The following is a 71821-nucleotide window of genomic DNA, read 5'->3' as shown; positions in this document are numbered from 1 at the left end:
CCTTGAAAGCGGCAGCTCTACCCTTTTAGCTAAGGTTGGATTTTGCCTGTAATCCATGACTTCTGGTTGGGTTATGTACGTATAGTCACTGTGGGGATGACGTCATCGATGCACTTATTGATGAAGCCAGTGACTGATGTGGTGTAATCCTCAATGCCATCGGAAGAATCCCGGAAAATATTCCAGTCTGTGCTAGCAAAACAGTCCTGTAGTTTAGCATCTGCCTCATCTGACCACTTTTTTATTGATCTAGTCACTGGTGCTTCCTGCTTTAATTGTTGCTTGTAGGCAGGAATCCGGAGGATAGAAATATGGTCAGATTAGCCAAATGGAGAGCGAGGGAGAGCTTTGTATGCATCTTTGAATATGGAGTAAAGGTGGTCCAGAGTTTCTTTTCCTCTGGTTGCACATTTAACATGTTGATAGAGAGAGAGACAATACATTCCTGATCAGGTCACTTGGTTAGGAAAAACCCCTGACCCAACACACTGTGTCCCGACACACTGGGCCCCAACCCACTGGCTCCAACCTCCTGGATCCAACCCTCTGGATCCAATCTCCATCTCTTCATTACTTGGTTATGAAAACCCCCTGGTCCCAACCCCCTGGTCCCAACCCCCTGGTCCCAACACACTGGTCCCAACACACTGGTCCCAACCCCCTGGTCCCAACCCCCTGGTCCCAACCCCCTGGTCCCAACACACTGGTCCCAACCCCCTGGTCCCAACACACTGGTCCCAACCCCCTGGTCCCAACCCCCTGGTCCCAACCCCCTGGTCCCAACACACTGGTCCCAACACACTGGTCCCAACCCCCTGGCCCAACCTCCATCTCTTCATTACTTGGTTATGAAAACCCCCTGGTCCCAACCCCCTGGCCCCAATCCCCTGGTCCCAACCCACTGGTCCCAACCCACTGATCCAACCTCCATCTCTTCATTACTTGAAGGAAATCATTCTCGAACACACTAGAGCTCTGTCTTTTCGTGGAGTTGTAATTGAACAGTGACTACACAGTTGAATGTGGGGAGGTGTATGTATGCATTGACTCACATCCACCCCAAGGTCCAGGAGGTACTTGACCATGCTGATCATGCCGCTGGAGGCTGCAGAGTGGAGAGGGGTGTAGGCCCTCTTGTCTTTACAGGACACCTCTGATCCATGAGAGGCCAGCAGTTTCACCACCTCAATGTGCCCTATGGGGGGGAAAAGAGAGACAAAGAGAGAAACAGAGATGGAGAGAGAGACAGACAGATGGAGAGAGACAGAGAGATAGGCAGAGATATAGCGGGAGAGAGAGGTTAGTTTATAGTGGTACACAGCACCATTAGCAATACCTACATCGTGTTAGTACAATTGAAAACCTACATCTTATCAACATACTCAGTCCATCATTCTGACATAATAACACACTAGAGGTGGACCATACAGCTGAGCTGTGAGTCTAACACACAGCCACTTCATTCACTCACTGGGATAAGGACATTAGTCAGAATGTATATGTGTGGTCAACTCATTACCCATGTAAGCAGCCCAGTGGATTGCTCGGCGGTCCTTCTTGTCAAAAGCATTAATGTTGGCTCCTCTGGAGAGAAGCAGCATCACCATCTAACAGGAAAAGGAGAGAGAAACAAAACACAGGCTGAGGAAAACTAAAGCAAGATCTGCTCAAATCTGGCGTCAAAGCCTCTCTTGAACAAACTCAAGCATACAACTAGGGCTGTGACGGTCATGGGACTTCCGGTGTCGGTGATTGACGTGTGGTGTGTACACAGTCATCGACATAACTGACAGCCGACGGACGGACGGGGGAAACATTAGCAAAGGAAAACATTAGAGTGTTTAGGCCTAACTGTCTTGCTCATAGGCGTGCGAGTCTCAAGTTAAGGGGAAGCTAATTTTCACCATAAAAAAATATATAAAGCATTCAATGCATCTTCACATTTACAGACTTTTGTAAGATAGCTGACTATTGCTAATGTGATTAGTAAATTGGATAGTCATCATTTAGGCTAATAATATAACTCAATCACTGTTCGCAAAAAAACGGCTGGTCAATGCAGCGCGTGGTGGAGTAAGGCTAGGCTAGGCTATGTCAGATATGTTTCTCTTTACAGGATTTTTTTTTTCCCCTTGTTAAAATATTTTTTTATCATGCAATTCTACTACACTTTATATGACTATAGAGATTAGCAGAATCTTGTTCAATATGACTTTCAAGTGGCACTGACTCAGGGATAAAGAAAGTGAATATGCACACTCACCGGGGATATAGCCAATGGCAAAAATACTGTTCGCTCAATTAAGTTGAGAATTTTGATAACTAAAAGACAGATTAGTCTTTTCATTGTCTTCTCTTTGAAGCAATAGCCAATTGCTTTCCAAAAAAACTATTTTTTTTAAAACTATTTTAAACCGGTCTTATTTTGAGACTAAGCCTACTCCAGCCTATAAGAACGAGGAGGAATGTCATAAAGTAAGTAGAACCAGATCATGAACTACAGTACTGTAAAGTGACAGATACTGAACAAGGTGCATACGGCTGATGGAAGGAGGCATCTATTTCTTAAATTGCTGGAGCACAGAAAGGATGTGTCCAGAACACATCCTACCTTTCCCAATGATGAGTAAAGGCCGCTTGGCCTACCTTTCCCAATGATGAGTAAAGGCCGCTTGGCCTACCTTTCCCAATGATGAGTAAAGGCCGCTTGGCCTACCTTTCCCAATGATGAGTAAAGACCGTTTGGCCTACCTTTCCCAATGATGAGTAAAGGACGTTTGGCCTACCTTTCCCAATGATGAGTAAAGGCCGTTTGGCCTACCTTTCCCAATGATGAGTAAAGGACGTTTGGCCTACCTTTCCCAATGATAAGTAAAGGACGTTTGGCCTACCTTTCCCAATGATGAGTAAAGGCCGTTTGGCCTACCTTTCCCAATGATAAGTAAAGGCCGCTTGGCCTACCTTTCCCAATGATAAGTAAAGGCCGTTTGGCCTACCTTTCCCAATGATGAGTAAAGGCCGTTTGGCCTACCTTTCCCAATGATAAGTAAAGGCCGTTTGGCCTACCTTTCCCAATGATGAGTAAACTTGAGTGTATGCATTATAGATATGGGCTTCATAGAAAGTGTTACAAAGTGTTCTCTGTTCATCTTATCCATCCAGGTTCTGCCGGGGTAGGCCGTCATTGTAAATAATAATTTGTTCTTAACTGACTTGCCTAGTTAAATGAAGGATAAATAAAATAAAACATATATGAAGTGCTTCACTATAAATACGTTTGACTATGTGGTTTGAAGTACTTTACCATTATCTTGCACAAACAGTAAGACTACTATAGACAGAAATCAATGCAGTAATGTTTTATTAAATAAAGGCTCTGATTAAAATAGTAATAAAATCAGGCATTTGGCTAATTCTTCTTCCCAAAAGCTCCTCTGAATGGTTTGGAGACGGCTCTGGAGATAGCTCGTAACACCCTGACTAAGAGAGGGCGTTTACGGGACTGGCACTCCTGGGGAGCAGGGGCCAGTGTGGTTGTCAGGTCCTCCTTGGGTGGGGAAGTGGATGGAACCTCTGGAACCTCACACTCAGCATCTGTGATAAGAATATTTCATAATCAGAAAATGAACGTGTGTGTTTGTCTGTCCGTCTGCCTGTCTATCCGTCTGTCTGTCTGCCTGTCTGTCCACCTGTATCTGTAGTCACTGTTTTTTTGTTTTTTTAACTCTGTTTTTTAAGTTTTACACACACAGACAAGACAAAGCAATATAAATAATATACTCAACTAGAAAAAATACAAATAATACATAAAAAAAATATTTAAAAAATAGCTTTAAAGATACCATACTTTAGACAAGTTAAACACACCAGGCAGAAGGCTACAAAGGTTAAAGGGCAATCTATAGTATAGGGACAGAGCAAACACCTCACCATTGTTCCTGTAAACAGTCAAGGGATAGGGTGGAGAAATGCAACCACTCACAGACAGTCAAGGCCACAGACCGACCATCCACTGGACCAAAAATAAAAAGTTTACAATGCTTTAAAATAAAAAATGAATAATAATAATTTTATGTAGGCGTGAACAAAATTTAAAAATAAAAATAACTGGGAAAAACAAGCTCACACCTTAGTCTCTGCCCGGGCAAGATGAACAAGGCATCCGCAGGTCACAATCAATAAGCACATCAACCTTAATGCCCCCCACCCCCACCCCAGAAAAAACACAGAGAAATGCTCATCCAACCCCTAAGTCACAGGGGGGTCAAATACCGACTTATTTTGGTTTTAATAGGAATGCCATCAGAGGATGGACTGTTTAAAGTAAGACCGGAATGGAGCCCAAGCCTCATTAAACAGTTTGGGGTTCCCACGTGAATTGAATTGAATTTTTTCTAGTTTCAGGGAGCACAACACATCTCTCACCCAATATTTATAAGATGGGGGAGCTGCCATCTTCCAGTTCTGTAGTATTAGCCGTCTAGCTAAAAGAGTTGTATAAGCAACAGTGTCCGACTGGATTTTTGACAGGGGGGTACCTATGGGCAGTACTCCAAAAAGGGCTGTAAGGGGAGAGGGATCTATAACAGTGTCATATATATCAGAGAAACATTTAAATATTAATTCCCAGAAACCTGACAGTTTATGACAGCCCCAGAACATATGCAACAGTGTGGCTGGTTCAATTTTACATCTGACACAGGTAGGATCAAAATCAGAGAATATTCTTCCAAGTCTGGCCCCAGACCAGTGGATACGGTGAACCACCTTGAATTGAATGAGGCTGTGTCTAGTGCTAAAAGAGGACGAATGCACCCTGTGCAGCACAGATTCCCAGGTGTCTTCCCCAAGTTCCTCCCCCAAATCCTTTTCCCATCGAGCCTTTAAAGGCACCAAAGAAGGGTTCTGTAAGTCATGAATGATTGCATATACATCTGAAATTGCGCCCCTAGGAAGCTTGTTCAGCTCCAAGATGCTCTCTATAGCTGTATTCGCAGGCCTATGGGGAAATGCAGGTGTGTTAGCTCCGACAAAGTTCCTAGTCTGGAGATAGCGGAAAAAGTGGGATTGGGGGAGGTTGAACCTTTCCTGTAGCTGAGCAAAAGAGGCAAATGTATCATCAAAGAATAATTGGGCTAGTGAGGAGAGGCCTAGTGAGTGCCAGATGCCAAAAGCCCCATCATTCAAAGATGGAGGAAATAAAATGTTCTGATTGATTGGGCCTGATAAAGAAAAGCCTCGGAGGCCAAAGGCTAAACGGAACTGAATCCAAATTTTAAGAGACTGCTTTACAATTGGGTTGACACACCTTTTGCCTAGGGACACTGGGAGAGACGAGCACAACACAGAAGAAAGTGCAGCAGGTTTACACGATTCAGACTCCATCTGGACCCAGAGTGGTCTAGGGCCAGTAGGATCAGTCTGCAGCCAGTACAGAAGGGCTCTGAAATTTGCAGCCCAATAGTATGTCTGAAAATTTGGTAGAGCTAAACCCCCCACTGACTTAGGCTTCTGTAAATGTTTTCTGCCAATCCGTGGTACCTTGCCATCCCAAATAAAATGCATGAATGTTTGATCCAGTGAAATAAAAAAAGATTTTGGAATAAAAATGGGTAAACATTGAAATAAATATAGAAATTTGGGCAACACACTCATTTTAATGACATTAATCCTTCCGATAAGAGAAAGAGGTAGCGAATTCCAAAAAGTAAAAGATTGTTTCAAACTGTCTGCTAGAGCAACCAAGTTTTCCTGAAACAGATTTGAATATTTCCTTGTCACTTTAACTCCCAAGTAGGTGAATTGATCCCGGACAATCCTAAACTGAGAACTTGTAAAAGAGCACTTTAAAGCAGCCTTGTTTACAGGAAAAAGCTCACTCTTGCCCAGATTCAGCTTGTACCCTGAGATTGATCCAAACCTTTTAAGAACAGATAAGGCGCGTGGCAATGAGGTATCAGGGTTAGAGATAAACAAAAGGAGGTCATCCGCATATAGCGAGACTTTCTGCTCTGAGCCCGTCCTGATTATTCCTTGAATGGCATCATTAGAGCGTAGTGCAATGGCGAGAGGTTCGATTGCCAAAGCAAACAACAATGGGGAGAGTGGACAACCCTGTCTGGATCCGCGGTGCAAGGGAAAATAGTCAGAGGACAAGTTGTTAGTCCGTACCGAAGCCATGGGGGAAAAATAAAGAATCTTTATCCACGCAATGAATTTGGGGCCAAAGCCAAATCTATAAAGGGTAGCTGTTAGGTAATCCCACTCAACGCGGTCAAATGCTTTTTCTGCATCAAGTGAGACCACCACCTCTGGGTCCTCCGACGCTGGGGAGTACAGTATATTCATAAGGCGCCTAATATTGAAAAACAAATGCCTATTTCTCACAAAGCCAGTCTGGTCAGAGTGTATTACTTGGTGCAGCGAGCCTTCCATACGGATGGCTAAAAGCTTGGCTAGGATTTTGTAATCACAGTTTAAAAGCGAGATTGGGCGATAGGATCCACATTCCAGGGGGTCTTTGTTTTTCTTTAATAGTAATGAAATTGAAGCCTGATAAAGACTAGGCGGTAGCTTTGAGGTATTAAGGCACTCTGCAAATAGTCGAGGCAAGAATGGGCAAAGCAGACCAGAAAACGTCCTGTAAAATTCGGTTGGAAAACCATCCGGACCCGGTGATTTACCACTTTTCATTGCGGACACTGCTGTTGCAATCTCCTCAGGTGTAAATTCTTCTTCTAGACAGTCATGGGTGTCTGTATCAATTGAAGGCATATTCAGGCCATTAAAGAAGGAATCAATCAGCAAAGGGTCTTGAGGGGATTCAGAGGTGTATAGCGCAGAGTAAAATTGTTTGAATTGATCATTGATCTCTTTATGTATAACTGTGGTGGCACCAGACGGGGTCCTTATTTGTGGGATTAAACGTGAGGCCTCAGATTTACGGATCTGATGTGCAAGGAGTTTACTGGCCTTGTCGCCTTGTTCATACACTCTGTACCGAGCTCGCAAGAGTAACTGTTCAGCTTGCCTGGTAGAAAGCTCATCAAATTCAGATTGGAGTAGTTGGCGCTCTTTATGCAGATCAGAGGAAGGAACCGTAGCATACTTCTCATCCAATGTGGCTATGGATTCGCTCAGGTCCCGAAGTCGCTGAGAGCGAACTCTGTTTTGGTTGGCTGTATAAGAAATAATTTGGCCACGTAGGTATGCTTTGAGAGACTCCCATATGGTAGAGCAGGACATACCTGGTGTTGAATTAGTTTCTAGGAATAAGGTGATTTCAGAAGAAATGAAATTGACAAACTCCTTATCTGAGAGTAAAATGGGGTTAAGACGCCATTGATAACACATAGGAGGTCGCTGGGGAAACTCTAGTTCAAGCACTAATGGTGAATGGTCAGAAATAACAATACTCTTGTAAGTACACTGCCGAAGGTTAGGCAGAAGTTTTTTGTCCAAAAAGAAGTAATCAATCCGGGAGTATGTTTGATGAACATGAGAATAAAAGGAATACTGTCTATCTGTAGGATGTAGGAAACGCCAGGCCTTAAACATGGCATATTTCTGAAGAAAGGCTTGAATAAGTAGGGCACATTTAGATGGGCCTGTAGTTGTTCGTGAGGACTTGTCAAGAACTGGGGACATTTTGCAGTTGAAATCCCCCCCTAAAATCAACAAATGAGAATCTAAATTGGGTATAGCAGACAAAAAGGAAGAAATGAAACTTGTGTCATCCCAATTGGGAGCATAAACACTAGCCAAAACAAGAGGGGTAGAAAATAGTTTACCGGTTACTATGACGTATCGTCCCTTAGGATCAGCGATAACCTCAGAAGCTACAAAGGGAGTAGTTTTATCAACCAAAATGGCAGCCCCTCTTGATTTACTATGAAAGTTAGAGTGGAACACTTGACCAACCCAGTCCCTACGCATCCTAAAATGCTCACCAGTCCTCAAGTGAGTCTCCTGTAGAAATGCAACATTTGCATTCAAACCCTTTAAGTGTGTCAACACCCTCTTACGCTTCACTGGGTTATTAACCCCTTTGATGTTCCACGAAATGTACTTGATCGCATTGTTTCGGCCCCTCTGGGCATTCCCGTTATACAACCCTGTCATTAGAGCATAGAATGGAAAAGCAATGAGCGCCCAAAAACCCCAGAATAACTTGTCTCAGAGTAATAATGTACGGTGGTAGATGTTTGGAAAAAGTACAGAAAAAAAAAAAAAAAAAGACAGAATGACAACATTAGAACTGAACAATTCAACCCCTCCCCCCACCCCCTCCCCCCATCCCAGACAATACCTCCCCAAACGAGGTACAAGCCTAAATAGAACATGTTCTCTTCGCACAGTATGTCTGTGAGAGTGCGGTCTTAAACCTAAACCCACAGTCCCGCTCTTTAAAGTCGCGTTTTGTTAGTGGATCAAACCGCAAAAAGAGATAATCATTTTTTAAATAAAAAAAATACAAGTGAATCCCTTGTGCAAACGAAATTACAAAAGCACCACTTGTAGATGTATATAATTATATTCCCAGTCTTATAACAGGCATTTGAGAGAGAAAATAAATAAAATGTATAAAGGCTCTCAGCCGAAAACCTAATTTGAAGTAAGGAAATCGTAGTAAGACAATCAAAAATAACAATAATAATTATTATTATAATAGTTGTCTAGTTGAATGCTGAGACAGCTTACAACCAAGACCAAAAAACTACGTGTGCGCAACGTTGAACGCTTGCTGGGCATAAATGACGCTCAGAACTTTTACAATTTAAGTGAAGACCCCAAAAAACGTGTCGCCTCGGGAAGCATTTACTGTTTACTGGGTCAATGCAAACGGATGCAGTAAACAAATAACCAAGAATATTTTGAGTCACTGAGACACTATGTAAACAAACTGAATAGGTGCGCGAGACAGCCTAGAAACACAGGAGTAAAGTAAAACCTCAATACAATGAAATTAAAATGACTGAATGCTTGTAAGGCAAGCACACTAGATGATCAAAACAGATCACATCAAATAAGCCTGAATGGGTTCGCCAACTCCCCAACTATACAAAATTAGCATGTTATAGCTAAACATAATTGTACCACAGGTGGGTTACTTACTATCCACAGTTCGCAAGCAACAGTTGCTGAACTATGAGCAAGTTCAAGACTTCTTGATGTGACGTTGAATGTGAGAGAGAGCCTCATCCGGAGATTCAAATGTGTAGTCTTTACCATCATGAGATAGCCATAAACGGGCTGGGAATCGCAGTCCGTACTTCACACCTGGATGGTCCCGAAGTAGTCGTTTGGCCTGTCCGAAAGCTGCGCGCTGCCTGGAAACAGTGGGGGAGTAGTCCTGGTAGATGGAGAAGCTCTGTCCTTGAAAGCTCAGAGTGGTATTGCGGGCTCGTCGGAGAATCTCCATCTTCTCATGGAAAAAGTGCACTCGAAGAATTATGTCACGGGGCCTCTCCCCATCCCGGGGCTTTGGGCACAGCGACCGGTGGGCACGATCAATCAGGGGCTTTTCATCTAAGGCAAGAACATCCTTCAGCAGCCCAGAAACGAAATCCGTGGCGCGAGGCATTTCCGCTGACTCTGGGACTGATACAAGTCTCAGGTTGTTGCTGCGAGAGAATCCCTCTAAACTTACACAGCTCTCCTTCACCTTTTTCAAATCCGCAACTAGGCGTTTCACGTCAGCCTCCAGGGATGTAGTTAAGTCGGAGACATTTGTAGCGGAGGTCTCCAGTGCTGCAATCGTTGTAGTGTGCGACGCCATTGTTGTTTTGAGTGATGTGATTGCTGGCACCGTCTCGTTCCGCAGGATGGTTAGATCTGCTTTTAAAGTATCAGAAACCTCCTTTATTCGGGCCTCAATCGTAGCAACCACCGTTTTCATTTCAACTATCTCAGAGCGTAGTAGTTTGATGGCCTCGAGAATGTTCATTTCAGCGCCGCCAGGCCAAGTCGCCCCCCCGGGTAAAGTGTCAGTCCCCGGGCCGTCAGGCTCAGGAGAGGGCGGTGATGAGAGTGTGTCATGTAGGCCGGGTTTTCTCAAAGTCATGCTTTTGGCCTTATGTTTCGTCGACATGCTGACATTTGGAAGTAAAGTAGTCTTGGTTTTTACGGGAAGGGATCACCAAAATAATATATGAAAATAAATACGGTTCTGCTGCAAAATTCACATAAACTTTAAAAATACCACGGGAGCAAACGGAAAACACGTCAGTCGCACATGGCGTCCCTCCAATCCCCTGTAGTCACTGTTTTAACAAGCTGGCCATAGGGTGATACATCAATATGACATTATCGATGCTTATCACTTACTCTGTGAAATACGAGTCTCTCTGAGACGTTTGGTAGGCAGCACATCCTGTTCAGGGTGGCTCTTCGGTTCCCCTTTTGTCTTGAACAGCTGTTGACAAAACACATCAGGACAACTGAGCCTGTGTAAAATATATGGTATGCATCCCAAAAGGCACCCTATTGGCTACGTAAGGCACTACTTTTGACATGGGCCCATAGTGCTCTGGTCAAAAGTAGTGCACTATATAGGGAATAGGGTGCAATTTGGGACAGACATTGACTCTCTCCCGTGTGTATTAGGATTGTATTACAGCGGCCTCACTCAACCTCCTAAAGACAATGACAACAGCATTGTTCTAATGCTGAGAGACAATAGGGGTGTAGTGAATCTGTAGGGTACATTTCAGCCCCAGAGCCCCCTACCTTCATCCTGATCTTTGGAATCTTGCCAATTTTGGGTAGGAAGCGCCACTTCCTGTTCTTCTTAGTCTTTTCCCCTCTGGCAGAGGGAAGGCGGGCCATGCCGTCAGCCTTTACATCAGCCGGGCTAAGGCCCCTGGCAGGGAATTCCTCAGTAGCATTAATGTCAGCCACAACACCATGAGTGATGTCACTTGCGACATTGCTGGTGTCTAAGTAAGAAGAGCAAGCTGGTGTGACTGACCTGGGTACAATAACTGGGAGAAGAGGACGCAACAATGGAAAGCAGTCACTGCGTTCCAAAAGGCATTCTCTTCCCTTTATAGTGCACAACTTTTGAACAGGGCCCATAGGGTCTGGCTCTGGTCAAAAGTAGTGCACTAAACATGGAAGGTGCCATTTTGGACGCAACCAGCAAAGTTAACATCATAAAACGCAATGTATAACTCAGCTGTAAAACTGGGAGGACTATATGGTGGAGGCCTACCCATTTCCCAGGAACATTGTAAAAAGTGGATTTGGGTACAGTGTTTATTTCCCCCTAATATCTTTGAATATTACACCTAAAATAATTAGGCCTACTTCTTTCTACTGCTGAGCTGAGACCATTAGGGTTAAACATTACAGATATAAATGCAATATATGGAGTAGAAAAGATTGCCTGCCCACCAGAATCAACATATGTTCTACATGGTCTATTTCTATCTGAATGTAACACCTCAATCAAGCATGTTAATTGATCGTTAAGTCATGTTTGTCAGGTAAACGGTCATTAGTGGCCTATATAAGCCTCATACAGGCCATGTGAAGACATTACCTGTTGATAACACAGACTATTTTCATGATCATGGGAGGTGTGAGAGAATTGCTGCTCTTTGTGGTGACTGTGGGGGTTGTGAAAGGTTGGTTCACTAATGTTTTATTTGGATTGAAGGGATTTGTTTGGGAAATATGCTCAACTTTATCAGTTGGAGATTACAATTTTATTGTCTGTTTGTTCCGCATTGGTCATCTGCTATTATTAATATATGTAGCTATTTTGTGTCAACTCAACTTCTGTCAACACTTTCTCCTCAGTTTCTTGTTACCCTGTTGGAAAGTCCCAGAAGCAAGAGCAAGTCTCTCTGCAGAGGAGACTTGGAGGTAAGTGTTTCTTTCCACAACCCTTCTAGCTTTGTACTGTGTCTATGGTGCTGCTGTGTTTGACACTCATTCAACACCATAGAGTAACTCAGTTGTCTAAATAATGTTGTCAAACCCTTTGATTTGGTCATTTTGCTTGTGTACCTTAACCTACGTTTTTCAGAGCTGTCATCAAATGACGTCTCCATTGTGCATGCCCTGGCCTTGCTCCGATCCATAGGGTCTGACGCTAAACAAGACAGAGAAGGTACGGCCTGAAACATATACTTTTAAATCTGTGTTGGGTTCATGTTGCTCAACATTCGAATGGCAATTTGGCCTAGACCGTGTAGAACAGCTGTGTTGCTGTAGAATACCCAACTGTTTCTTTGTTTTCTCTCTAGAGTATTTCGAGACTAATGAAGTAGAATCCCAAGCTTCTCCAAACCATGGTAGCTCTCCGGCAAATGATGCCCTGTCCTCTGACGACGCTACCTCTGAAGCTGCCACTGGCCCGTCTGACGACGCTACCTCTGAAGCTGCCACTGGCCCGTCTGACGACGCTACCTCTGAAGCTGCCACTGGCCCGTCTGACGACGCTACCTCTGAAGCTGCCACTGGCCCGTCTGACGACGCTACCTCTGAAGCTGCCACTGGCCCGTCTGACGACGCTACCTCTGAAGCTGCCACTGGCCTGTCTGACGACGCTACCTCTGAAGCTGCCACTGGCCCGTCTGACGACGCTACCTCTGAAGCTGCCACTGGCCCGTCTGACGACGCTACCTCTGAAGCTGCCACTGGCCCGTCTGACGACGCTACCTCTGAAGCTGCCACTGGCCCGTCTGACGACGCTACCTCTGAAGCTGCCACTGGCCCGTCTGACGACGCTACCTCTGAAGCTGCCACTGGCCCGTCTGACGACGCTACCTCTGAAGCTGCCACTGGCCCGTCTGACGACGCTACCTCTGAAGCTGCGACCGGTCAGTCTGACCATGCCATTGAGTAACTGTTGACTTCTGCATCTGAGCCCCCGTTGACCACAAACATGGATATCTGATGTGGGACATGGTGCTCGGGGTCCATGCAAGAGTTCATGGGTTTTCTAGTCCAGGTTGTGTGTGTAACTGCAATTTCTGTTTTTGGCTCAATTAAACGCTAACTGTAATAATTGTGTCCTCAGTATTGTTTTGACGGTTCCTACTTGGAGTTGAGGTCTTTGACCTGACATGAGTAACTGGTGATGGCAACATTTATTTTGCATTATAACCATGCTGACTATAACCTGTCCAGCCAGAGGACCCAATATGGCCTCAAGGTCCCTCTCTAACTCAAGGGGAGACTTGTGGCCATGCGCAATATGCTCTATGGCATGGGGATACATCTTAGCAGACACCATGCTTAGCATCTCTTGGGCCAACTGCTGAATAACTACCAGACAGCGGACCTAGAGTTCCCTGACTGAGACTTCGCATTAGCTCAGCCAATCTGGAGTTGAGAAGATTCATAACCAACTCTACAATACCCATCATAAACCTGGTGTCCGTTGGTATTTTGACAGGTCTGTATTTCTCCCGTCTACTCCAACTGGACGACAGTACGATGTCACTCTGCGACTGGCCGCTCTGGACCATGTTGAAGACAGAATCCTCAGAGATTCCAAACACAGATCTCAGTGGTGCTGAGTGGGGTCTGTGTCATCTCTCTATCACCACCCTCAGGTGAGCAGACATATCGCTCTTCATCCTCACTCAGCAAGGAAGTCATGGACCTGCAGAATGCACAACAGAAATGAATAGTACATGGTAACAAAATATGATCCAAGAATTTGGAAGTATCTAAGTAGTATTTCTCACTAAGTGGATCTGGAATGGATATTTGTACTTATAACAAGGGACATGGGAATAATGTTTTTAGAAAGACCTACAAGAAGAGGGGAAAGGGGTAAGTACCTATGAGAGGGGATAGGGGTAGGTACCTATGAGAGGGGATAGGGGTAGGTACCTATGAGAGGAGGGGATAGGGGTAAGTACCTATGAGAGGAGGGGATAGGGTTAGGTACCTATGAGAGGAGGGGATAGGGGTAAGTACCTGTGAGAGAAGATGATAGGGGTAGGTACCTATGAGAGGAGGGGATAGGGGTAGGTACCTATGAGAGGAGGGGATAGGGGTAAGTACCTATGAGAGGAGGGGATAGGGGTAAGTACCTGTGAGAGAAGATGATAGGGGTAGGTACCTATGAGAGGAGGGGATAGGGGTAGGTACCTATGAGAGGAGGGGATAGGGGTAAGTACCTATGAGAGAAGGGGATAGGGGTAAGTACCTGTGAGAGAAGATGATAGGGGTAGGTACCTATGAGAGGAGGGGATAGGGGTAGGTACCTATGAGAGAAGGGGATAGGGGTAAGTACCTATGAGAGGAGGGGATAGGGGTAGGTACCTATGAGAGGAGGGGATAGGGGTAGGTACCTATGAGAGGAGGGGATAGGGGTAGGTACCTATGAGAGGAGGGGATAGGGTTAGGTACCTATGAGAGGAGGGGATAGGGTTAGGTACCTATGAGAGGAGGGGATAGGGTTAGGTACCTATGAGAGGAGGGGATAGGGGTAAGTACCTATGAGAGGAGGGGATAGGGTTAGGTACCTATGAGAGAAGATGATAGGGGTAGGTACCTATGAGAGGAGGGGATAGGGTTAGGTACCTATGAGAGGAGGGGATAGGGGTAAGTACCTATGAGAGGAGGGGATAGGGTTAGGTACCTATGAGAGGAGGGGATAGGGTTAGGTACCTATGAGAGGAGGGGATAGGGTTAGGTACCTATGAGAGGAGGGGATAGGGTTAGGTACCTATGAGAGGAGGGGATAGGGGTAAGTACCTGTGAGAGGAGGGGATAGGGGTAAGTACCTATGAGAGGAGGGGATAGGGTTAGGTACCTATGAGAGGAGGTGATAGGGGTAGGTACCTGTGAGAGGAGGGGAAAGGGGTGGGAGTTCGTGTGCTGCAAGTGGTTCTAGAACTGGTGCGCCTACTGGGTCCTCCACTAAAGCTGAATCTGACGCTGCGGCCAAGAGAAGTCACTTCTTTTGCCTCATTACTTCCTGATCCAGAAGAGCTTGACGAATCAGAGAGCTCTATCTGCATGGTGAGGTCAAGGGCGGGAATGACCACAGTGGATGTAGACTCCATCACCCAATTTGTGATATCCATGCACCTGGCACTAAACTCATGTCTGCTCATCTGAAATGTTAAAAGACCATACAGAGTTAGTTTGTTAACGGAGCTGCACTGCTGCACCATGTGTTTACTCAAGCTAGTCAATTAAAGCAGTGGTTCAGGATGTTCCACAATGCTGGAAAGGGGGGCCTGAGTGAAAAAGTTTGGGAACCTCTGAATTAAAGGTCCTGCACGATTTCCACCAATAAGAGTTTGGAATGTTTGGTCCATCTTACCAACATGAACTACTTTAGAAGTGACTATAACTCACCCGGCACGCATATTCTCACTCAGCAGATTCCAATGGCTGAAAAGTAAATAAATAAAGGTACGCAATTAAACTACATGACATTACCTCTATTCTCTTAGATTACGTTATGGATGGACCTCTACGGAACTAGGCCACATCCAAACATCCCTGATTGGTCATTTGGTCAGTTGAGTCCCTTGTATTTGCCCGAGACTCATCACCTCCTTCTCAAAACCCATTGGACGAGAAGGTCAAAAGGGAGGGCTTTCTCATCCAATGGGTTTTGAGAAGGAGGCGAGAAGAGAGGACGTGAGGAGTATGCAATTGAGATTGTCCCTATGGGTGCGTCCCAAATGGCCCCTATTCCTTAAATACTCAACTATTGTTGACCAAGGCTCTAATAGGGAACATATCTAGGGGATGCATGGGGAAGCCAAAGAGCAACTTACCCATCCTTCATGTCCTGCACAAAGGTGTGTAGGTCTGGGTAGCTTCTCTTTCCCCTGCTGAGGGTGAGGCTGGTCTGGGAGGCTGCAGCCTTGCGGGTCACGCTAGTGAAGGTCACCACTGCAGCCTGATGGGGACGACAGAAAGCAGACTTTAGGCTGGAATTCAATCAAATTCGCCATAGCACTGTTAATGCAATGTCTGTTTACGAACTACTGTCTGCATGCACAAACAGAAATGTACACACACACTGTTATCTGGAAGCATTTACCTTTGCCACTCGTTCAGTCTCCTGGGATTGAGATGTCCCGGCTGTTTGTAGATCATCACTCTCCTACATCACACTCTCTCCTTCGACCTCCAGTGTCAGAGTTGATGTGGCTGTCTTCAGATCAACCTGCTTCAACTCACTCTCACCTTTGGCCTCCTAGATTAGAAGACCTTTACTAGCTCAAGCTTTGAAAATTCATTTGTCATTTTAATCTTCAATGCGTCATTAAAACACAAAACACAATACATCATACCTCCTGTGACTGAGATGGGATGAAAACGGCCTGGTCCAACTCACTCTCTCCTTCAACCTCCTGTGACTGAGATGGGATGGCAACGGCCTCGTCCAACTCACCCACTCCTTCAACCTCCTGTGACTGAGGTGGGATGACAATGGCCTCGTCCAACTCACTCTCTCCTTCAACCTCCTGTGACTGAGGTGGGATGGCAACAGCATCGTCCAACTCACTCTCTCCTTCAACCTTCTGTGACTGAGGTGGGATGGCAACAGCATCGTCCAACTCAATCTCTCCTTCAACCTTCTGTGACTGAGACGTGCCATCTGTCTTCAGATCAGCCTCCTGCATCTCAATCTCTCCTTCAGCCTCTAGTGACAGAGTTTGGATATCTGTCTCTAGAACAGCCTCTTCCAACGTGGTCTGTCTCTCAACCTCTCTGTGATCTTTATCAGATCTAGATACAGAAAAAGGAATCTCTCTAAGGTCACTATAATGTGCTATAATGTGAGTGTGAGGATGTGTTCCAATTATAGAATTAGAATGAATCATTCTAGAATTAGAATAGAATCACTCGAATTATATGGTTCCAATACTCTGAGATGACTCGGCCTATCCAGAGGTATATACAGTATTTAGAGAATTTGGCAAACTTTTAGAAAGGACTCCATGTTAGCGCCTTTGAGCCTTTCATTTACCCAATAAGTCAATTATAAAATAGATGTTCAGTTACATATTATTGTTTAAAATGTCAATATTACACATGGGGAGCCAGCTCTCATATGGATATCTTTGATTATACTGTGTCATATAATGTATACATATTGATGTAAATGCAACATAATGCAGATAGATGTCCCATCTCTCTAAATACATGGCTCTGGGCCTACCTCTCCATGTAAATCACTTACCTGTCTTCCTTCATAACATCACCGTCATTGATGGGGTCATCCAGGTCTATGAGGGTGAGGTCATTCCCACTGACCTCTGACTCCTGAAAGACAGGACAAAGTCATGTTTGGATGTCACCTACTGTGTCGCCTTTAGCCGTGTTGAAAACAACTGGGAACTCTCTGACTTCCGACTTCAGTGCGTTCAAGACAACCGGGGGGAAAAAACTAACTCCGACAGGGAAAAATCGTTTTCAACAGTCATCCAACTTGGATTTCCAAGTCAGAAGCAGCGCGGCTTGGCGTGTCATGTTTCGGAGGACTCCTGACTCGACCTTTACCTCTCCCGAGCCCGTTGGGAAGTTGCAGCGATGAGACTAGATCGTAACTACCAATTGGATATCACAAAAAAATGACTAAAAATGTAATTAAATAAAGTCGGAAACTCTGGCATCTTTTTAGAGCTCCAACTTTCCGACCTAAAGACCATGGAAGTCATGATTTGACCAAGATCACTTGCCTTGAAAGCACCATTAACCCAACACTCATTGTCACATCATAATGCATCATATGCATAGAAATAGAATCACCAGAACATCATGTCAGGTGTACAGTTCAGTTTACCAGTCAAATTGCCATGGTCAGAGGCTCTATCCTTTCTAGTGATTCTATTTCTACGGTCACATCATAATGCATCATATCTATGCTTGTGTCCGAAATAGCACCCTATTTCCAATATAGTGCACTTCTTTTGGCCGGAGCCCTATAGAGTGCCACAGTAATGAGTCAAAATCCCCATAAAACCTAGTAGTCAAACAGGGAAATGGTTCCAATCGTTTTTCCACCATACATTTTTCCCATAGTGGATTTTAGAAACACTTAAAATAAGGGCTGTGTTTCAGGTAGGCTTACCATTTTGATAACCGTGAAAATCTCTCTAGGACAAGGTGACTTGTGTCAATATATCCACCTGTATTTACCCCCCCAATAATGAAATGCTAATTAGCTGCTAATGTGGCTATCATAAAGAACTACAAATGCCATTTTTATTTATTTTATTTCACCTTTATTTAACCAGGTAGGCAAATTGAGAACACGTTCTCATTTACAATTGCGACCTGGCCAAGATAAAGCAAAGCAGTTCGACACATACAACAACACATAGTTACACATGGAGTAAAACAAACATACAGTCAATAATACAGTGAAAAATAAGTCTATATACAATGTGAGCAAGTGAGGTGAGATAAGGGAGGTGAAGGCAAACAAAATATATATATAAATAAAAATATTAAAAAAGGCCATGGTGGTGAAGTAAATACAATATAGCAAGTAAAAAAACACTGGAATGGTTGGTTTGCAGTGGAAGAAAGTGCAAAGTAGAGATAGAAATAATGGGGTGCAAAGGAGTAAAATAAATAAATAAATAAATACAGTAGGTAAAGAGGTAGTTGTATGGGCTAAATTATAGATGGGCTATGTACAGGTGCAGTAATCTATGAGCTGCTCTGACAGCTGGTGCTTAAAGCTAGTGAGGGAGATAAGTGTTTCCAGTTTCAGAGATTTTTGTAGTTCGTTCCAGTCATTGGCAGCAGAGAACTGGAAGGAGAGGCGGCCAAAGGAAGAATTGGTTTTGGGGGTGACCAGAGAGATATACCTGCTGGAGCGCGTGCTACAGGTAGGTGCTGCTATGGTGACCAGCGAGCTGAGATAAGGGGGGACTTTACCTAGCAGGGTTTTGTAGATGACCTGGAGCCAGTGGGTTTGGCGACGAGTATGAAGCGAGGGCCAGCCAACGAGAGTGTACAGGTCGCAGTGGTGGGTAGTATATGGGGCTTTGGTGACAAAACGGATGGCACTGTGATAGACTGCATCCAATTTATTGAGTAGGGTTTTGGAGGCTATTTTGTAAATGACATCACCGATGTCGAGGATTGGTAGGATGGTCAGTTTTACAAGGGTATGTTTGGCAGCATGAGTGAAGGATGCTTTGTTGCGGAATAGGAAGCCAATTCTAGATTTAACTTTGGATTGGAGATGTTTGATGTGAGTCTGGAAGGAGAGTTTACAGTCTAACCAGACACCTAGGTATTTGTAGTTGTCCACATATTCTAAGTCAGAGCCGTCCAGAGTAGTGATGTTGGACAGGCGGGCAGGTGCAGGCAGCGATCGGTTGAAGAGCATGCATTTAGTTTTACTTGTATTTAAGAGCAATTGGAGGCCACGGAAGGAGAGTTGTATGGCATTGAAGCTCGCCTGGAGGGTTGTTAACACAGTGTCAAAAGAAGGGCCAGAAGTATACAGAATAGTGTCGTCTGCGTAGAGGTGGATCAGAGACTCACCAGCAGCAAGAGCGACATCATTGATGTATACAGAGAAGAGAGTCGGTCCAAGAATTGAACCCTGTGGCACCCCCATAGAGACTGCCAGAGGTCCGAACAACAGACCCTCCGATTTGACACACTGAACTCGATCAGAGAAGTAGTTGGTGAACCAGGCGAGGCAATCATTAGAGAAACCAAGGCTGTCGAGTCTGCCGATGAGGATGTGGTGATTGACAGAGTCAAAAGCCTTGGCCAGGTCAATGAATACGGCTGCACAGTATTGTTTCCTATCGATGGCGGTTAAGATATCGTTTATGACCTTGAGCGTGGCTGAGGTGCACCCATGACCAGCTCTGAAACCAGATTGCATAGCGGAGAAGGTATGGTGGGATTCGAAATGGTCGGTAATCTGTTTGTTGACTTGGCTTTCGAAGACCTTAGAAAGGCAGGGTAGGATAGATATAGGTCTGTAGCTGTTTGGGTCAAGAGTGTCCCCCCCTTTGAAGAGGGGGATAACCGCAGCTGCTTTCCAATCTTTGGGAATCTCAGACGACACGAAAGAGAGGTTGAAAAGGCTAGTAATAGGGGTGGCAACAATTTCAGCAGATAGTTTTAGAAAGAAAGGGTCCAGATTATCGGCTGATTTGTAAGGGTCTAGATTTTGCAGCTCTTTCAGAACATCAGCTGACTGTATTTGGGAGAAAGAGAAATGGGGAAGGCGTGGGCGAGTAGCAGAGGGGAGGGCAGTGCTGTTGACCGGGGTAGGGGTAGCCAGGTGGAAAGCATGGCCAGCCGTAGAAAAATGCTTATTGAAATTCTCAATTATAGTGGATTTGTCGGTGGTGACAGTGTTTCCTATCTTCAGTGCAGTTGGAAGCTGGGAGGAGGTGTTCTTATTCTCCATGGACTTTACAGTGTCCCAGAACTTTTTTGAGTTTGTGTTGCAGGAAGCAAATTTCTGCTTGAAAAAGCTAGCCTTGGCTTTTCTAACTGCCTGTGTATATTGGTTTCTAGCTTCCCTGAAAAGTTGCATATCACGGGGGCTGTTCGATGCTAATGCAGAACGCCATAGGATGTTTTTCTGTTGGTTAAGGGCAGTCAGGTCTGGAGAGAACCAAGGGCTATATCTGTTCCTGGTTCTAAATTTCTTGAATGGGGCATGCTTATTCAAGATGGTGAGGAAGGCATTTAAAAAAAATAACCAGGCATCCTCTACTGACGGGATGAGATCAATATCCTTCCAGGATACCTCGGCCAGGTCGATTAGAAAGGCCTGCTCGCTGAAGTGTTTCAGGGAGCGTTTGACAGTGATGAGTGGAGGTCGTTTGACCGCTGACCCATTACGGATGCAGGCAATGAGGCAGTGATCGCTGAGATCTTGGTTGAAAACAGCAGAGGTGAGGGGGCGCTAGAGAGCGTGCTATGGAGTAGACGTGCATTGCTAGAGCTCCGCTCAATTTTGAAACAAATTAATATTTATCTTAACCTCTCACAACCTATAACTTCAAACAAATATGACAAAGGGAAAAGGCAACAAAAAAGGGGGCGCTAAACAAGATAATTGGAAGGAGATAGACAACGAACCAATTTCAACGTCGCCGACCCACGAGGAGCTAGCTGAAGAGGCTAGCTTCCAAGAGTTCCCCACAGATCCTACTCAACGTGACATACTGGCGGCCATAAACGCACTAAGCAAGAAGGTGGACACAAGGTTGGCTGATATCTCAAAGAGTATTGGGACTTTGGCCGAAACTGTGAAGGCAACTAAGGGAAGGGTGCACGAGGTTGAGCAGACGACAATCGATCACGAGGCCAGGCTACAGGACATAGAGAAACAGTGCGCAACGTTCAAAAATGACAACAAAACCCTGAAGGCCCGACTGGAAATGCTCGAGTCGCATTCAAGACGCCAGAACATCCGAATATGTGGGATCCAGGAGGACACTGAGAAAGGGAAACCCACTGAATTTGTCTCGGAGCTGATACCGGCATTGCTGGGGAGTGAACACTTCAAAACGGCCATCCTGATCGACCGCGCACACAGAGCACAGGCAACGAAGCCGGCCAAGGGCGGGCCACCAAGGCCATTCATTGTAAGGCTGCACTATCCCCACACCAGGGATCTCATCCTCAAGCTGGCTAGTCAAAAGTTCCCCCTTAACTACAACGGAGCCAGGGTGTCTTTCTACCCAGATCTTACCTTGGAGGTGAGGAACCAACGGAAAGAGTATGATGAGGTACGCAACAAATGCAGGGCGGCCAACATCCGATATGGATTCCTCTTCCCAGCCCGGTTTAAGGTGACAGTCGAGGGATCAACACGTACGTTTGACAACGCAAAAGAGGCCGATCTGTTCTTGACAAGCAAGCTCCCCGGCTGAGGATACAGAACGGCTGTGCCAGCAGGCTAAATGGCCAAATACAGGCCAGGAATGTGTGTGAATTGAATTTCCGGCCTATGTCTTTTCGATCAGAAGATCAGAAATTGGGACTTATATGATAGGTGAGATGTTGTGGCTAATATAGCATTGTTTGGCATGTCATGTTTTAGCGCCACTCACCCCCTAACGTGAGAGTTAAGTTAAGTGTTATTTAATATTAGTTTATATGCGGAGCATCTATAGAGGACGAGTTAGTTCAAGCTTTATGTCTAGACACCCTAACGTTTGTGTGTTAGCCAAGGAGTGCTTCGTTTGGGGAAGTCACTCAGTAAAGGGACGGGAGGGGGGATGGGGTCTGTGTTTTATGTTCACGTTTATTAGTACAGGTGGCATGACAAGCTCCCGCACGGCGGGACGTTTTTCTTCTGGGTTTTGTATGACAGCAGCAATTTGCTTTAAAATAAGAAATGCCACATAGTGACCGAGCACAGAGTAGACCAGGTGGAATAAAGATAGTCAGCTGGAACTGTAATGGATTAGGGCATGTCGTGAAACGAGCTAAGGTTTTTTCTCATCTTAAATCACTGGGTGCTGACATAGTGCTTCTTCAAGAAACTCATATTAAACGCTCCGCGCAGGCCAAGCTACGAGTCGGCTGGATCGGTCAGATATACCAGTCTAACTTTGATGCAAAAGCGAGAGGGGTAGCAATCCTGATAAGGAAAAACATTCCTTTTGTTTACTCAACCTCGATTTCAGATCCTAATGGTCGGTATATTATTGTGGCTGGTACACTGAATTCAAAACCAATAACCTTGGTCAATTTATATGGACCCAACTTCGATGATCCATTATTTTTTCAAAGGGTATTTAAGGCCATACCAAATATCTCGGATACAAGTGTTATTGTTGGAGGTGACTTTAACTGTACGTTAGATCCTCTTTTAGATAAACAGCTATCAAGGTCACTTCAACAATCAAATGCCAGTGTCTGTCTAAATACATTGATGACAAACCTTAACATTGTCGATATTTGGAGACTGACGCACCCAACAGACAGGGATTATTCTTTCTTTTCATCAGTTCATAAATCATATTCCAGAATTGACTATTTTCTGTTGGACTCCAAACTAATTTCAGCAGCTGAGTCGGTTACCTATCACCCCATTCTAATTACGGACCACTCTCCTCTGTCCATGGTGCTGAAACTCGACAATATGTCGACAGGTCGGCGACCGTGGCGCTTAGACGCATACCTGTTGAAAGATGAGGCTTTTTGTCAGTATTTGAAGGAGCAGATTGCCTTTTTCCTCAGTACTAACGACACGGGGGATGTTGACGACTCCACCCTTTGGGAATCTCTAAAGGCTGTGATTAGAGGTTACATTATTTCTTATACATCAGAGAGGAAGAAACGTGCCAATACTAGGCTGAGAGAAATTGAAAGAGAGTTAGGGGAACAGGAGAACGTTTTTAGGACAAATTCCTCGTATACAGTCCTTGAGAAGATCACAAAGTTAAAGTATGAATACAATACCATCCTTTCGAAACGGGTGGGCTCTTTACTTGCTAGAACGCAACAAAGTTATTTTGAACTGGGGGACAAACCACATAAATTATTAGCAAGACAGCTAAGGCATGTACAAGCATCTAGAGCTATTCACAAAATAAAAGACAAGAAGGGTAAAATAGTAACAGATCCGCAGGACATTAATAAATGCTTTGCACAGTTTTACTCAGAGCTATACCAATCAAAATGCGATGCTACTGATCCACAAACTATGGAACGCTTTCTCGCTGAATGTGAACTTCCTAAACTAGACAGGGGGGCAGCTGCCGCACTCGATGCAGGGATAACCTTAGATGAAATTAACACAGCGATAGCACAATTTCCAAACAGCAAGGCCCCTGGGCCTGATGGATATGTAATAGAATTCTATAAGAAGTACTGCGCTAGTCTATCTCCACTTATGCTGCGAATGTTTCAACAATCCAAAGAAAATACCAAACTCCCGCAAACACTGTATGAGGCTACAATAGCCCTGATCTTGAAAAAAGATAGAGATTCCATGGAGATGTCGTCGTATCGCCCCGTGTCGTTACTCCCCATAGAAAACAAGGTGTTGACAAAGATATTGGCAAACCGATTGAAAAAATATATTTCCGACATCATACACCCTGACCAGACAGGTTTTATCCCGGGCCGACATATATACTACAATTTGAGACGCCTTTTCAACGTAATGTATCATGATCATAAAGTTGAGGCAGTGGTAATAGCTCTTGATGCAGAGAAGGCGTTTGATCAGATTGAGTGGAAGTATATGATGTCGGTTCTGGAGCATTTCGGATTTGGAAAGGAATTTATTAATTGGATAAGAATTATTTATGCACACCCAATGGCGTCCGTGGTGACCAATCAGGAAATGTCGCAGTCATTCCGCCTGTTCAAGGGGTGCCGACAGGGGTGCCCTATTTCGCCTGCTCTCTTCGCTATAGCCATGGAACCCCTTGCTACTCGCATTCGGGCATGTGCCGATATAGCTTCTGTTAAAATAAAAGACACACAGCACAAAATTTCCCTATATGCAGACGATGTTCTTTTGTTTTTGTCCAAGCCTAAAACTTCTATTCCACCATTACTTAACTTGATAAACACATTCGGCTCCTTCTCTGGCTACAAGATAAACTGGCAAAAAAGTGAGTTGATGCCAATATCACGGCCTGTGGATATGCAATTTCTGCAATCTACCCCGTTTAGAACAGTGAGGGACAAGTTCACAAGCCTTGGCATTGTAGTGACAAGAGACCTTGACCAGCTATTGAAAGTGAATTGGGACATGAAAATATATCAGCTTAAACAAAATATAGATTTCTGGAAAACTCTGCCTATTTCCTTGGTTGGTCGTATAAACGCTATTAAAATGGTTGTCCTACCCAGGTTTCTTTACCTCTTCCAATGTCTACCCAATTTCATACCACAAAGCTATTTTAAGAAACTGGATTCAATAGTAACTCCATTTTTATGGGATAACAAGGCAGCCAGAATTTCAAAGAAGCATTTATGCAAGTACAAGATAGAGGGGGGCTTTGGCCTTCCTCACTTCAAACTGTATTATTGGGCTGCTAATCTGAACATTGTGTCTTTCTGGAGGGAAAGTTTACCTGCGATGAGACAGAAGGATATGCCTTCATGGCTTTTGATCGAGCAGGCCTCCTGTCAACGTTCCTCACTCCCTGCACTTGTTAATAGCCCATCATATGTGAAAAAAGCCACTTATGACTCCAATCCAGTCATTTGTCATACGCTTAGGATCTGGAAACAGATTAGGGATTTTCTTAACATACCCACTGTTTACATAGACAGCCCGATTAGCCTGAATCATGCTTTCCACCCTGCATTGGATGATGTGGTGTTTTCACAGTGGAGGGAGAAGGGGCTCACAACAATTGGTAATTTATACATAGACGGTCAGTTAGCTTCATTTCAACAATTACAGGCAAAGTTCAACATGCCAACAACACATTTTTTCAGATACCTCCAAATCAGGAATTTCTTAAGGACACATATCCCACAGTATGGCATGAAGCCAAATAGTCCTACATTAGATAGCTTGATCCTTGTCAAACCCCATTCAAAAGGGTCGGTCTCTAGACTGTATGATGTGCTACAGGCCCACATAGAGGTATCCACAGACACCATTAAAAGGGCTTGGGAACAAGAACTTGGTTCAGAAATCTCAAATGAGGACTGGATAGAAGCTCTCAGGAATATAAACCACAGTTCAGTGAATGCCAGACACAACCTTGTACAGTTTAAGGTGATACACAGGTTACACTACTCAAAAGTAAAACTGCATAAAATATTCCCGGACACCTCACCACTGTGTGAGAGGTGCAAGCAGGAGGAGGGGACGTTGACCCACTTATTCTGGACATGCCCTAAATTACATGCTTACTGGGCTCTCATTTTTGATTACTTATCTAAGGCCTTTGATAGAGTTCTAGCCCCAGACCCATTGATCGCTCTGTTTGGTACAGTTGATGGGAATAACCAGGAGGGGAAAGCTGTCTCTCTTTGTACTCTATTAGCCAAAAGGCTCATATTGCAATTTTGGAAATTGGAGACTGTACCTACCTTTGAAATGTGGTTACGGGATTTAGGGAATGTAATCCATATGGAAAAGATTCGATACAACACCTCCAATAGAAGTCCATTGTTTTACAAAATATGGCAGCCGATACTGGATAAATGGTCTAGTCCCGCTTCATAACTGGGCTGACGATCTGCTGCTACTCTGGGCTGTACTCCACTCAATATTTATTTTTGGCTGAACTACACTGCTTGTAATGACTATATGCTGTCTTCTTATACATGTACCACCTAATAGGATTTTGTTTTATTTTGTGTATGTGTGAGTTAACTTTTGTTTTGTCCTCTAAACTGGCCATCCCATCCAACAGTACAATGAATGTCATTGTTTGTATTGCTGTCTTTTTTACTTTATTTTTATTGGAAAATAATAAACATATTATAAAAAAAAAAGAAAACAGCAGAGGTGTATTTGGAGGGCAAGTTGGTTAGGATGATATCTATGAGGGTACCCGTGTTTACGGAATTGGGGTGGTACCTGGTAGGTTCATTGATAATTTGTGTGAGATTGAGGGCATCAAGTTTAGATTGTAGGATGGCTGGGGTGTTAAGCATGTTCCAATTTAGGTCGCCTAGCAGCACGAGCTCTGAAGATAGATGGGGGGCAATCAGTTCACATATGGTATCCAGAGCACAGCTGGGGGCAGAGGGTGGTCTATAGCAGGCGGCAACGGTGAGAGACTTGTTTTTAGAGAGGTGGATTTTTAAAAGTAGAAGTTCAAATTGTTTGGGAACAGACCTGGATAGTAAAACAGAACTCTGCAGGCAATCTTTGCAGTAGATTGCAACACCGCCCCCTTTGATGATGATCATGCTGATCGAGGCAAAGGTAAGAATCTCTTGACTAACTATCTAATGTTAGCTAAATGTAGTAATTAATAAATTGGCAACATTTCTTTAAATTGACAATTCTGTGAACTGTTTAGTGCAAGTTTTAAATTGACACAATACCTGTTAGCAAAGGTGTCAGCTAGAAATGACGTTTAGGAGCTTGCAGGGATTTGTAGTTTTGCATGTCTACTTTGATGCTAATTAGAAATTTCGAATCTGAGAGTAAATAGAGCCAAATGTATTGCTAAAAGTCACCTTGTCCATGAGAGCTTTACATGGTTATAAAAATGTCACACCACGGTAAACCCACATTAAACACAGCCCTTATTTTATGTGGAAAAACGATTGGAACCATTTCCCTCCCTGTTTGACCGCTAGGTTTTATGGGTATTATGACACCTCCACTGTGGGGCTATATAGACGGGTTGGTTGTTTAGCAACAACACTGGCAAGTAACTGTGGGTAAAATAGACAGGGTAAATAGACAGGGTTCGCTTAGAACGTTGACAACATGTAAACTATATTTAGTCTCTAAATGTTAATTGCAAACAAATACATTTGCATAATGAGCACTTGCTAGCTGAGGTTTAGAGTCATAACAAGATACACGCATTCCGGCCATTGATGAGCACGCATGTTTTTCGTGACGTCAGCCAACCAGTGTGTATGGATCTTAGTCAAAAGTAGTGCACTAGCCTACATAGGGAACATGGGTGCCATTTAGGACGGAAATGTGAAGGTGGTGTCATAACAACCTTTGACCCACAACAGATTCTACTGTACCTTTAGCCAACTCTCATGACTCCACCGGCCATAGACTTTGTAGTTTGATATTACAGAATGAATAGCACATAATTTTATTTATTTAACAATATTTAATCCACAGTAATTAATATAAATGGGGATTTAAAAATAATTATAAACTGGGTGGATCGAAACCTGAATGCTGATTGGCTGAAAGCCATGGTATATCAGACTGTATACCATGGGTATGACAAAACATGTATTTTTTACTGCTCTAATTATGTTGGTAACCAGTTATAATAAATAGCAATAAGGCACCTCGGGGATTCGTGATATATGGCCAATATACCAACCACATGGCTAAGGGCTGTGTCCTAGCACTTCGGGTTGCGTCGTGCGTAAGAACAGCCCTAGCCGTGGTATATTGACCAAATACCACAACCCCTTGGGCCTTATTGCTTAAATAACATGCCTACCTTGAACTCTTTATTCTCCATGTCCTTGCAAAATCAGTACATTTCCTTGCCAAAATGCACGCTCCTCCAGCACTAGCGAGAATCACTGAACTGCTCCCGCGGTTTCTCATCAGTTTCAACGTTTATCAGTGATGACGTAACAATGCTGTACAGATTTGACGCACTTCCAATCTCGTGCTGATGCAACGCTCTGTGCGGTTGTAAATTCACGCATGGAAATCCTGCGAGTTGTAAACAAATGTAGGCTACTATTGCCTTTAAAAATGTAATGTTGTGGACGCAATGCAAAATAAAATAGAATACATAACCCACACCGATAACCCAGAGTTCATCATTAAATAACATGTATTACTCATAAAATATACAGCCAACTTCAGATACTGAAAGAATTCATGGGCGTTTCGAATTCAGTCACTATTTCATATGTACGTGCTAGTTTCATCCGTTTAAAAGAATGAAAATGACACGAACAAACCTGTGAACCTCTTGTTGCTGATTTGGTGAACATAGCAAATGTATTGCACATATTTCCAGTTAAAATGATTTTCAAAAAGAGACAAAAACGGGGATTTGAACATGCAATCACATACAAGGATTGAGTGGTTTCATTTTTTGAAGAAGTTAAAGCAAGCAAAACCTGTTAAAAAACATTGATTATAAGACCAAAGACAAATAATATAGATATTTATTTTCCAACAGAAGAAAATCTAATTGCTGCTGTCCTACCATTGGTTTACAGTGTTTCTCCTCTCCAAGGGAGACATGTTTTCCACCTCACATGCCTCGGGATGTATCAGTGCTTTTCACAAACGTTGTAGTACTTAGTGTGCATCATTGTTTTCGCTCATACAGCTGCCCCTACTCTCCTAACCACCCCTTAGTAACTAACGAAGGCATAAAATGATGACATAAATATCACAAGAAAGAACACATGAATTAATCATTTACTTTCTAAAATACTTTCTAGAGGCCAAAGGACAGGTAGGTTTAATAACACAAATGTAATATGTCCCATCAAAAAGTCCTGTTGCTCACATACCGGTATGCAAAACCAGCATCCCAAATGGCACCCTATTTCCTTTAGAGTGCACTGCTTTTGACCAGAACCCTATGGGCCCTGTTCAACAGTAGTGTACTATTCAGTATAGGGAATAGGGTTCCATTTGGGATCATCAAATCTTTACAATTACTCATGAGAGCAAGTACTACGATTTGTTGATTCCCACAGAGCTTAAGACATGAATGATTTTATTAAAATGTTTGTTCATAAAAAATGTATGATTTCCCCTCCTCCCACATGGATTACAGACAAGAGGCTAGGTGCGTTCTGACTGTCTTTGTGTGCGGATAAACAAGACAATCACTCTCATGAAAAATGCTTCTTCCACATCTATTGGTCCCTGTCTGTTTTGCTCTCAGTGAGGTGCTAAAATCCCCTTGGACTACAGGTTATTGCCATCATAAGGTGTGTGTCTGTCTGTTGGCCGGACACTTTCTACCGTTTAGGACCTTTGTGGGTAAAGGTAAAGATGGGGTATAGAAGCAGCAGTTCCTCTGAAGTCCAGTATCTGCTGGAAGGACACCTGGTGGTACGAGAGGATGAGTGTGGGCCAGCCAGCCTGTTGTGCCTCCCCCTCTCCCTCCCTCCTTTTCTCTCTCTCTCAGTCTGAGGGACTCTTAAGGCTCCTGTGCGGACTGTCTCGGTTCGTGCCCTCCCGAAGCTGGCTGTGGTGATTTAAGACACGCTATATTTATGTGTGTATTTGTTTGTGGCCGCCTAGGAGGAAGGGAGGGGAGACATGAATGGATTTGAATAATTCATAATCAATTAAATAATAAGGAATCATAATAGATATATTTGGGCATAATTTATATTCCATGCTAGATGCCACACCAAAGCCATCCCTAGTAGTTCAATGGCCCCATCCCTAGATCAGAACAAGCCTCCCCCTCTCTTTCTGTGTGTGAGCGTGTACATCCAGCTCTCCTCACTACCCTTCTGTGTAGAGCTGTTCTGTGCCATTTGTCTTTGGCTTCTACGCTGGCTCCCTTGTTGAGCAGTGAGTACACACAGTCTGTGTGTCCGCTCAGCACCGACAGCATCAGAGGGGTTCTGATACACAAGACAACAGGTCATATTACAAACTGGTAATAACCAGGCTGAGTCCCAAATGGCAACCTATTCCCTATATCGTACACTACTTTTGACCTGAGCCCACAGGGCTTTGGTTTAAAGTAGTGCACCACGTAAGGTATAGGTTGCCATTTGGGATGCATTCCTAGTGTCAAAATCTCTTTATTTCAGGAATTGTATCCAAAACCCAAATGACTTACTGTCTATTCCCGTCTTGAACGTCCACTGCACTCTGGAGGTCAGCATTTCCAATCAGCAAACGCAAACACTCCGAATGACCGTTGGTTGCTAGAGGAAGATAAACAGAGAGGATATAAGAATGTCAGATGTTTGACCGTTGGTAGCTGGAGGAGGATAAACAGAGAGGATATAAGAATGTCAGATGATTGACCGTTGGTAGCTGGAGGAGGATAAACAGAGAGGATATAAGAATGTGAGATGATTGACCGTTGGTAGCTAGAGGAGGATAAACAGAGAGGATATAAGAATGTCAGATGACTGACCGTTGGTAGCTGGAGGAGGATAAACAGAGAGGACATAAGAATGTCAGATGATTGACCGTTGGTAGCTAGAGGATAAACAGAAAGGATATGAGAATGTGAGATGATTGACCATTGGTAGCTAGAGGAGGATAAACAGAGAGGATATGAGCAGATTGCTGGATGACTATAACCTTCACATGAACAGACAGATTTGTAGAACAGTGGTGTTGGTAGATGACATCCTCATGATGTTAACACAGCAGATAATAAAGAATTTTGGGGCTGAGGCCATCGAAGCCTGTCACCTGCTAGCGGTGTACCTGGCTCTGGATAGAAGTCTCCCCTGTGCACTGATCTAGGATCAGCTTACCCTCCCTAGATCCTCAATCATTAGTGGAGAACATGACAAAAAATGACCTTAGATCAGTGTCTAGTGGGCATGTTCACACTATACCATGTAACATCCCTAGAGTGGACATTGTCGTCCTAGCAACATGACCAAACAAATGGCCATCTTGGTCAGGAAAACTTTTTAATTACAGAAGCTCTATGTGATATCCTATGTGTACCTGCAGCGTGAATGGGGGTCCTCTTCAGGGTGAAGTCTTTAACCAGGATGGAGGCTCCCTGGTTGATGAGGACGTCAACACACTCCACATGGCTTTTTAAGGCAGACAGGTACCTCACGTCTAGATCCAGCAGAGACTGAACCAGGACCTCCATAGCATGGTGGTGGCCGTGGTACGCCTGAATAGAAACACAAACACAGTCTCAAGCAAAGTCCAGTGGTACGCCTGAATAGATATACACTCTTAATATAATCAATGTCCTATAGTAGACCAGTGGTACGCCTGAACAGAAATACAGTGCTAGACCTCTAAAGTAGACCAGAGTCTTTCAATCGGGAGCCCATTTTTGCTCCCGCCCAGCATCAACATCTGAGGTCCCTGCCAAGCGTGGGATTGAGAAACAAACACTCTACTTCTCCTCTGAGGTTGATTAACTCAAATGGCAAAATAAGGAAACCATCATCACTCTGTAGAATATGCATGTATTTCACACTAATCAGGAATAGATAGGAATTTGGTGTGTGAGTCTGTCTGGACAGTCAACTTCCTGTGGAAAATCAACACAATGCCTGCATCCCAGATAGCACCCTATTCCCTATGTAGTTAACTACTTTTTATCAGGGCCTATAAGGATCTGGTCAAAAGTAGTGTACTAAATAGGAAATAGGGTGCCATTTGTCATATGGAGACCACTACAGGAGCAGGTAGGCTTTACTCACAGCGAGGTGTAGAGGGCTGATGGGAGCTCTGACATCAAAGTCGTTTAGCATGTCTGTCCCTGAGGTTTCAATTAGTTGAGGAAAGACAAGGACGGCCAGTTCAGACTTGTAACATATTTACTTGGAAGGTTAGTCTAGTAGCATGTGAAACATGGTAAATCTCAGTGACCAGCCCCTGCAGACATACTGGGGTGTTGCATCCATACCTTAAACAAGCAAGTGTGAGAAAGTTACCAACTGGCACTTACATCTAAAGGTGTTTCACTTGCAATCTGGAAAAAGAACATCAAGAGTGACAATGCGTCCACGACAAACATGCAGCCACACCTTAAAACCTACTGTTGGGGTCTGAGAATATGAAATATACTAATTCATGTCACTGAGGGAGAGAGCTTAATGTATAATGTTTACGTTATGTCAGGTTATGTTATTGTTAGCCATCTGGGATCCTCTGGGATTTTTTGTTTATTTCACCTTTATTGAACCAGGTAAGATAGTTGAGAACAAGTTCTCATTTACAACTGCGACCTGGCCAAAATAAAGCAAAGCAGTGCAACACAAACAACAACACAGTTACACATGGAATAAACAAGCGTACAGTCAATAACACAGTAGAAAAAAAGAAAGTCTATACAGTGTGTGCAAATGGCTTGAGGTAAGGCAATAAATAGGCCATAGTTTCAAAGTAATAAATATTTTGCAGACTAACACTGGAGTGATAGATGAGCAGATGATGATGTGCAAATAGTGATACTGGTGTGCAAAAGAGCAAAAAAGTAAATAAAAACAATATGGGGATGAGGTGGGTAGATTGGGGTGGGCTATTTACACATTAACTATGTATAGCTGCAGTGATCGGTTAGCTGCTCAGATAGTTGATATTTAAAGTTAGTGAGTGAAATGTAAGTCTCCAGCTTCAGCGATTTTGCAATTCGTTCCAGTCACTGGCAGCAGAGAACTGGAAGGAAAGGCGGCCAAAAGAGGTGTTGGCTTTGGGGATAACCAGTGAGATATACCTGCTGGAGCGCGTGCTACGGGTGGGTGTTGTTATCGTGACCAGTGAGCTGAGATAAGGCGGAGCTTTACCTAGCATAAACTTATAGATGACCTGGAGCCAGTGGGTCTGGCGACGAATATGTAGCGAGGGCCAGCCGACAAGAGCATACAGGTCGTAGTGGTGGGTGGTATAAGGGGCTTTGGTAACAACACGGATGGCACTGTGATAGACTGCATCCAGTTTGCTGAGTAGAGTATTGGAAGCTATTTTGTAGATGACATTGCCAAAGTCGAGGATTGGTAGGATAGTCAGTTTTACTAGGGTAAGTTTGGCGGCGTGAGTGAAGGAGGCTTTGTTGCGAAATAGAAAGCCGATTCTAGATTTGATTTTGGATTGGAGATGTTTGATATGAGTCTGGAAGGAGAGTTTACAGTCTAGCCAGACACCTAGGTATTTGTAGTTGTCCACTTATTCTAGGTCAGAACCGTCCAGAGAGTGATGCTAGTCGGGCGGGCGGGCGGGTGCGGGCAGCGAGCGGTTGAAAAGCATGCATTTGATTTTACTAGCGTTTAAGAGCAGTTGGAGGCCACGGAAGGAGCGTTGTATGGCATTGAAGCTCGTTTGGAGGTTAGTTAACACAGTGTCCAAAGAAGGGCCAGATGTATACAGAATGCTGTCGTCTGCGTAGAGGTGGATCAGGGAATCACACGCAGCAAGAGTGACATCGTTGATATATACAGAGAAAAGAGTCGGCCCGAGAATTGAACCATGTGGTACTCCCATAGAGACTGCCAGAGGTCCGGACAACATGCCTTCCAATTTGACACACTGAACTCTGTCTGCGAAGTAGTTGGTGAACCAGGCGAGACAGTCATTTGAGAAACCAAGGCTGTTGAGTCTGCCGATAAGAATACGGTGATTGACAGAGTCGAAAGCCTTGGCCAGGTTGATGAAGACGGCTGCACAGTAATGTCTTTTATCGATGGCGGCTATGATATCGTTTAGTACCTTGAGCGTGGCTGAGGTGCACCCATGACCAGCTCGGAAACTGGATTGTACAGCGGAGAAGGTACGGTGGGATTCGAAATGGTCAGTGATCTGTTTATTAACTTGGCTTTCGAAGACTTTAGAAAGGCAGGGCACGATGGATATAGGTCTATAACAGTTTGGGTCTAGAGTGTCACCCCCTTTGAAGAGCTTTCCAATCTTTAGGGATCTCGGACGATACGAAAGAGAGGTTGAACAGACTGGTAATAGGGGTTGCAACAATGGCGGCGGATAATTTTAGAAAGAGAGGGTCCAGATTGTCTAGCCCAGCTGATTTGTACGGGTCCAGTTTTTGCAGCTCTTTCAGAACATCTGCTACCTGGATTTGGGTGAAGGAGAAGCTGGGGAGGCTCGGGCAAGTAGCTGCGGGGGGTGCGGAGCTGTTGGCCGGAGTTAGGGTAGCCAGGAAGAAAACATGGCCAGCCGTCGAGAAATGCTCATTGAAATTTAGGAGTAGACTCAGCATAGGAGAAAGGATTAAATATCAGTGCTTGTGTGAATATGTTTGTTGTCTAATGCAGCTGTCTTGACCCTCTGGGAAGAATAAACTTGGTTTAAGCTTTCATAGTGTCCGTCGAGTTTTTACTCTGAGAATTAGAACCTAACAGTTGGCGCTGCGAGCAGGGTTCACCACGATTTGCAGTCGAACTAGAGATTCTGAATCAGTGAAACATAAACAAGGTAGGCACAGTTCCTACACCTGTTATCACTAATTCTGACATCTTGGGGAGATGAGCGTCGTACGCTGAACCAATTATAGGGTACGGACCTAGAAAGCCTGAGCTTATTCAGTAATCCAATTGTATTACGACCGGTCGTAGCTTTGTGGTATATGGTAAGTCCCGGAAGGTAAACCCGAACAGGTTGATACCTGTAGAGGGTAACTCCTAGGGTGGGGTTGGTTACCTGCTATACCTGCAACGAGAGGGTGAAAGTCTCAGCCGCAGTGGCCATGCGGCAGTAGAGTGGGTGTGGATGGATAAAGTGACATGCTTGTGTACTAGGATAAAAAGTTGCCATTCAGGGTTAGAAGAAAAGCATTAAGATACTCGAACGCTGTTGGATTTGGTTGTATTAGCAATAAAGAGAGAAATAAAGAGAAGTTGGTTTTATGCCCTGTTAAGGTGGGGAACCATGACAGATTATGTGGAAATAGGAAGACAAGTGTGAATAATTTTAGTAATGTGTGTTATCAACAACAGTAATATTTGAACAGATTGGAGATGACTATCCATAAGAATAAAATCCTTCATATAGTGAGGTTAAGTTAGGTTACCATGGTTACCACAGCTGTAGACACAGCCTTTTCCAGGTCCTCAGACACTAGGTGGAGATCCATTACAGGATGTCTGTCACCCCACTGAGCCCCTATTGCAGGTTAGGGGTCACATCCACTTGAATGTCCTTCATATGACGAACCTCCTACAGAGCAAATGAGGAATATATGATATTTATGATTCATGTTAGTAACAATACAATATGGGAATTTTTTTCCAAAGCTACCTACAGCTAACATATATATTTATGTATGTGATCTATGTAAATAAAGGAATATAACTCAGCTGTAAAACTGGGAGGACTATATGGTGGAGGCCTACCCATTTCCCAGGAACATTGTAAAAAGTGGATTTGGGTACAGTGTTTATTTCCCCCTAATATCTTTGAATATTACACCTAAAATAATTAGGCCTACTTCTTTCTACTGCTGAGCTGAGACCATTAGGGTTAAACATTACAGATATAAATGCAATATATGGAGTAGAAAAGATTGCCTGCCCACCAGAATCAACATATGTTCTACATGGTCTATTTCTATCTGAATGTAACACCTCAATCAAGCATGTTAATTGATCGTTAAGTCATGTTTGTCAGGTAAACGGTCATTAGTGGCCTATATAAGCCTCATACAGGCCATGTGAAGACATTACCTGTTGATAACACAGACTATTTTCATGATCATGGGAGGTGTGAGAGAATTGCTGCTCTTTGTGGTGACTGTGGGGGTTGTGAAAGGTTGGTTCACTAATGTTTTATTTGGATTGAAGGGATTTGTTTGGGAAATATGCTCAACTTTATCAGTTGGAGATTAAAATGTTATTGTCTGTTTGTTCCGCATTGGTCATCTGCTATTATTAATATATGTAGCTATTTTGTGTCAACTCAACTTCTGTCAACACTTTCTCCTCAGTTTCTTGTTACCCTGTTGGAAAGTCCCAGAAGCAAGAGCAAGTCTCTCTGCAGAGGAGACTTGGAGGTAAGTGTTTCTTTCCACAACCCTTCTAGCTTTGTACTGTGTCTATGGTGCTGCTGTGTTTGACACTCATTCAACACCATAGAGTAACTTAGTTGTCTAAATAATGTTGTCAAACCCTTTGATTTGGTCATTTTGCTTGTGTACCTTAACCTACGTTTTTCAGAGCTGTCATCAAATGACGTCTCCATTGTGCATGCCCTGGCCTTGCTCCGATCCATAGGGTCTGACGCTAAACAAGACAGAGAAGGTACGGCCTGAAACATATACTTTTAAATCTGTGTTGGGTTCATGTTGCTCAACATTCGAATGGCAATTTGGCCTAGACCGTGTAGAACAGCTGTGTTGCTGTAGAATACCCAACTGTTTCTTTGTTTTCTCTCTAGAGTATTTCGAGACTAATGAAGTAGAATCCCAAGCTTCTCCAAACCATGGTAGCTCTCCGGCAAATGATGCCCTGTCCTCTGACGACGCTACCTCTGAAGCTGCCACTGGCCCGTCTGACGACGCTACCTCTGAAGCTGCCACTGGCCCGTCTGACGACGCTACCTCTGAAGCTGCCACTGGCCCGTCTGACGACGCTACCTCTGAAGCTGCCACTGGCCCGTCTGACGACGCTACCTCTGAAGCTGCCACTGGCCCGTCTGACGACGCTACCTCTGAAGCTGCCACTGGCCCGTCTGACGACGCTACCTCTGAAGCTGCCACTGGCCCGTCTGACGACGCTACCTCTGAAGCTGCCACTGGCCCGTCTGACGACGCTACCTCTGAAGCTGCCACTGGCCCGTCTGACGACGCTACCTCTGAAGCTGCCACTGGCCCGTCTGACGACGCTACCTCTGAAGCTGCCACTGGCCCGTCTGACGACGCTACCTCTGAAGCTGCCACTGGCCCGTCTGACGACGCTACCTCTGAAGCTGCCACTGGCCCGTCTGACGACGCTACCTCTGAAGCTGCCACTGGCCCGTCTGACGACGCTACCTCTGAAGCTGCCACTGGCCCGTCTGACGACGCTACCTCTGAAGCTGCCACTGGCCCGTCTGACGACGCTACCTCTGAAGCTGCCACTGGCCCGTCTGACGACGCTACCTCTGAAGCTGCCACTGGCCCGTCTGACGACGCTACCTCTGAAGCTGCCACTGGCCCGTCTGACGACGCTACCTCTGAAGCTGCCACTGGCCCGTCTGACGACGCTACCTCTGAAGCTGCCACTGGCCCGTCTGACGACGCTACCTCTGAAGCTGCCACTGGCCCGTCTGACGACGCTACCTCTGAAGCTGCCACTGGCCCGTCTGACGACGCTACCTCTGAAGCTGCCACTGGCCCGTCTGACGACGCTACCTCTGAAGCTGCCACTGGCCCGTCTGACGACGCTACCTCTGAAGCTGCCACTGGCCCGTCTCACGACGCTACCTCGGCAGCTGCGACCGGCCAGTCTGACCATGCCATTGAGTAACTGTTGACTTCTGCATCTGAGCCCCCGTTGACCACAAACATGGATATCTGATGTGGGAAATGGTGCTCGGGGTCCATGCAAGAGTTCATGGGTTTTCTAGTCCAGGTTGTGTGTGTGTAACTGACATTTCTTGTTTTGGCTCAATTAAACGCTAACTGTAATAATTGTGTCCTCAGTATTGTTTTGACGGTTCCTACTTGGAGTTGAGGTCTTTGACCTGACATGAGTAACTGGTGATGGCAACATTTATTTTGCATTATAACCATGCTTTGGCATCAGCAATATGTCTACTTTGACCCCTGTGCTTAAATTACCATTTGACTTAAGCTACATTTGGTCAAATTATGCTAGTAGCATCACATGATGTGGAATGGGTTCTTGTTCATTTAAACTTGATGGTTGTGGAACTGAGTGTTTGGGGTTGGTACATATGAGGCTGCTAGAATCGGGGTTAATGGTGTCAGTGCTAACTAATATCACGGTTGTCAACTTGCATTTAAATGACTCTGCTGGGTGTCTTCTCTCGTAACTGACTTGGTTTCCTATTAGTGAATGCTTAAATATAAAACCAGCTCTCGTATCATTAGCCCATCGTTTTGGCGGGGTGTCTTCATATCCCAGTGCCAATCCAAACTTTCAGGTTTAAATAAGTCAATGCTAACCTGTCTTAGCTGGCAGGTTGCTATCAGGTCCAGGCTCTCCCAGAGTTGCTTGTAGCGCCGCTAACCTAGGGTTTGAGGGCAGGAACCGTTTGACCAGGATTTCCCACCCACTCCGATTTACATGGGATAAACCATTGGAAGAAACCGGTAAATTTCTATGAGAAGCGTGAGGAAGTCTGTTCATACAGGCCGCATGATGAACGCTCAGGGTGTGCGTCGTAGCAAACCGTACTTAGTCTCCATGAATTAAAAAAGCACGTACACGCAACCTTTAAATGCAGTTAATACAGCAACAAAATTGGCTTCTACTTTTGAGCTACCGGTAGGTATCTGCTGTAATTCAAACATTTCTGTGGCACCGCTTTACTCATTTATGCCAACCAAATCCAGATAGCAAATGTTCTGAAAGAGCTGCAAAACCTGGACCCATTCAAATCAGCTGGGCTTGACAATCTAGACCCTCAATTTCTGAAACTATCCGCCGCCATTGTCGCAACCCCTATTACCAGCCTGTTCAACATCTCTTTCATATCGTCTGAGATCCCCAAGGATTGGAAAGCTGCCGTGGTCATCCCCCTCAAAGGGGGAGACACCCTGGACCCAAACTGTTACAGACCTATATCCATCCTGCCCTGCCTATCTAAGGTCTTCGAAAGCCAAGTTAATAAACAGATCACTGACCATCTCGAATTCCACCGTACCTTCTCCGCTGTGCAATCCGGTTTCCGAGCCGGTCACGGGTGCACCTCAGCCACGCTCAAGGTACTAAACGATATAACCGCCATCGATAAAAGACATTACTGTGCAGCCGTCTTCATCGACCTGGCCATGGCTTTCGACTGTCAATCACCATATTCTTATCGGCAGACTCGGTAGCCTCGGTTTTTCTGATGACTGCCTTGCCTGGTTCACCAACTACTTTGCAGACAGAGCTCAGTGTGTCAAATCGGAGGGCATGTCTGGTCCTCTGGCAGTCTCTATGGGGGTACCACAGGGTTCAATTCTCGGGCCGACTCTTTTCTCTGTATATATCAATGATGTTGCTCTTGCTGCGGGCGATTCCCTGATCCACCTCTACGCAGACGACACCATTCTGTATACTTCTGGCCATTCCTTGGACACTGTGCTATCTAACCTCCAAACGAGCTTCAATGCCATACAACACTCCTTCCGTGGCCTCCAACTGCTCTTAAACGCTAGTAAAACCAAATGCATGCTTTTCAACCGTTCGCTGCTTGCACCCGCCCGCCCGCCCGACTAGCATCACCACCCTGGACGGTTCCGACCTAGAATATGTGGACATCTATAAATACCTAGGTGTCTGGCTAGACTGTAAACTCTCCTTCCAGACTCATATTAAACATCTCCAATCCAAAATCAAATCAAGAATCGGCTTTCTATTTCGCAAAACAAAGCCTCCTTCACTCACGCCGCCAAACTTACCCTAGTAAAACTGACTATCCTACCGATCCTCGACTTCGGCGATGTCATCTACAAAATAGCTTCCAATACTCTACTCAGCAAACTAGATGCAGTTTATCATAGTGCCATCCGTTTTGTTACTAAAACACCTTATACCACCCACCACTGCGACCTGTATGCTCTAGTCGGCTGGCCCTCGCTACATATTCGTCGCCAGACATGCTGGCTCCAGGTCATCTATAAGTCCATGCTAGGTAAAGCTCCGCCTTATCTCAGTTCACTGGTCACGATAACAACACCCACCCGTAGCACGCGCTCCAGCAGGTATATCTCACTGATCATCCCAAAAGCCAACACCTCATTTGGCCGCCTTTCCTTACAGTTCTCTGCTGCCTGTGACTGGAACGTATTGCAAAAATCGCTGAAACTGGAGACTTTTATTTCCCTCACCAACTTTAAACATCTGCTATCTGAGCAGCTAACCGATCGCTGCATCTGTAAACAGCCCACCCAATTTACCTACCTCATCCCCTTACTGTTTTTATTTATTTACTTTTCTGCTCTTTTGCACACCAGTATCTCTACTTGCACATGATCATCTGATGATTTATCACTCCAGTGTTAATCTGCTAAATTGTAATTATTTGCTCCTATAGCCTATTTATTGCCTACCTCCTCATGCCTTTTGCACACAATGTATATAGACTCATTTTTTCCCCTACTGTGTTATTGACTTGTTTATTGTTTACTCCATGTGTAACTCTGTGTTGTTGTCTGTTCACACTGCTATGCTTTATCTTGGCCAGGTCGCAGTTGTAAATGAGAACTTGTTCTCAACTAGCCTACCTGGTTAAATAAAGGTGAAATAAATAAATAAATTCAGCGTGTTTTGAAGCAAGTTAAACCGTTATGGGCTATGCAAATTATTTTGTTTTCTACAGGGTAGGCCTTCCAGGTTATTTTATGTAGCCTAAGTTGGTGTATTGAATGTTATTCTACATTTGTTTGTCTGGGTCTCGAGAATCAGTTACCCTTTCTGACCAAGTCTGTAAAATAATGCGAGAACTGGGGGTATTTTGTCTTGAATAGAAGTAATAACGGAGAAGAATGGCAGGGTCTTGACGAGATTATTTAATTTGATTATGTAGTCCACGTTTGTGTAGGCTCACGTTTAGTTGATGCTGTGACTAAATGAATATTAACTTGATAATTTACTTTATTGCTGGAGAACAGATGCAATAGGTAGGATTGAGAAGATTTGATGTAAATATAGCCTACCTTAGAATGGCACATGATAAACTGCGGGTTTAGATTCACTGCAATTGATCAACTGCGGCGCTATCCAGTGGGCTGAATCTCCGCTACAGCGTAACTGTTACATTATAGGAGATTCAGATTTGTTTCCTCTGACAAAATCATCACAATAACCGAAGTATAAACAGCCACAACCTTCCCAAATTCCCTTGATAGCCAGGTGCAAGGGGAGAGGAAAGGACCGAAATGCATCTTTCAGTGAAGGGTAGGCTACTGTAATAACCTCATTTGACCCGTCGGCCAACAGTGGCTCATAGACCTGTTAAAACTAGGCTACATTAATGAAATAGTGTGGTGGCTTTGAGTTGATTAATATGCAACAAATACAAGAACCCATTAGTGTATTTCTCCATGTAGAGTGGTATAATCATGTTGGATTTTATTTGCTGCTTAACACCCTGCATCCCACAGCTGGCTTGCTTCTGAAGCTAAGCAGGGTTGGTAATGGTCAGTCCCTAGATTGGAGACCAGTTGCTGCTGGAAGTGGTGTTGGAGGGCCAGTAGGAGTCACTCTTTCCTCTGGTCTAAAATAATATCCCAGGGCAGTGATTGGGGACAGGTGCTGTCTTTCGGGTGGGACGTTAAACATGTGTCCTGACTCTCTGTGGTCACTAAAGATCCCATGGCACTTATTGTTAGAGTAGGGGTGTTAACCCTGGTGTCCTGGCTAAATTCCCGATCTGGTCTTCATACCAACACGGTCACCTAATCATCCCAAGCTTACTATTGGCTCATTCACTCCCCTCTCCCCTGTAACTATTCCCCAGGTTGTTGCTGTAAATGAGAATGTGTTCTCAGTCAACTTACCTGGTTAAATAAAACATATGCTTCTAAATAGCACTTTCGGTTTGAATGGGAAGCTCGGAAATTTCTTGCAATTTCCTCAGGAAGGAAAATTGGTAGATTCTCTGGAAAAGAATGACCCTCCTCCCTCAGCCATTGGGATGAACTTTGCGGGACCCCCACCCGAGTACTCCTACCAGGTACGGACGAGACATGGAGACAAGTGTTCCTTTAATGTTTTGTACTCGTCTCAATAAAAATGGTTTCATACTAAAGACTAGGTCAGAATACATTTGGACTCCCTCGCGCTTTGTCTTTCCCTCTCAAATCAACTCTTCACTGTGAAATGCTTGCTTACGAGACCACCCCAACGATGCAGAGTACAAAACTATAGAATATATGTATACCAATCAAAAGTTTGGACACACCTACTCATTCAAAGGTTTTTCTTTATTTTGACTATTTTCTACATTGTAAAATAATAGTGAAGAACTCAAAACTATGAAATAACACATATGGAATCATGTAGTACCCAAAAAAAGTGTTAAACATATCAATATATATTTTATTTATATTTAGCCACCCTTTGCCTTGTTGACAGCTTTGCACACACTCGGCATTCTCTCAACCAGCTTCATCTGGATTGCTTTTCCAAAAGGACAGATTTCCACCGGTCTAATGTCCATTGCTCGTGTTTCTTGGCCCAAGCAAGTCTCTTCTTCTTATTGGTGTACTTTAGTAGTGGTTTCTTTACAGAAATTTGACCATGAAGTCCTAATTCACGCTGTCTCCTCTGAACAGTTGATGTTGAGATGTGTCTGTTACTTGAACTTTAGAGCAGAGGTAACTCTGGGTCTAGCGCTTGATGGATTTTGTGACTGCACTTGAAGAAACGTTCAAAGTTTTTGAAATTTTCCGGATTGACTGAACTTCATGTCTTAAAATAATATTAGACTTTCGTTTCTCTTTGCTTATTTGAGCTGTTCTTGCCATAATATGGACTTGGTATTTTATCAAATAGGGCTATCTTCTGTATACCACCCCTACCTTGTCACAAAACAAGTGATTGGCTCAAACGCACTAAGGAAATAAATTCCACAAATTAACTTTGAACAAGGCACACCTGTTAATTGAAATGCATTCCAGGTGAGTACCTCATGAAGCTGATTGAGAGAATGCCAAGAGTGTGCAAAGCTGTCATCAAGGCAAAGGGTGGCTACTTTGAAGAATCTCAAATATAAAATATATTTAGATTTTTTTGGTTACTACAGGATTCCTTATGTGGTATTTCATACTTTTGATGTTCTACAATGTAGAAAATTGTAAAAAATAAAGAAACCCTGGAATGAGTAGGTGTGTCCAAACTTTTGACTGGTACTGTACATATTGTAACAGTGTAATAAAATACCCAAGAATAAAGCTATATACAAGGAGTTCCAGTTCCAGATCAGTGTGCAGGGGTACGAGGTATTTGAGGTAGATATGTACAAGGCAGGGTAAAGTGACTAGGCATCAGGATAGATAATAATAAGAGCAAAATAAAGAACAGAGCAGCAGCAGCAAATGAGTGTGAAGGTGTGTGTTTGTTTGTGAGAGTGTGTAATGTGTACGCATGTGTGTTTGGGTTGTGTCGGTTTGTGTGTGTGGGTTTTGTGTGGGAGTGTGAACGTAGTGTGTGTGTGTGCATATGGTTTGTATACAGTCTAGTGATTGTGGGTAGGGTCAGAGCAAGACCCTTTAACAGCCCTGTTGATATGGATGGGGACGTGCTCTCCCCTCTTGCTGCTATAGTCCACGATCAGCTCCTTGGTCTTACTGACATTGAGGGAGAGGTTGTCCTGGCACCACAATGCCAAGTCTCTGACCTCTCATCGCCTTCGTGTCGTCAGCAAACTTGATGATGGTGTTGGAGTCGTGTGTGGCCACACAGTCATGGGTGAACAGGGAGTACAAGAGGGGACTAAGCACGCATCCCTGAGGGCCTCCCGTGTTGAAGGTCAGTGTGGCAGAGGTGTTCTTGCCTATCCTCACCACCTGGGGCCGGCCCGTCAGAAAGTCCAGCATCCAGTTGCAGAAGGAGGTCTTCAGTCCCAAGGTCCCTAGCTTGGAGCGGACTATGGTGTTGAACGCTGGGCTGTAGTCTATGAACAGCATTCTCACATAGTTATTTCCCCTCTTAATTGAGATTGCTTCATCTGTGGATCTGTTGGGGAGATATGCAAATTGGAGTGGGTACAGGGTGTCTGGGATGATTGTGTTGATGTGGTCATGACCAGACTTTCAAAGCACAGATGTGAGTGCTACAGACAGGTTACCTTGGAGTTCTTGGGAACACGGACAATGGTAGTCAGCTTGAAATATGTCGGGATTACAGACTGTCCTGTGAGGATCCAAATAGGTCAGATCAGGTTTGCAATGAATGACTTCAACAAGATCCCTTCTTTTTTTAACCTTTATTTAACTAGGCAAGTCAGTTAAGAACAAATTCTTCGTTTCATTGACGGCCTAGGAACAGTGAGTTAACTGCCTTGTTCAGGGGCAGAACGACAGATTTGTACCTTGTCAGCTCGGGGATTCGATCTTGCAACCTTTCGGTTACTAGTCCAACGCTCTAACCACTAGGCTACGCTGCCGCCCCCTCTCACCCACAGAGGGGGGAGGAGGGAACTGGTGGGGGTTAACAACTGACGCCCTTTTGCTTTGTTTCAAGAATACTTTTTCCCGACGAAATTCTAACACGTTCAGAAGCAACTACTGGAATAATATATCTAACATAAAACGTGGGGAATGGTCAGAGGTGATCTAAAGAACACTAATGTTGTTTTGTTAGTTATGTAGTCATTATAAATGTTATAAAGGAAATACTGTAACATGGAAAGTACACCCACTACATATGTGAAGTGTCCCTCCAATGTGTTGTGCATGAAATGGAGAAGAACAACAGTAGAAGACTTGTTGGACGATGACTGTTAAGAATGATGATATGAGAGAGACTTCCGCCAATGGCGAAGCTCTAACAAGACGCATCTGCGTAGTGTCCTCGAACTTTCAAACAGTTTTAAGGCATTTTGACATTGTTAAACTGTTCGTTAATAGTGCGTTGGAAGTTAAAACATTTATTGTATCGCCAAAACAAAATATGCCAAATATGTCAAAGCCTCAGACGAGGCATGGAAAAATGCCCCTCTCTGACAGCCCTTCATCGGCCTCGGCGGATGCTAGCTCGGGAAGAAGCACCAGCATGGTTCAGAATGGAGATGGACAAGGGTATAACAAAAATAAATCCAAGAGACACTTTCTGAACCCCTCAGCAAAATTGATGTACTGGTCGATAAACTCCACGAAGACCATAAAGTCACAAAGGGACGAGTGACAAAGTTAGAAAAAGACCATGCTGACCACCAGGCTGCCATCCTGGACGTCCGTGAGGAAGTGGACCAAAAATACAAGAAGTTGGAAGACTCCATCGCTAAACTCGAGGAGAAATTTGATTATTATGAACATTTCCAAAGGCACTCGAATTTGAGACTTCAAGGTTTCCCGGAGGTCGTGGAGGGAAGAGACGCGATCTCCTTTCTACAGGATTCCCAAAATTCTGGATCTACCCCCTCCCGCGCACCCACTGGAGATTGGAGATACTGGAGATACTCGGCCTTGTCTCAGGATAGTAAGTTGGTGGTTGAAGCTATCCCTCTAGTGGTGTGGGGGCTGTGCTTTGGCAAAGTTGGTGGGGATATATCCTGCCTGTTTGGCCCTGTCCGGGGGTATCGTCGGATGGGGCCACAGTGTTTCCCGACCCCTCCTGTCTCAGCCTCCAGTATTTATGCTGCAGTAGTTTATGTGTCGGGGGGCTAGGGTCAGTCTGTTATATCTGGTGTATTTCTCCTGTCTTATCCGGTGTCCTGTGTGAATTTAAGTATGCTCTCTAATTCTCTCTGTTTCTCTCTCTCTTGGAGGAGGACATGCCTCAAGACTACCTGGCCTGATGACTCCTTGCTGTCCCCAGGCCACCTGGCCGTGCTGCTGCTCCAGTCTCAACTGTTCTGCCTGCGGCTATGGAACCCCGACCTGTTCACTGGACGTGCTACCTTGTCCCAGACCTGCTGTTTTCAACTCTCTAGAGACAGCAGAAGCGGTAGAGATACTCTGAATGATCGGCTATGAAAAGCCAAATTACATTTACTCCTGAGGTGCTGACCTGTTTCACCCTCTACAACAACTGTGATTATTATTATCTGACCCTGCTGGTCATCTATGAACTTTTGAACATCTTGCCCATGTTCTGTTATAATCTCCACCCGGCACAGCCAGAAGAGGACTGGCCACCCCTCATAGCCTGGTTCCTCTCTAGGTTTCTTCCTAGGTTTTGGCCTTCCTAGGGAGTTTGTCCTAGCTACCGTGCTTCTACACCTGCATTGCTTGCTGTTTGGGGTTTTAGGCTGGGTTTCTGTACAGCACTTTGTGACATCAGTTGATGTAAGAAGGGCTTTATAAATACATTTGATTGATTGACAGTGATGAGCTTTGAGTGCACTATGGTGTTGAACGCTGAGCTGTAGTCAATGAATAGCATTCTCACATAGGTGTTCCTTTTGTCCAGGTGTGAAAGGGCAGTGTGGAGTGCCATAGAGATTGCATCATCTGTGGATCTGTTGGGGCGGTATGCAAATTGGAGTAGGTTTAGGGTTTCTAGGATAATGGTATTGATGTGAGCCATGACCAGCCTTTCAAAAACACAGACGTGAGTGCTACGGGTCGGTAGTTATTTAGGCAGGTTACCTTAGTCTTCTTGGGCACAGGGACTATGGTGCAATGCTTGAAACATGTTGGTATTACAGACTCAGACAGGGAGAGGTTGAAAATGTCAGTGAAGATGCTTGCCAGTTGGTCAGCGCATGCTCGGGTACACATCCTGGTAATCCGTCTGACCCTGCGGCCTTGTGAATATTGACCCTTTTAAAGGCCTTACTCTCATCATCTGCAGAGAATGTGATCACACAGTTGTCCGAAACAGCTGGTGCTCTCATGCATGCCTCAGTGTTACTTGCCTCAAAGCGAGAATAGAAGTAATTTAGCGCTTGTCTGGTAGGCTTGTGTCACTGGGCTGCTCTCGGCTGTGCTTCCCTCTGTAGTCTGTAGTAGTTTGAATGCCCTGCCACATCCGACCAGCATCGGAGCTGGTGTAGTATGATGTGATCTTTGTCCTGTATTGATGCTTTGCCTGGTTGATGGTTCGTCGGAGGGCATAGCGGGATTTCTTATAAGCTTCCAGGTTAGAGTCCCGCTCCTTGAAAGCGGCAGCTCTACCCTTTTAGCTAAGGTTGGATTTTGCCTGTAATCCATGACTTCTGGTTGGGTTATGTACGTATAGTCACTGTGGGGATGACGTCATCGATGCACTTATTGATGAAGCCAGTGACTGATGTGGTGTAATCCTCAATGCCATCGGAAGAATCCCGGAAAATATTCCAGTCTGTGCTAGCAAAACAGTCCTGTAGTTTAGCATCTGCCTCATCTGACCACTTTTTTATTGATCTAGTCACTGGTGCTTCCTGCTTTAATTGTTGCTTGTAAGCAGGAATCCGGAGGATAGAAATAAGGTCAGATTAGCCAAATGGAGAGCGAGGGAGAGCTTTGTATGCATCTTTGAATATGGAGTACAGGTGGTCCAGAGTTTCTTTTCCTCTGGTTGCACATTTAACATGTTGATAGAGAGAGAGACAATACATTCCTGATCAGGTCACTTGGTTAGGAAAAACCCCTGACCCAACACACTGTGTCCCGACACACTGGGTCCCAACCCACTGGCTCCAACCTCCTGGATCCAACCCTCTGGATCCAATCTCCATCTCTTCATTACTTGGTTATGAAAACCCCCTGGTCCCAACACACTGGTCCCAACCCCCTGGTCCCAACCCCCTGGTCCCAACCCCCTGGTCCCAACACACTGGTCCCAACCCCCTGGTCCCAACCCCCTGGTCCCAACCCCCTGGTCCCAACCCCCTGGTCCCAACACACTGGTCCCAACACACTGGTCCCAACACACTGGTCCCAACACACTTGTCCCAACCCACTGGTCCCAACCCCCTGGCCCAACCTCCATCTCTTCATTACTTGGTTATGAAAACCCCCTGGTCCCAACCCCCTGGCCCCAATCCCCTGGTCCCAACCCACTGGTCCCAACCCACTGATCCAACCTCCATCTCTTCATTACTTGAAGGAAATCATTCTCGAACACACTAGAGCTCTGTCTTTTCGTGGAGTTGTAATTGAACAGTGACTACACAGTTGAATGTGGGGAGGTGTATGTATGCATTGACTCACATCCACCCCAAGGTCCAGGAGGTACTTGACCATGCTGATCATGCCGCTGGAGGCTGCAGAGTGGAGAGGGGTGTAGGCCCTCTTGTCTTTACAGGACACCTCTGATCCATGAGAGGCCAGCAGTTTCACCACCTCAATGTGCCCTATGGGGGGGAAAAGAGAGACAAAGAGAGAAACAGAGATGGAGAGAGAGACAGACAGATGGAGAGAGACAGAGAGATAGGCAGAGATATAGAGGGAGAGAGAGGTTAGTTTACAGTGGTACACAGCACCATTAGCAATACCTACATCGTGTTAGTACAATTGAAAACCTACATCTTATCAACATACTCAGTCCATCATTCTGACATAATAACACACTAGAGGTGGACCATACAGCTGAGCTGTGAGTCTAACACACAGCCAATTCATTCACTCACTGGGATAAGGACATTAGTCAGAATGTATATGTGTGGTCAACTCATTACCCATGTAAGCAGCCCAGTGGATTGCTCGGCGGTCCTTCTTCTCAAAAGCATTCATGTTGGCTCCTCTGGAGAGAAGCAGCATCACCATCTAACAGGAAAAGGAGAGAGAAACAAAACACAGGCTGAGGAAAACTAAAGCAAGATCTGCTCAAATCTGGCGTCAAAGCCTCTCTTGAACAAACTCAAGCATACAACTAGGGCTGTGACGGTCATGGGACTTCCGGTGTCGGTGATTGACGTGTGGTGTGTACACAGTCATCGACATAACTGACAGCCCTATAAAGCATTCAATGCATCTTCACATTTACAGACTTTAGTAAGATAGCTGACTATTGCTAATGTGATTAGTAAATTGAATAGTCATCATTTAGGCTAATAATATAACTCAATCACTGTTCGCAAAAAAACGGCTGTTCAATGCAGCGCGTGGTGGAGTAAGGCTAGGCTAGGCTATGTCAGATATGTTTCTCTTTACAGGATTTTTTTTTTCCCTTGTTAAAATATTTTTTATCATGCAATTCTACTACACTTTATATGACTATAGAGATTAGCAGAATCTTGTTCAATATGACTTTCAAGTGGCACTGACTCAGGGATAAAGAAAGTGAATATGCACACTCACCGGGGATATAGCCAATGGCAAAAATACTGTTCGCTCAATTAAGTTGAGAATTTTGATAACTAAAAGACAGATTAGTCTTTTCATTGTCTTCTCTTTGAAGCAATAACCAATTGCTTTCCAAACTATGTTAGCCTGAGATAGTGTTCAGTCTTTCGTGAGATGCACTGTCAGGCTCATGTAAGAAGTCATATTTACACTTGACCACGTCTGTGATCAGTGCAAAAAAAATGGACGTCCTTTAGCTCTGTCCGAATCTCCCACTTCACCTTGAAAAAGAAAGGTTTGGGAAACCCTGCTTTAACAGGCTAAAACTATTTTAAACCGGTCTTATTTTGAGACTAAGCCTACTCCAGCCTATAAGAACGAGGAGGAATGTCATAAAGTAAGTAGAACCAGATCATGAACTACAGTACTGTAAAGTGACAGATACTGAACAAGGTGCATACGGCTGATGGAAGGAGGCATCTGTTCTTAAATTGCTGGAGCACAGAAAGGATGTGTCCAGAACACATCCTACCTTTCCCAATGATGAGTAAAGACCGCTTGGCCTACCTTTCCCAATGATGAGTAAAGACCGTTTGGCCTACCTTTCCCAATGATGAGTAAAGACCGTTTGGCCTACCTTTCCCAATGATAAGTAAAGACCGTTTGGCCTACCTTTCCCAATGATGAGTAAAGGACGTTTGGCCTACCTTTCCCAATGATAAGTAAAGACCGTTTGGCCTACCTTTCCCAATGATGAGTAAAGGACGTTTGGCCTACCTTTCCCAATGATAAGTAAAGGACGTTTGGCCTACCTTTCCCAGTGATGAGTAAAGGCCGTTTGGCCTACCTTTCCCAATGATAAGTAAAGGACGTTTGGCCTACCTTTCCCAATGATGAGTAAAGGCCGTTTGGCCTACCTTTCCCAATGATAAGTAAAGGATGTTTGGCCTACCTTTCCCAATGATAAGTAAAGGCCGTTTGGCCTACCTTTCCCAATGATAAGTAAAGGACGTTTGGCCTACCTTTCCCAATGATGAGTAAAGGCCGTTTGGCCTACCTTTCCCAATGATAAGTAAAGGACGTTTGGCCTACCTTTCCCAATGATGAGTAAAGGCCGTTTGGCCTACCTTTCCCAATGATAAGTAAAGGATGCTTGGCCTACCTTTCCCAATGATAAGTAAAGGCCGTTTGGCTTACCTTTCCCAATGATAAGTAAAGGCCGTTTGGCCTACCTTTCCCAATGATGAGTAAAGGCCGTTTGGCCTACCTTTCCCAATGATAAGTAAAAGCCGTTTGGCCTACCTTTCCCTATGATGAGTAAACTTGAGTGTATGCATTATAGATATGGGCTTCATAGAAAGTGTTACAAAGTGTTCTCTGTTCATCTTATCCATCCAGGTTCTGCCGGGGTAGGCCGTCATTGTAAATAATAATTTGTTCTTAACTGACTTGCCTAGTTAAATGAAGGATAAATAAAATAAAACATATATGAAGTGCTTCACTATAAATACATTTGACTATGTGGTTTGAAGTACTTTACCATTATCTTGCACAAACAGTAAGACTACTATAGACAGAAATCAATGCAGTAATGTTTTATTAAATAAAGGCTCTGATTAAAATAGTAATAAAATCAGGCATTTGGCTAATTCTTCTTCCCAAAAGCTCCTCTGAATGGTTTGGAGACGGCTCTGGAGATAGCTCGTAACACCCTGACTAAGAGAGGGCGTTTACGGGACTGGCACTCCTGGGGAGCAGGGGCCAGTGTGGTTGTCAGGTCCTCCTTGGGTGGGGAAGTGGATGGAACCTCTGGAACCTCACACTCAGCATCTGTGATAAGAATATTTCATAATCAGAAAATGAACGTGTGTGTTTGTCTGTCCGTCTGCCTGTCTATCCGTCTGTCTGTCTGCCTGTCTGTCCACCTGTATCTGTAGTCACTGTTTTAACAAGCTGGCCATAGGGTGATACATCAATATGACATTATCGATGCTTATCACTTACTCTGTGAAATATGAGTCTCTCTGAGACGTTTGGTAGGCAGCGCATCCTGTTCAGGGTGGCTCTTCGGTTCCCCTTTTGTCTTGAACAGCTGTTGACAAAACACATCAGGACAACTGAGCCTGTGTAAAATATATGGTATGCATCCCAAAAGGCACCCTATTGGCTACGTAAGGCACTACCTTTGACAAGGGCCCATAGAGCTCTGGTCAAAAGTAGTGCACTATATAGGGAATAGGGTGCCATTTGGGACACAGACATTGACTCTCTCCCGTGTGTATTAGGATTGTATTACAGCGGCCTCACTCAACCTCCTAAAGACAATGACAACAGCATTGTTCTAATGCTGAGAGACAATAGGGGTGTAGTGAATCTGTAGGGTACATTTCAGCCCCAGAGCCCCCTACCTTCATCCTGATCTTTGGAATCTTGCCAATTTTGGGTAGGAAGCGCCACTTCCTGTTCTTCTTAGTCTTTTCCCCTCTGGCAGAGGGAAGGCGGGCCATGCCGTCAGCCTTTACATCAGCCGGGCTAAGGCCCCTGGCAGGGAATTCCTCAGTAGCATTAAGGTCAGCCACAACGCCATGAGTGATGTCACTTGCGGCATTGCTGGTGTCTAAGTAAGAAGAGCAAGCTGGTGTGACTGACCTGGGTACAATAACTGGGAGAAGAGGACGCAACAATGGAAAGCAGTCACTGCGTTCCAAAAGACATTCTCTTCCCTTTATAGTGCACTACTTTTGAACAGGGCCCATAGGGTCTGGCTCGGGTCAAAAGTAGTGCACTAAACATGGAAGGTGCCATTTTGGACGCATCCAGCAAAGTTCACATCATAAAACGCAATGTATTGAGCATCATGTTACAATGAAGTCCTATGCAGATGAAAATAGGAACTTTCACTTACCACCCTCCATTGCAGACTTGGACAGATCAGTCAGGCTGTCCATCACCATGTTTGTCATCAACTTGATGACCTGATCCAAAACCCTGTCAGCAGTGGGTGGCATAGGCCTACCCAAACACTGCCCCAGGAGTCTGCTAACAGAAGTGTGGGCAAAGCTGTAAACGAGCTCTGACGCATCGTCCTTTGACAGCTTCCTCAGTGCTGGCTTTGGCAGCGCTGGTTGAGAGAGGCTTCTGTGGCCAGTCATGGATTGAAGCTGGCGGCTTATGGTTATCTCCTGAATGAGACCATGGACCTTTGCGATCAGGTTGCCAGACGCATCTTGAAGGGCTTCAATTGACAGAAGCCTATCCAGATTTTCTTCTGCTGAAGTCAATTCTGGGTCATCTGCCTTCAATGTGTCCATTATAGTTTTCACTATGATACCGGTGTCAGATATGTTCATTTCTTGTTGGCTCACAAGCGCTGACTGTGAACCTGTCTTGTCCATTGCGTTAGAGGTATGGCATTCTGTCCTTGTGATCTCATCGGCAGCGCTCATGTCAGGCAACAGGTCAAGGCTCTCCAGTAGAGAGTCTAACATGTTAGTGGCTATCAGACACTCCTCACTTGCATTCTTACCAACAGATGAACTCTCAGAGTTGGCCAATCTGCACTTGATCACATTTAGGATCAAGCTGAGCGTCTTCTTTGCAGTTTTGCTAAAGCCTTCTTGGCTGACTGCCACTGTTCCGTCTTGTAGAGCCACAAGAGGTTCACAACTTTCACTCAATCCACTACCATGGAGAGGAGAGGCTCTCTTCAAACTGGTGTCGCTCACAACTGACATACTCCTGGTGGGCAGACTGACATCCTCACTGCATGTGTCAATTACATGGTGGTCTGTGGAGGAGCCACTCGAAGACACAAGGGCTTTAAACCTTTTAGTCAAACTGACTTTTGAAAATGGCTTCTCATTTCTCACAGACGGAGGGCGGCTCCTGTCCTTAACAAGAGCAGTGTCAGGGGACTTCGAGCATCTGAGTGTCTCCACAGGGGTGGAGTCCAGCACATCTTTGGCTGTGGTGACTGACACGGGTGGAAAAGACAAAAAGACGTTCAGTCTATCCTTTACTCTGTGGTACATGATTTGAGCAGCAAAAAATGAGTTGTCAAAGACAACTCTGGGATTGAGTTGGGACTGCAGCTTTTTCTCTCCTAGTGGGAAGAAGTCTGCGTCCTCCACTGTGTACTGGGATACACTTTCAAGGTCTTGCATGACCATATTCAATATATCTTCAGTTGTAGAAACCACATGGTGTGAGAAGGTGATGCTAGGCATGCTCTGTGGCAAAGAACAGTTGGCTTCGCTAGCAGCTCTGAGAATGGCCTCACGCACAATCTGTTTGGCCTTAGCTCGGAACTCAGCACTGTGAAAGCTCTGGATGGAAATGTTAGAGGTTCTGCTGGCTGCACTACGAGATCGCGTGAGCGTGGCAATCTCAGCTGACGCCACGTCACTCGAAATGCTGAGGTCCTCCAATTTCGAAATGATCGTGTCCAACTTCTGGTTGAAGTCGAAGGACGCATTTGACGTGTTCTCCCCAACGGAAGCGAAGCGGTCTTCCTTTGAAGTCTCCAACCTCAGCACCGAGATCACCTGTTTGATGACCCCTTTAGTGCAGGTGTCGAGGGTGAACTGGTGGGCTGAGGCTGAGGACATAGAAGAGGTATTACTGTCTGTCTTCTGTACAGGAGATACCTCCACAGTGGTCTCAGTTACAAGTAGTCCAGTGTCATAGAGCTCAATTTGCACAGGAGTATTTTTTCCCTCAGTGAGAAGGTGAGAGGTGAAAAGCTTCCTCAGTTTGTCCAGGGTTTTGGTATAAATCTTCTGGGAACCTGAACTCACTTCCACCCAGAACATTTTGCGACCTGATTTCGTACGCATGGAGGCCTTATTGACCTCAAATACCTCATGCAGGTCGGAAATAATTCCACCAAATAGATCAGAGGATGCTTCCTCAATATTTTCCGCGGAAACACAGACAGACAGAACTTCCGACAGTTTCCCACAAGTGTCGGTTTTATCCAGCACGCCAGTATATGTCACAGCTGCATCCTGAATAACCTGAGTGATGCATTGTTCAGCTTTGATGATATACTCCTCCACTGGTTGACCATGGAGGATGTCAACTTTATCACAAGGGAGCACCTTCTGAATACTCACATTCTCCTCTGATGGGCGTGGACTGTTGAAGATAATGCTCTCAGTGACCATGTTAGAGGAGGCGAGAGATGAGTCGAGAAGCAAAGACCTGTATATTATCGAGGTGGACATCTCTGGGTGCTTTATCATAGCAGCCTCCTCCAAAATGGCCGACGGGCCCTGGAGGACGTCAGAGATATCCATGTCCTCAATGGTCTCTACCAGAGACGATAGTAGGTCTCTGGCTGACAGGTTGGTAGGTCTCTGGCTCTCGAGCTCCGTTTTGATTGCTTGACAGACAGTTGCTGCAGCAACAGCAGAGCTACAACACAACTGCTTCAAGGTGGAGTCAGAAATAGATGATGACAGATCTGTCATGGACATGGTGGAGAGTTGACTCTCAGAGACAAAGGGTCTGAGTTTGACAGACACCTGTCTGACCAAGTCCCCAGCAAGAGCTCTCATGTCTATTGCTCCACTAGCTGAGTTGTAGGAGCAGGCACTCTGTGGCCTTGACGGGCTCCTGCTATCCAAAAATCCTGTTATCCCAAAAACCTCAAGTACAAGATCCACAACATCGGATGACACTTCTGTCATTCTGTTGTTGGACAGAAATTGACTTGGATGAATGGTGCCTGCATTCAGAGTCCAGTCGCAAATAGAGTTGTCGGACTGACTCTGGACTAGTGGAACTAGACAGGTTTCACTTGGACCTTGACCAAAGAGTTCTGCCATTTTGAGCAGAACTGATCTTAAGACCTTTGACTTGGAAATGTTCAGCAGTGGGTCGTTGTTGGACAGTCTGGTGGACGGTCTACTAGCCGATCTCTGAACAACTAGGCTTTGTACTTCTGCCGAAATGGCAGTGAGAAAATAGGTCAAGGGGCTGGTCGCTCACCCCTTGTTTCCTCCGTTGGCTTTAGCCTTGAAGATGCTATCTATGATGATGACTATAACCTGTCCAGCCAGAGGACCCAATATGGCCTCAAGGTCCCTCTCTAACTCAAGGGGAGACTTGTGGCCATGCGCAATATGCTCTATGGCATGGGAATACATCTTAGCAGACACCATGCTTAGCATCTCTTGGGCAAACTGCTGACTTGCTGAGTAACTACCAGACAGCGGACCTAGAGTTCCCTGACTGAGACTTCGCATTAGCTCAGCCAATCTGGAGTTGAGAAGGTTCATAACCAACTCTACAATACCCATCATAAACCTGGTGTCCGTTGGTATTTTGACAGGTCTGTATTTCTCCCGTCTACTCCAACTGGACGACAGTACGATGTCACTCTGCGACTGGCCGCTCTGGACCATGTTGAAGACAGAATCCTCAGAGATTCCAAACACAGATCTCAGTGGTGCTGAGTGGGGTCTGTGTCTCATCTCTCTATCACCACCCTCAGGTGAGGAGACATATCGCTCTTCATCCTCACTCAGCAAGGAAGTCATGGACCTGCAGAATGCACAACAGAAATGAATAGTACATGGTAACAAAATACAAAATATGATCCAAGAATTTGGAAGTATCTAAGTAGTATTTCTCACTAAGTGGATCTGGAATGGATATTTGTACTTATAACAAGGGACATGGGAATAATGTTTTTAGAAAGACCTACAAGAAGAGGAGGGGAAAGGGGTAAGTACCTATGAGAGGAGGGGATAGGGGTAAGTACCTGTGAGAGGAGGGGATAGGGGTAGGTACCTGTGAAAGGAGGGGCTAGGGGTAGGTACCTGTGAAAAGAGGGGCTAGGGGTAGGTACCTGTGAGAGGAGGGGATAGGGGTAGGTACCTGTGAGAGGAGGGGATAGGGGTAGCTACCTGTGAGAGGAGGGGAAATGGGTAGATACCTGTGAGAGGAGGGGAAAGGGGTAGGTACCTGTGAGAGGAGGGAAAAGGGGTAGGTACCTGTGAGAGGAGGGGATAGGGGTAGGTACCTGTGAGAGGAGGGGATAGGGGTAGGTACCTGTGAGAGGAGGGGATAGGGGTAGCTACCTGTGAGAGGAGGGGATAGGGGTAGGTACCTGTGAGAGGAGGGAAAAGGGGTAGGTACCTGTGAGAGGAGGGAAAAGGGGTAGGTACCTATGAGAGAAGATGATAGGGGTAAGTACCTGTGAGAGGAGGGGATAGGGTTAGGTACCTATGAGAGGAGGGGATAGGGGTAAGTACCTATGAGAGGAGGGGATAGGGGTAAGTACCTATGAGAGGAGGGGATAGGGTTAGGTACCTATGAGAGGAGGGGATAGGGGTAGGTACCTATGAGAGGAGGGGATAGGGTTAGGTACCTATGAGAGGAGGGGATAGGGGTAGGTACCTGTGAGAGGAGGGGATAGGGTTAGGTACCTATGAGAGGAGGGGATAGGGGTAGGTACCTATGAGAGGAGGGGATAGGGGTAGGTACCTATGAGAGGAGGGGATAGGGTTAGGTACCTATGAGAGGAGGGGATAGAGGTAGGTACCTATGAGAGAAGGGGATAGGGGTAAGTACCTGTGAGAGGAGGGGATAGGGTTAGGTACCTATGAGAGGAGGGGATAGGGGTAGGTACCTATGAGAGGAGGGGAAAGGGGTGGGAGTTCGTGTGCTGCAAGTGGTTCTAGAACTGGTGCGCCTACTGGGTCCTCCACTAAAGCTGAATCTGACGCTGCGGCCAAGAGAAGTCACTTCTCTTGCCTCATTACTTCCTGATCCAGAAGAGCTTGACGAATCAGAGAGCTCTATCTGCATGGTGAGGTCAAGGGCGGGAATAACCACAGTGGATGTAGACTCCATCACCCAATTTGTGATATCCATGCACCTGGCACTAAACTCATGTCTGCTCATCTGAAATGTTAAAAGACCATACAGAGTTAGTTTGTTAACGGAGCTGCACTGCTGCACCATGTGTTCACTCAAGCTAGTCAATTAAAGCAGTGGTTCAGGATGTTCCACAATGCTGGAAAGGGGGGCCTGAGTGAAAAAGTTTGGGAACCTCTGAATTAAAGGTCCTGCACGATTTCCACCAATAAGAGTTTGGAATGTTTGGTCCATCTTACCAACATGAACTACTTTAGAAGTGACTATAACTCACCCCGGCACGCATATTCTCACTCAGCAGATTCCAATGGCTGAAAAGTAAATAAATAAAGGTACGCAATTAAACTACATGACATTACCTCTATTCTCTTAGATTACGTTATGGATGGACCTCTATGGAACTAGGCCACATCCAAACATCCATGATTGGTCATTTGGTCAGTTGAGTCCCTTGTATTTGCCCGAGACTCATCACCTCCTTCTCAAAACCCATTGGACGAGAAGGTCAAAAGGGAGGGCTTTCTCATCCAATGGGTTTTGAGAAGGAGGCGAGAAGAGAGGACGTGAGGAGTATGCAATTGAGATTGTCCCTATGGGTGCGTCCCAAATGGCCCCTATTCCTTAAATACTGAACTATTGTTGACCAAGGCTCTAATAGGGAACATATCTAGGGGATGCATGGGGAAGCCAAAGAGCAACTTACCCATCCTTCATGTCCTGCACAAAGGTGTGTAGGTCTGGGTAGCTTCTCTTTCCCCTGCTGAGGGTGAGGCTGGTCTGGGAGGCTGCAGCCTTGCGGGTCACGCTAGTGAAGGTCACCACTGCAGCCTGATGGGGACGACAGAAAGCAGACTTAGGCTGGAATTCAATCAAATTCGCCATAGCACTGTTAATGCAATGTCTGTTTACGAACTACTGTCTGCATGCACAAACAGAAATGTACACACACACTGTTATCTGGAAGCATTTACCTTTGCCACTCGTTCAGTCTCCTGGGATTGAGATGTCCCGGCTGTTTGTAGATCATCACTCTCCTGCATCACACTCTCTCCTTCGACCTCCAGTGTCAGAGTTGATGTGGCTGTCTTCAGATCAACCTGCTTCAACTCACTCTCACCTTTGGCCTCCTAGATTAGAAGACCTTTACTAGCTCAAGCTTTGAAAATTCATTTGTCATTTTAATCTTCAATGCGTCATTAAAACACAAAACATCATACCTCCTGTGACTGAGATGGGATGAAAACGGCCTGGTCCAACTCACTCTCTCCTTCAACCTCCTGTGACTGAGATGGGATGGCAACGGCCTCGTCCAACTCACCCACTCCTTCAACCTTCTGTGACTGAGGTGGGATGACAACGGCCTCGTCCAACTCACTCTCTCCTTCAACCTCCTGTGACTGAGGTGGGATGACAGCGGCCTCGTCCAACTCACTCTCTCCTTCAACCTCCTGTGACTGAGATGGGATGACAACGGCCTCGTCCAACTCACTCTCTCCTTCAACCTTCTGTGACTGAGGTGGGATGGCAACGGCCTCGTCCAACTCACTCTCTCCTTCAACCTCCTGTGACTGAGGTGGGATGACAACAGTCTCGTCCAACTCAATCTCTCCTTCAACCTTCTGTGACTGAGATGGGATGACAACGGCCTCGTCCAACTCACTCTCTCCTTCAACCTCCTGTGACTGAGACGTGCCATCTGTCTTCAGATCAGCCTCCTGCATCTCAATCTCTCCTTCAGCCTCTAGTGACAGAGTTTGGATATCTGTCTCTAGAACAGCCTCTTCCAACGTGGTCTGTCTCTCAACCTCTCTGTGATCTTTATCAGATCTAGATACAGAAAAAGGAATCTCTCTAAGGTCACTATAATGTGCTATAATGTGAGTGTGAGGATGTGTTCCAATTATAGAATTAGAATGAATCATTCTAGAATTAGAATAGAATCACTCGAATTATATGGTTCCAATACTCTGAGATGACTCGGCCTATCCAGAGGTATATACAGTATTTAGAGAATTTGGCAAACTTTTAGAAAGGACTCCATGTTAGCGCCTTTGAGCCTTTCATTTACCCAATAAGTCAATTATAAAATAGATGTTCAGTTACATATTATTGTTTAAAATGTCAATATTGCACATGGGGAGCCAGCTCTCATATGGATATCTTTGATTATACTGTGTCATATAATGTATACATATTGATGTAAATGCAACATAATGCAGATAGATGTCCCATCTCTCTAAATACATGGCTCTGGGCCTACCTCTCCATAGGACCTTTGACCTACTACAGAATCTGTATTTGTAGGCCTATGTGATCCTGTAACCAGTCACAAATGTGTCATTAGTGTAAATCACTTACCTGTCTTCCTTCATAACATCACCGTCATTGATGGGGTCATCCAGGTCTATGAGGGTGAGGTCATTCCCACTGACCTCTGACTCCTGAAAGACAGCACAAAGTCATGTTTGGATGTCACCTACTGTGTCGCCTTTAGCCGTGTTGAAAACAACTGGGAACTCTCTGACTTCCGACTTCAGTGCGTTCAAGACAATCGGGGTAAAAAACTAACTCCGACAGGGAAAAATTGTTTTCAACAGTCATCCAACTTGGATTTCCAAGTCAGAAGCAGCGCGGCTTGGCGTGTCATGTTTCGGAGGACTCCTGACTCGACCTTTACCTTTCCCGAGCCCGTTGGGAAGTTGCAGCGATGAGACTAGATCGTAACTACCAATTGGATATCACAAAAAAATTACTAAGAATTGAATTAAATAAAGTCGGAAACTCTGGCATCTTTTTAGAGCTCCAACTTTCCGACCTAAAGAACATGGAAGTCATGATTTGACCAAGATCACTTGCCTTGAAAGCACCATTAACCCAACACTCATTGTCACATCATAATGCATCATATGCATAGAAATAGAATCACCAGAACATCATGTCAGGTGTACAGTTCAGTTTACCAGTCAAATTGCCATGGTCAGAGGCTCTATCCTTTCTAGTGATTCTATTTCTACGGTCACATCATAATGCATCATATCTATGCTTGTGTCTGAAATAGCACCCTATTTCCAATATAGTGCACTTCTTTTGGCCGGAGCCCTATAGAGTGCCACAGTAATGAGTCAAAATCCCCATAAAACCTAGTAGTCAAACAGGGAAATGGTTCCAATTGTTTTTCCACCATACATTTTCCCCATAGTGGATTTTAGAAACACTTAAAATAAGGGCTGTGTTTCAGGTAGGCTTACCATTTTGATAACTGTGTAAATCTCTCTAGGACAAGGTGACTTTTATCAATGTATTCGCCTGTACTTACCCCCCCAAAATGAAATGCTAATTAGCTGATAATGTGGCTATCATAAAGAATTTCAAATGCCACGATGATCATGCTGATCGAGGCAAAGGTAAGAATCTCTTGACTAACTATCTAATGTTAGCTAAATGTAGTAATTAATAAATTGGCTACATTTCTTTAAATGGACAATTCTGTGAACTGTTTAGTGCAAGTTTTAAATTGACACAATACCTGTTAGCAAAGGTGTCAGCTAGAAATGACGTTTAGGAGCTTGCAGGGATTTGTAGTTTTGCATGTCTACTTTGATGCTAATTAGAAATTTCGAATCTGAGAGTAAATAGAGCCAAATGTATTGCTAAAAGTCACCTTGTCCATGAGAGCTTTACATGGTTATAAAAATGTCACACCACGGTAAACCCACATTAAACACAGCCCTTATTTTATGTGGAAAAACGATTGGAACCATTTCCCTCCCTGTTTGACCGCTAGGTTTTATGGGTATTATGACACCTCCACTGTGGGGCTATATAGACGGGTTGGTTGTTTAGCAACAACACTGGCAAGTAACTGTGGGTAAAATAGACAGGGTAAATAGACAGGGTTCGCTTAGAACGTTGACAACATGTAAACTATATTTAGTCTCTAAATGTTAATTGCAAACAAATACATTTGCATAATGAGCACTTGCTAGCTGAGGTTTAGAGTCATAACAAGATACACGCATTCCGGCCATTGATGAGCGCGCATGTTTTTCGTGACGTCAGCCAACCAGTGTATGGATCATGGTCAAAAGTAGTGCACTAGCCTACATAGGGAATAGGGTGCCATTTAGGACAGAAATGTGAAGGTGGTGTCATAATAACCTTTGACCCTAGTCCCCCATTTGACCCACAACAGATTCTACTGTACCTTTAGCCAACTCTCATGACTCCCTGGCCATAGACTTTGTAGTTTGATGTTACAGAATGAATAGAACATCATTTCATTTATTTAACAATATTTAATCCACAGTAATTAATATAAATGGGGATTTAAAAATAATTATAAACTGGGTGGATCGAGACCTGAATGCTGATTGGCTGAAAGCCGTGGTATATCAGACTACTGTATACCATGGGTATGACAAAACATGTATTTTTTACTGCTCTAATTATGTTGGTAACCAGTTTATAATAGCAATAAGGCACCTCGGGGATTCGTGAAATATGGGCTTTGTCCTAGCTTGCACTTCGGGTTGCGTCGTGCGTAAGAACAGCCCTAGCCGTGGTATATTGACCAAATACCACAACCCCTTGGGCCTTATTGCTTAAATAACATGCCTACCTTGAACTCTTTATTCTCCATGTCCTTGCAAAATCAGTACATTTCCTTGCCAAAATGCACGCTCCTCCAGCACTAGCGAGAATCACTGAACTGCTCCCGCGGTTTCTCATCAGTTTCAACGTTTATCAGTGATGACGTAACAATGCTGTACAGATTTGACGCACTTCCAATCTCGTGCTGATGCAACGCTCTGTGCGGTTGTAAATTCACGCATGGAAATCCTGCGAGTTGTAAACAAATGTAGGCTACGATTGCCCTTAAAAATGTAATGTTGTGGACGCAATGCAAAATGAAATAAAATAAATTACCCACACCGATAACCCAGAGTTCATCATTAAATAACATTGATTACTCATAAAATATACAGCAAACTTCAGATACTGAAAGAATTCATGGGAGTTTCGTGCTAGTTTCATCCGTTTAAAAGAATGATAATGACACGAAAAAACCTGTCAACCTCTTGTTGCTGATTTGGTGAACATAGCAAATGTATTGCACATATTTCCAGTTAAAATGATTTTCAAAAAGAGACAAAAACGGGGATTTGAACAAGGATTGAGTGGTTTCATTTTTTGAAGAAGTTAAAGCAAGCAAAACCTGTTAAAAAAACATTGATTATAAGACCAAAGACAAATAATATAGATATTTATTTTCCAGAAGAAGACAATCTAATTGCTGCTGTCCTACCATTGGTTTACAGTGTTTCTCCTCTCCAAGGGAGACATGTTTTCCACCTCACATGCCTCGGGATAGTATCAGTGCTTTTCACAAACGTTGTAGTACTTAGTGTGCATCATTGTTTTCGCTCATACAGGTGCCCCTACTCTCCTAACCACCCCTCAGTAACTAACGAAGGCATAAAATGATGACAAAACTATCACAAGAAAGAATACATTAACTAATCATTTACTTTCAAAAATACTTTCTAGAGGCCAAAGGACAGGTAGGTTTAATAACACAAATGTAATATGTCCCATCAAAAAGTCCTGTTGCTCACATACCGGTATGCAAAACCAGCATCCCAAATGGCACCCTATTTCCTTTAGAGTGCACTGCTTTTGACCAGACCACTATGGGCCCTGTTCAACAGTAGTTTACTATTCAGTATAGGGAATAGGGTTCCATTTGGGATCATCAAATCTTTACAATTACTCATGAGAGCAAGTACTACGATTTGTTGATTCCCACAGAGCTTAAGACATGAATGATTTTATTAAAATGTTTGTTCATAAAAAATGTATGATTTCCCCTCCTCCCACATGGATTACAGACAAGAGGCTAGGTGCGTTCTGACTGTCTTTGTGTGCGGATAAACAAGACAATCACTCTCATGAAAAATGCTTCTTCCACATCTATTGGTCCCTGTCTGTTTTGCTCTCAGTGAGGTGCTAAAATCCCCTTGGACTACAGGTTATTGCCATCATAAGGTGTGTGTCTGTCTGTTGGCCGGACACTTTCTACCGTTTAGGACCTTTGTGGGTAAAGGTAAAGATGGGGTATAGAAGCAGCAGTTCCTCTGAAGTCCAGTATCTGCTGGAAGGACACCTGGTGGTATGAGAGGATGAGTGTGGGCCAGCCAGCCTGTTGTGCCTCCCCCTCTCCCTCCCTCCTTTTCTCTCTCTCTCAGTCTGAGGGACTCTTAAGGCTCCTGTGCGGACTGTCTCGGTTCGTGCCCTCCCGAAGCTGGCTGTGGTGATTTAAGACACGCTATGTTAATGAGTGTATTTGTTTGTGGCCGCCTAGGAGGAAGGGAGGGGAGACATGAATGGATTTGAATAATTCATAATCAATTAAATAATAAGGAATCATAATAGATATATTTGGGCATAATTTATATTCCATGCTAGATGCCACACCAAAGCCATCCCTAGTAGTTCAATGGCCCCATCCCTAGATCAGAACAAGCCTCCCCCTCTCTTTCTGTGTGTGAGCGTGTACATCCAGCTCTCCTCACTACCCTTCTGTGTAGAGCTGTTCTGTGCCATTTGTCTTTGGCTTCTACGCTGGCTCCCTTGTTGAGCAGTGAGTACACACAGTCTGTGTGTCCGCTCAGCACCGACAGCATCAGAGGGGTTCTGATACACAAGACAACAGGTCATATTACAAACTGGTAATAACCAGGCTGAGTCCCAAAGGGCAACCTATTCCCTATATCGTACACTACTTTTGACCTGAGCCCACAGGGCTTTGGTTTAAAGTAGTGCACCACGTAAGGTATAGGTTGCCATTTGGGATGCATCCCTAGTGTCAAAATCTCTTTATTTCAGGAATTGTATCCAAAACCCAAATGACTTACTGTCTATTCCCGTCTTGAACGTCCACTGCACTCTGGAGGTCAGCATTTCCAATCAGCAAACGCAAACACTCCGAATGACCGTTGGTAGCTAGAGGAAGATAAACAGAGAGGATATAAGAATGTCAGATGATTGACCTTCAGTAGCTAGAGGAGGATAAACAGAGAGGATATAAGAATGTCAGATGATTGACCATTGGTAGCTAGAGGATAAACAGAGAGGATATAAGAATGTCAGATGATTGACCGTTGGTAGCTGGAGGAGGATAAACAGAGAGGATATAAGAATGTCAGATGATTGACCGTTGGTAGCTGGAGGAGGATAAACAGAGAGGATATAAGACTGTCAGATGATTGACCGTTGGTAGCTAGAGGATAAACAGAGAGGATATAAGAATGTCAGATGATTGACAGTTGGTAGCTGGAGGAGGATAAACAGAGAGGATATAAGAATGTGAGATGATTGACCGTTGGTAGCTAGAGGAGGATAAACAGAGAGGACATAAGAATGTCAGATGATTGACCGTTGGTAGCTAGAGGAGGATAAACAGAGAGGATATAAGAATGTCAGATGATTGACAGTTGGTAGCTAGAGGAGCATAAACAGAGAGGATATAAGAATGTGGGATGATTGACCGTTGGTAGCTAGAGGAGCATAAACAGAGAGGATATAAGAATGTGAGATGATTGACCCTTGGTAGCTGGAGGAGGATAAACAGAGAGGATATGAGCAGATTGCTGGATGACTATAACCTTCACATGAACAGACAGATTTGTAGAACAGTGGTGTTGGTAGATGACATCCTCATGATGTTAACACAGCAGATAATAAAGAATTTTGGGGCTGAGGCCATCGAAGCCTGTCACCTGCTAGCGGTGTACCTGGCTCTGGATAGAAGTCTCCCCTGTGCACTGATCTAGGATCAGCTTACCCTCCCTAGATCCTCAATCATTAGTGGAGAACATGACAAAAAATGACCTTAGATCAGTGTCTAGTGGGCATGTTCACACTATACCATGTAACATCCCTAGAGTGGACATTGTCGTCCTAGCAACATGACCAAACAAATGGCCATCTTGGTCAGGAAAACTTTTTAATTACAGAAGCTCTATGTGATATCCTATGTGTACCTGCAGCGTGAATGGGGGTCCTCTTCAGGGTGAAGTCTTTAACCAGGATGGAGGCTCCCTGGTTGATGAGGACGTCAACACACTCCACATGGCTTTTTAAGGCAGACAGGTACCTCACGTCTAGATCCAGCAGAGACTGAACCAGGACCTCCATAGCATGGTGGTGGCCGTGGTACGCCTGAATAGAAACACAAACACAGTCTCAAGCAAAGTCCAGTGGTACGCCTGAATAGATATACACTCTTAATATAATCAATGTCCTATAGTAGACCAGTGGTACGCCTGAACAGAAATACAGTGCTAGACCTCTAAAGTAGACCAGAGTCTTTCAATCGGGAGCCCATTTTTGCTCCCGCCCAGCATCAACATCTGAGGTCCCTGCCAAGCGTGGGATTGAGAAACAAACACTCTACTTCTCCTCTGAGGTTGATTAACTCAAATGGCAAAATAAGGAAACCATCATCACTCTGTAGAATATGCATGTATTTCACACTAATCAGGAATAGATAGGAATTTGGTGTGTGAGTCTGTCTGGACAGTCAACTTCCTGTGGAAAATCAACACCATGCCTGCATCCCAGATAGCACCCTATTCCCTATGTAGTTAACTACTTTTGATCAGGGCCTATAAGGATCTGGTCAAAAGTAGTGTACTAAATAGGGAATAGGGTGCCATTTGTAATATGGAGACCACTACAGGAGCAGGTAGGCTTTACTCACAGCGAGGTGTAGAGGGCTGATGGGAGCTCTGACATCAAAGTCGTTTAGCATGTCTGTCCCTGAGGTTTCAATTAGTTGAGGAAAGACAAGGACGGCCAGTTCAGACTTGTAACATATTTACTTGGAAGGTTAGTCTAGTAGCATGTGAAACATGGTAAATCTCAGTGACCAGCCCCTGCAGACATACTGGGGTGTTGCATCCATACCTTAAACAAGCAAGTGTGAGAAAGTTACCAACTGGCACTTACATCTAAAGGTGTTTCACTTGCAATCTGGAAAAAGAACAGCAAGAGTGACAATGCGTCCACGACAAACATGCAGCCACACCTTAAAACCTACTGTTGGGTTCTGAGAATATGAAATATACTAATTCATGTCACAGAGCTTAATGTACACTGCTCAAAAAAATAAAGGGAACACTTAAACACAATGTAACTCCAAGTCAATCACACTTCTGTGAAATCAAACTGTCCACTTAGGAAGCAACACTGACAATAAATTTCACATGCTGTTTTGCAAATGGAATAGACAAAAGGTGGAAATTATAGGCAATTAGCAAGACACCCCCAATAAAGGAGTGATTCTGCAGGTGGTGACCACAGACCACTTCTCAGTTCCTATGCTTCCTGGCTTTCCTGGCTGATGTTTTGGTCACTTTTGAATGCTGGCGGTGCTTTCACTCTAGTGGTAGCATGAGACGGAGTCTACAACCCACACAAGTGGCTCAGGTAGTGCAGCTCATCCAGGATGGCACATCAATGCGAGCTGTGGAAAGAAGGTTTGCTGTGTCTGTCAGCGTAGTGTCCAGAGCATGGAGGCGCTACCAGGAGACAGGCCAGTACATCAGGAGACGTGGAGGAGGCCGTAGGAGGGCAACAACCCAGCAGCAGGACTGCTACCTCCGCCTTTGTGCAAGGAGGAGCACTGCCAGAGCCCTGCAAAATGACCTCCAGCAGGCCATATTGGGGGTGTCTTGCTAATTGCCTATAATTTCCACCTTTTGTCTATTCCATTTGCACAACAGCATGTGAAATTTATTGTCAATCAGTGTTGCTTCCTAAGTGGACAGTTTGATTTCACAGAAGTGTGATTGACTTGGAGTTACATTGTGTTTAAGTGTTCCCTTTATTTTTTTGAGCAGTGTATAACGTTTACATTATGTCAGGATATGTTATTGTTAGCCATCTGGGATCCTCTGGGATTTTTTGTTTATTTCACCTTTATTTAACCAGGTAAGCTAGTTGAGAACAAGTTCTCATTTACAACTGCGACCTGGCCAAGAGAAAGCAAAGCAGTGCGACACAAACAACACAGAGTTACACATGGAATAAACAAGCGTACAGTCAATAACACAATAGAAAAAAAGAAAGTCTATACAGGTGTGCAAATGGCGTGAGGAGGTAAGGCAATAAATAGGCCATAGTTTCAAAGTAAGAAACATTTTGCAGACTAACACTGGAGTGATAGATGAGCAGATGATTATGAGCAGATGATGATGTGCAAGTAGTGATACTGGTGTGCAAAAGAGCAGAAAAGTAAATAAAAACAATATGGGGATGAGGTGGGTAGATTGGGGTGGGCTATTTACAGATGAACTATATATATGTCATGACTGTCCTGATCAGGTGTAACGTTCGTCTTGTGGTGAATGAACGGACCAAGGCGCAGCGGGTGATGAATACATACTGATTTATTAAATGAAAGACGAAACACTAAAATGAACACTAGAACAAACTACAAAACAATAAACGAAGGCAACAGACCTGAAACAAACGAACTTACATATAGACGAAGAACGCACGAACAGGAACAGACTACCTAAAATGAACGAACAAACGAAACAGTCCCATGTGGAATACACAGACACAGGAACAATCACCCACAAACAAACAGTGAGAACAACCTACCTTAATATGGTTCTCAATCAGAGGAAACGTCAAACACCTGCCTCTAATTGAGAACCATACCAGGCAACACATTAACCCAACATAGAAAACACATAACATAGACTACCCACCCCAACTCACGCCCTGACCAACTAAACACATACAAAACAACAGAAAACAGGTCAGGAATGTGACAGAACCCCCCCCCCTCAAGGTGCGAACTCCGGGCGCACCCCTAAAACTCAAGGGGAGGGTCTGGGTGGGCATCTGTCCGAGGTGGCGGCTCCGGCGGTGGACGAGGACACCACTCCACCATTGTCTTTGTCCCCCTCCTTAGCGTCCCTTGAGTGGCGACCCTCGCCCCCGACCATGGTCCAAGAACCCTCACCAAGGCCCCTCCTAAATAGAGGAGACAACTCAGGACAGAGAGGTAGCTCAGGACAGAGAGGTAGCTCAGAACAGAGAGGTAGCTCAGAACAGAGAGGTAGCTCAGGACAGAGAGGTAGCTCAGGACAGAGAGGTAGCTCCGGACAGAGAGATCGCTCCGGACAGAGAGGTAGCTTAGGACAGAGGGACAACTCTGGACTAATGGCAGCTCCGGACTGAATGGCAGCTCCGGACTGAGTGGCAGCTCCGGACTGAGTGGCAGCTCCGGACTGAAGGGCAGCTCATGACTGGAGGGCAGCTCATGACTGGAGGGCAGCTCATGACTGTAGGGCAGCTCATGACTGTAGGGCAGCTCATGACTGTAGGGCAGCTCATGACTGGAGGGCAGCTCATGACTGTAGGGCAGCTCATGACTGTAAGGCAGCTCATGACTGGAGGGCAGCTCTGGCAGCTCCTGACTGGCTGGCGGCTCTGGCAGCTCCTGACTGGCTGGCGGCTCTGGCAGCTCCTGACTGGCTGGCGGCTCTGGCAGCTCCTGACTGGCTGGCGGCTCTGGCAGCTCCTGACTGGCTGGCGGCTCTGGCAGCTCCTGACTGGCTGGCGGCTCTGGCAGCTCCTGACTGACGGACGGCTCTAGCGGCTCCTGACTGACGGACGGCTCTAATGGCTCGGGACAGACGGGCGGCTCTAATGGCTCGTGGCAGACGGGCGGCTCTAATGGCTCGTGGCAGACGGATGGCTCAGACGGCGCTGGGCAGATGGATGGCTCAGACGGCGCTGGGCAGACGGATGGCTCAGACGGCGCTGGGCAGACGGATGGCTCAGATGGCGCTGGGCAGACGGATGGCTCAGACGGCGCTGGACAGACGGATGGCTCAGACGGCGCTGGGCAGACAGATGGCTCAGACGGTGCTGGGCAGACGGATGGCTCAGACGGCGCTGGGCAGACAGATGGCTCAGACGGTGCTGGGCAGACGAGCAGTGCAGGCGGCGTTGGGCAGACGAGCAGTGCAGGCGGCGTTGGGCAGACGGCCGACTCTGACCTGCTGAGGCGCACAGTAGGCCTGGTGCGTGGTGCCGGAACTGGTGGTACCGGACTGGAGACACGCACCTCAAGGCTAGTGCGGGGAGCAGGAACAGGGCACACTGGACTCTCAAAGCGCACTATAGGCCTGGTGCGTGGTACCGGCACTGGTGGTACCGGGCTGAGGGCACGCACCTTATGGCGAGTACGGGGAGAAGGAACAGTGCGTACAGGGCTCTGGAGACGCACAGGAGGCTTGATGCGTGGTGCCGGAACTGGAGGCACTGAGCTGGAGACACGCACCACAGGGAGAGTGCGTGGAGGAGGAACAGGGCTCTGGAGACGCACAGGAAACCTGGTGCGTGGTGTAGGCACTGGTGGTACCGGGCTGGAGCGGGGAGGTGGCGCCGGAAATACCGGACCGTGCAGGCGTACTGGCTCCCTTGAGCACTGAGCCTGCCCAACCTTACCTGGTTGTATGCTCCCCGTCGCCCGACCAGTGCGGGGAGGTGGAATAACCCGCACCGGGCTATGTAGGCAAACCGGGGACACCATGCGTAAGGCTGGTGCCATGTAAGCCGGCCCGAGGAGACTTACTGGAGGCCAGATATGTAGAGCCGGCTTCATGGCACTTGGCTCAATGCTCAATCTAGCCCGGCCGATACGAGGAGCTGGTATGTACCGCACCGGGCTATGCACACGTACAGGAGACACCATGCGCTCTCCTGCTTAACACGGTGTCTGCCCGTACTCTCGCTCTCCACGGTAAGTACAGGGAGTATGCGCAGGTCTCCTACCTGACTTCGCCACACTCCCTTTTAGCCACCCCCCAAGAAATTTTTGGGTGAGCCTCTCGGGCTTCCAGCCGCTCTGCCTTGCTAGCGCCTCATAATGCCGCCTCTCCGCTTTAGATGCCTCCAGCTCCGCTTTTGGGCGGCGACACTCCTCTGGCTCTGCCCAGGGTCCTTCTCCGTCCAGAATCTCCTCCCATGTCCATTCCTCCTTGAACCACTGCTGCTGTCGCTGCTGCCCGTTAACCCGCTGCTTGATCCGGGTTTGGTGGGTGATTCTGTAACGTTCGTCTTGTGGTGAATGAACGGACCAAGGCGCAGCGGGTGATGAATACATACTGATTTATTAAATGAAAGACGAAACACTAAAATGAACACTAGAACAAACTACAAAACAATAAACGAAGGCAACAGACCTGAAACAAACGAACTTACATATATACGAAGAACGCACGAACAGGAACAGACTACCTAAAACGAACGAACAAACGAAACAGTCCCATGTGGAATACACAGACACAGGAACAATCACCCACAAACAAACAGTGAGAACAACCTACCTTAATATGGTTCTCAATCAGAGGAAACGTCAAACACCTGCCTCTAATTGAGAACCATACCAGGCAACACATTAACCCAACATAGAAAACACATAACATAGACTACCCACCCCAACTCACGCCCTGACCAACTAAACACATACAAAACAACAGAAAACAGGTCAGGAACGTGACATCAGGTCAGGTTACAGGAGACCACAACCCTACAGATTATCTCTCAACCCCAACAGATGAGGAGAGATCTAGGGGTCTGAAGATGTGGGGGTTTTATGACCCCTCACACCCATGGTAATTCTGAGGCCACAGAAAATATTCCCTCTCACTATGTGGAGAACCAGCCTCAGAACTTTAAACATGCAATAAAGGGACTTTGGAACAATGGTTTCCGTCAACTACAATGGTGGTCATGATGATAGATGGAATATCAAAATGTATGCATTTTTGTTTTGTTATTAAAGGTTAATAGATGACGTTATTATGAAAACATTGTAACGTTAAGAGTTTTCCTCGTATATGCTTGATGTTTATACATTGTACGTTGTGTGGAAAATGTCCAAATCAAAGAGAATGTTTCGGTAAAGATGAAATGTGAAGTTAGTTGTCTAAAATTGGATTTGAGTAAAATCTATACCTTGCCCTTTAAACTTGGTACGCCCAGAGAATTGCCCTGAAGGCGGTTACGCCCACTTCTGACCCGAGGGTATAAAACCTGTGAGTGCAGAATTAACAGATTAGACTAAGTGACCCGAGCTGCAGCCAAAGGTCTAAAAGGTCAACGAACCCAAAACGCAACAAGTTTGAAGACAAAGAAATCTTTTCTACCCAAGCTACAGATGAGTAGCGGTGTCTAAGCAGGTGAATTCAAGCCGAACCACCTAGCCTCCACTCCCCATCGAATCGTGGTATCTACCCTCTTTCATCTTTACGCTGTGAGCTCTGAGCTACAGAGCTATCTGTCCTCCGAAGACCCCTTCCAGAGCAAGGACAAGTGAACAGGCCAGTAAGCCAAAGGACACGGACATCGTGAGGACACCTAGAGAGGTGCGCAGGAGCAGTGCGTCATTGAGCAGCTTGAACGGTCCACGCGGGAAAATCCACGGAGACCTTCCACAAGTAATTACATCATTATATTCTGACTCATAACAGCGGCAGTTTGGGGCAAGGCTAGGGTTAGAATGAGCATAGCTGACAATTTCCCCAAAATGTATATTTATCTCGTGTACTTTCTCTCTTTCT

The 71821-nt window shown here is 45.1% G+C and overlaps 3 protein-coding genes and 1 long non-coding RNA gene across 4 annotated transcripts; all 4 read right to left on the bottom strand.

Moving 5' to 3' along the window:
* Positions 1 to 17166: 17166 nt before the first annotated feature.
* LOC120043102 (serine/threonine-protein phosphatase 6 regulatory ankyrin repeat subunit A-like) lies at positions 17167 to 32014 on the bottom strand. The gene is made up of 5 exons (XM_038987825.1): positions 31963 to 32014; positions 31244 to 31421; positions 30393 to 30480; positions 30054 to 30171; positions 17167 to 17253 (listed from the first exon to the last, which is right to left on the bottom strand). Exons 1-5 carry the CDS (start codon positions 32011 to 32013, stop codon positions 17167 to 17169), a joined length of 522 nt encoding a protein of 173 aa, XP_038843753.1. The 5' UTR covers position 32014.
* Positions 32015 to 50872: 18858 nt separating this feature from the next.
* Positions 50873 to 53246, bottom strand: LOC120043111. The gene is made up of 4 exons (XM_038987834.1): positions 52198 to 53246; positions 51701 to 51909; positions 51297 to 51384; positions 50873 to 51122 (listed from the first exon to the last, which is right to left on the bottom strand). The coding sequence occupies exons 1-4, from the start codon at positions 53024 to 53026 to the stop codon at positions 50938 to 50940; spliced, it is 1311 nt and encodes a 436-aa protein (XP_038843762.1). The 5' UTR covers positions 53027 to 53246; the 3' UTR covers positions 50873 to 50937.
* A 2033-nt stretch (positions 53247 to 55279) lies between these two features.
* Positions 55280 to 57198, bottom strand: LOC120043101. The gene is made up of 2 exons (XM_038987824.1): positions 56929 to 57198; positions 55280 to 55838 (listed from the first exon to the last, which is right to left on the bottom strand). The coding sequence occupies exons 1-2, from the start codon at positions 57171 to 57173 to the stop codon at positions 55280 to 55282; spliced, it is 804 nt and encodes a 267-aa protein (XP_038843752.1). The 5' UTR covers positions 57174 to 57198.
* A 688-nt stretch (positions 57199 to 57886) lies between these two features.
* Positions 57887 to 58671, bottom strand: LOC120043100. The gene is made up of 3 exons (XR_005476312.1): positions 58622 to 58671; positions 58148 to 58303; positions 57887 to 58004 (listed from the first exon to the last, which is right to left on the bottom strand). It is a non-coding gene; the product is annotated as an uncharacterized LOC120043100 (long non-coding RNA).
* Between the last annotated feature and the right edge of the window lie 13150 nt (positions 58672 to 71821).

The sequence above is a fragment of the Salvelinus namaycush genome, unplaced genomic scaffold, assembly GCF_016432855.1.
Source record: "Salvelinus namaycush isolate Seneca unplaced genomic scaffold, SaNama_1.0 Scaffold87, whole genome shotgun sequence".
Lineage (NCBI taxonomy): Eukaryota > Metazoa > Chordata > Actinopteri > Salmoniformes > Salmonidae > Salvelinus > Salvelinus namaycush.
The sequence above is the reverse complement of the archived record's forward strand: the minus strand, read 5'-3'. Positions and strand labels throughout refer to the sequence as shown.

Bases quoted from the DNA above. Each gene is read 5' to 3' on its own strand.
- LOC120043101 (XM_038987824.1), bottom strand. From the start codon at position 57,173: ATGGATATCACAAATTGGGTGATGGAGTCTACATCCACTGTGGTTATT. The intron at 55,839-56,928 runs GTACCTACCCCT...TGCATTCTGCAG, and splicing joins CCTTTCCCCTCCTCTCATAG to GTCCATGACTTCCTTGCTGA.
- LOC120043102 (XM_038987825.1), bottom strand. From the start codon at position 32,013: ATGCTAAACGACTTTGATGTCAGAGCTCCCATCAGCCCTCTACACCTC. The intron at 31,422-31,962 runs GTGAGTAAAGCC...GTTTCTATTCAG, and splicing joins TCAGCCCTCTACACCTCGCT to GCGTACCACGGCCACCACCA. The intron at 30,481-31,243 runs GTACACATAGGA...ATCTTCCTCTAG, and splicing joins GACCCCCATTCACGCTGCAG to CAACCAACGGTCATTCGGAG.
- LOC120043111 (XM_038987834.1), bottom strand. From the start codon at position 53,026: ATGTCAGTTGTGAGCGACACCAGTTTGAAGAGAGCCTCTCCTCTCCAT. The intron at 51,910-52,197 runs GTAAGTGAAAGT...CTTCTTACTTAG, and splicing joins CAAGTCTGCAATGGAGGGTG to ACACCAGCAATGCCGCAAGT. The intron at 51,385-51,700 runs GTAGGGGGCTCT...TTTTGTCAACAG, and splicing joins TTCCAAAGATCAGGATGAAG to CTGTTCAAGACAAAAGGGGA.